The following is a 72089-nucleotide window of genomic DNA, read 5'->3' as shown; positions in this document are numbered from 1 at the left end:
AATAATAATACTGTGAAAAGAAATTTCAGGTAATTTTCATGAAAAGCTGAGGCCGGGATAGCCTGGTCGGTAGGGCGCTGGGCCCATGTCCGAGATTTCGTGGGTTCGAACCCCGCCGGTCGAAGACTCCCATTGTAGTAAATTGTGACTTATGTACGTTAAATCTGCCGAGTCGCATAGTCCTCCATGTTCCCATAGCAAATCAATACCTCTGGGGGTACTGGATTGGAGATCAATCGCTCTCTGATTCAGGTCAAAATTACGATCTGTGGATCATTGAATGGATGTGTAAATAAGTCCGCCCTATAAAAGGGGCTGTGACGTGTGTGTAGCTGAAGACGAATTCTTGGCCATAGCTCACACTCTGCCTTAAATTTGCTCGGTTTCACTAAGCAGGCTTACCCGTGAAGTGGCATTAGAAACAACAACAACTTGAAAAGCTTATGAAATCCCTGTTTCCTAAAGATTTTTAGTAATATTGTTTTTTTACAGTGCAAATAAACACGGAATTTGCAAATAATTCCAGACCTAGTAAATGCTTTTAATTTCATTAATAGTTGCAATAGAAAACTTAACTACAAATTGAAATGTAATTTAATATGACATTCCTGACAGGGAAAATGTAATTTGAAATAATATAATGTGAAATTTTAAAAAAAAATTATAATAACAATCGAAATGCAACTCAAACATGAACAATGTAAATACAATTAAAGCAATAATAACCACAATAGAAATGCCATTTAAAAAAACATTCATAACAATAGAAATACAATTCAAAATAATAATAACGATATTATTATAATTTTAACAACACTGAGTAGAAGATCAATACATTACACAATATCTGCATTCGTACAACAATAAAATAACACTACTCTGAAATTTTAACGCTTGTGGTAATATATTTTATGAACTAAAATCATTTTTGAAGATACACAGACCAATAAAGCATGCAAAGTAGAACGATTTAAAGTTCTATTTATTAATAAAAAATTAGCGAGTGACATATCACTGTTGGATTAATGCATCTTAGTTGATGTAAATAAGTTTTATTTTTAATTTTGAAAAATGAAAAAAAAAAAATACAAAATATTTCAGAATTTTATAAAAATCTTTAGTGAAACATATTTTCTAATATATAAGAGGACATATATAAGAAAATATAAGAAAACATATTTTCTAATATTTTTAATTAACCTACTTTCAATCAATTACTACTACTATCAATCTTCTTAAAAGAACTGTTATTATTATTATTTTTATTATTTTAACATAAATTTATTTATATGGCTAAAATTTAATTTTAGGTCCCTCAAAACGTACATTAAAGTCAGTATAATTTTAAAAGTTCTTTTCAAATATGTTAGAAGATTACAAGAATACTAGGAGGCTTCGCCCCCTTCTCGCTGTCGCTCGCCAACCCCCGGAACTGCTTTCGCAGTTCATTTCGGATTGCTTCGCAATCCGATGCTCGCTTTGCTCGCTCATTGGATGCATTCTTAACGTCTAGCTTTTGTATACTTTTTTGAACACTGAAGTTCCGAAAACTTTTCACTGTAGAAAAGTCTAAACCTGTGCATTTCAATATTAATTTGAAATTGCAAACAGTTCACATATTTTTCTTAATCACACTATTCTAAATTTCAGTTGTTGAAAAAAGTAACTGTTGTAAGTTTTGTTTTAAAGTCTTTCCCACCAGAGGGCTAAAACCATGTGTTGTAAAACAATATGAAATAATACTGAGCGCCGGATGTAAAGCATCGGCTTCGATTAAGATAATTTTGTGAGAATTTTTTTCATAATTGGGTATATTATAAAAAAAACGCAACTACTTCCACTTAGTAGGAATAACATTTACCATGACGCAATGCTAAATTCTATGCCACTATCCACATAAATGCCACTATCCACATAAATCAATTATTAATCAAAAATCGAATATCAATTACTTTTCTTTATAATGCAATAAAATCTGGCGAGCAGCTATTTAAACGATCAAGCACTTCGTTTGTTTATTTGTGGCTTGAAGTTAGGCTCGCAGAAAATGCCGTTCATGGGTTAAATTTAGTAGGAATAACACAACCTGTGACGTAGGCTATAGTATACCCAATTCAGTGAGAATTCACCCGATTAGACATATGATGCTCACTATGTGCTCTTGCGCACCGAAGCCTATCAATTAAAACGTATTAGCGTTTTATATAATTCGCGATCGCAACGAACTATAGGGGGCGTTGTTGTATGAGACTAATACCTGCGATTTCTATATGAACAGTCATTCATTTACTCTAGAGACGTCGTTTATGTAGCGTGTAGCATTGCAACGTTCCTTCTTTATTGTGGCTAATTAAATTTAAAAAAGAAAAATGCTTGATATTCTTTCTTATGCAAACGAAAAAAAAAATGGTATCTCTTTTTATTAGAGAAGGAATATCCAAAACACATCGGAAAAATATTTGTACATTAACAGAAAAAAATATGTATATTCTTATAAAAGTTAAAACCTAATGCTCGAGAAATAGTATTACTAAATTTAATGATATAACATGAAAGGCCCGTTTAAACTTTACATTCTATAGTTTTAAGAATCATATTACTTCAAAAATTAAAATGAACAAAAAGTATACATAAGCCTCATAATTTTATGAAATTTAATTTTGTAAATAAAGTTTTTTGACAACAATTTTTATCAAAAAATTTCAAGTTTCAATAAAAATCATTATTTAGAAACTATGAAACGTAAAATAAAGAATGCTGACGAAACAAAACAAAAAAAAAATTCTTTTTTGTCGCCATTTTTAGTGCTACGAAAATTCGTCTTTGGGATTTGCCAAGAACAAAACAAGATGCAATTTTATTTTTTCAGGTGGGAAATATTTTACCGAAAAAACGAAAATGTACCAATTCCCACAACATAAAACTTTATCTTGGTAAACGTACGTTTTGGAAATGTTATTTCACTTGGAATCTTATTTATCAGAGATCATATGGCGATATGATTGTTTTGAATCTATGCTAAACTCTATATCGGCTCATTTTCCACCGAAATCCGATTGACTATTTTGATTTTAAATAAAGTGTTTTATTTTATGAATTGTCGCAAAAATTTTAAGTGTAGATTGGCGGCACTTAAAAACCGCCAAATCTGTAGAGGCGGTGGCGTTAATACGTAAGTACCGAATTTTTATTCCATACTTTTCTAAATCATATTACTTCAAACATTGGGATATACAAGAAGTATACATAAACACATAATGTTATACCATTTAATTTTTCAAAAAAAGTATTTTGAGAACAATTTTTATCAAAAAATTATAAACTAAAAAACGGAAAATAAAGAATTCTTAGGATAAAAAAACGATTTTAAGAATTCTTTACATTGAAATAAAAACTTTCATATTGTTTCTTTTTTTATTATTCTTATAGTTCTTAATCAGACGTAAAAAACCATTCTGTAGAGAACCATCATCAAACGAAAAAAAAAATATTAACAAGCAAATTTTTTATTGTAAAAATCATTGCACTTACCTGATTTATAATTCCCGGAGAATTCCAAAATGATAAGTTCCTTGTTTGAAAACTTTATTCTCAAATAATAGATACATAGTTTATCCCTTCATTACCTTTAGATAACATACTACACAGCAAAATTTTATAATTGATGTGAATTTGAATATGTAGCTAAAAACAGAATAGCTGAATTCCAGTTGAACTTATTCTTTCAAAACTAAAAAATACTTACCAAGAAAACGATTAAAATTAATTAAGAATCAGCACAAATGGCACTATTTCAAGTAACTTGGATAATTTTTTATTGTTGTTTTCCGAATTATATGGATACAGAAATATATACTATTCTATAACGAAGAAGAATATGCTATAACTATTACAATTCTGTATGTTTCTGAATTCATATTTATTCACTGGAATGACGAAAGCGATGTTGACTTCACTTTAATTCGTAATGAATTGAAGACAGAAGAAATGCATTTTACCTTAATACACACATCTGTAACAGTATCCGAAATCGGAAGTCATCAGTTGCAAGTTTGTTGATAATAGAAAATAAAAATTATTGAGGAATTTTTCTTCAAATGTTTGGCGTGTTCTGTTCCTGAAAGATTTACTAATATTCTGGAGATTTTTTTCAAGTTCTTCGGCCTTTTCCTTAGGGAAATTTTGTTTCTTATTTGCTGCTAAAAAATGGCGTCTGATTCAGTCAATGATTTTGATGGAACTAAATGAAAACGTGATAAATTAATGTCTGATATTTACAGGCTCCCGCTAGACGGCGTACTCGAGCGTTGCGATCGCGAATATAGATTAGCCGTATGATGCTCACTACGTGCTCTTGCGCGCCGAATCCAATGAATTAAAAATAAAAACTGTTGCCAGCGCGAGAAAAGAAATATCATCGGTTTTATTGATACATACATACGTACGTATTAGCGTTTTATATAATATAGATTGGTATAAGAGAATACAAGAATATTTTCTCCAACCTAATGCTAAATTAATAGCGAAAAATGTAAAAATAACATTTATCACTGACTGATATCATTAAGGGTCATCCACAAATAATAAAACGTAAGATGAGGGTGAGGGGTTGAGAGAAATTCTGACAGTTTGCAATAAGGGAGGAAGGGTAAGGAGGGTGATATAACCCTGTTTGGACATATTTTTATATATTTTTTTGCATTTTGCATTTGCTTTGAAATGATAAAAATGCTATTTTCTTCTAATGGTTTTATTTTGTGTACAGTTTGAATTTATTTTGTGTCGGAATAAAATATTGCTGATGAATCCAAGTTAAAAATTTTAAATTTAAAGAAAATCTTCTTAGCGATTAACAGTTTTACATTAGATTGGTTATTTTCGCAAAATTTGAACAATCGGAAAATATATAGTTGAAATGATACCTTGATAATGTAAAGTCGATTTCCAGTTTTAAACTGTTTTAAATTGTTCATTTAATTTTATACTCTATTACTATTGTATGTTGATAATGTTTCTATGATAAATCTCAATCATATTTCTTACAAAATGCGGTACAAGCATAATATTTATTAATGTGAGGCTCACAAATGTCATAAAAACCAATAGTTGAAATTTAAAAATAAAATCTGTAACATAATATATGATGCAAGACAGGACTTCAAGTACTCTATGTTACGTGACATTTTGTGACAGTGGGGAGGAATATGCTTCATAAAGTACTTAAACGTTTTGTGTTTAACAGTGTCACTATTTTAGATTTGAGGGTGCTCTGGACAGAAATATCACTTTCAAGTTTTATTACTTTGTTTTATTTATTAAAAGATAATATAATTCATTGTTTGAAGTGAAAAAATTATATTTTCTGTACAACACAGAATATAGCTTTGACAGAATATAGCTTCGAATATAGACTATCTTTTCATGAATGTTCGTATTCTCATAAAAATAAAATTCTAAAAATATGAAACTTATGGAACATTTTTATACATTTCGGTATTATTCTTATTTAATAGCTCACAAAAAACCTGCTACCATAGGAATATAAATAGAAATGTTGTATTTAAATACAAAAATTTTACAATTAAACTAAAAGAGCATATCAGACGCCTTTTTATGCTTATGACTACTTTCTTGTTTGTCATTAAAGTTCTTTCTTTTCAACTAAAAAAAATTCATCGTCTGGGTTGCAATGCGTGCATGCAGACATTAGTATTTTATGCAACATAGATTTCTGAAAGGAGTTGTTGAAGTTTAGAGTTGTAGTTTCATCTCGAAAACTCTTAATTTTTCAATTCTAAGCTGGCAAAATATAAGCTGAAAATTGAAAAAAATTCTTACAACGCATTTTTATTTCTCCAAATTCAGTCAGAAGACTAACTGTAAATAAACAAAGGGCGAAAAACAAGGTCTATAACAATATTTTTTTTGCCTGGCACAGATATTGAACCTAACATCTTAGAAGTACAAGAAAATTATGTGTTATAATAACCATATATAATAAGGGCTACATAGCATTTTTAGATTCAGTGCAAGGCTAGCGTCATCTACGATTTTGATTTTCCGTTTTGGGCTATATGACATAATAATAAAAACGTAAGAAGTATTATGCAAATACTTCTAGAAATATTTGTATTTCAGGAAAATATGAAATCCATTCTTTCTCTTTCATATGAAGCCAGTTACAAAGGAACATAGTGAAAATTGTAAAAACAAATCACAAATTTCCCGTCATATTGCCATTTGTAGCATGAGTCACATGACTATACCGGGTGTTCCGTAATGCCCATCCTTAATGTGTATTTTTGCAATCCTTGCCGAAAGAAAAACAATTAACGCAACTAAACACAGTCACTGAGTGTAAAAAATCAATATTTTACCGAGGGGGGGGGAAGCAGAACACTTTCAAAAGCTGCCCTTCACTAATATAATCTAATCTACACTAGTAGGTCGAAGTAAGAAACGACAAGACCTATTTGTTAGGGGGAGGTAAACAGAAAGAAACTGAAAGATGTTTATTACACTGAGAAAAAAATTCTAGTAACATTACCGTACTGTGTAGTAATTGTATTTCTGGTAAAGAAAAAAAAAATGGTTCAAAAATTCTAAAATATACAGTATTGAAACCGTTCAAAGCGTTGTGAATTCCGTTCATGTGATAACGGTTTTCGAAAAATTCTGGTATTCAAAATTATAGTTTTTACTATCACACATTTAATAAAAAATACAAAGTTGAAAAGCAAATTCTATCGAATAAATAGTTTTTATGCCATGCTAAGGTATCATGTAAAAGTACCAAACTTTACCACATTTACCAAATTTTATCATATAAAGCCCCATTTTTTTTTTTAAATTCACCAAACCCATTACCAAGCGCTAATGTAAAAATTACCATGTTTCCCGAAGCGTTTCCCTAGTTCCGGAAAAACTGTAAATTTTACCATGGTAGTATTGACTTTATTTTTAGTCTCAGTGTGGAAACTCTTTCAAGTTTCAAAGTCCAATTAAACTTGATAAACTAGTTTCAAAGACTACTCGTGGCGATGGAAATTATAGAAAACTAAGTTATGCATAGAAAATCATCAGGAATAAACTGTTTGTATTTCATGTCATTTTTTCCTGGTACATTTTTTTATATAACTTGTCCTAAACAATAAAAAATGTAATGAAGTTTTGGAATTTTTTATTTAGGACTGTTTATTCGGAACATAATGTTTGCTTATAACAATAATAATAATATTTTATATCCACGTTCTTCAAACATAAAATATTGGCTTTTAAATCTTTTTTTTTCGTATCATGTTTTAGTTTCTTTAAGTCTAAGCTCCATTTAATGGCATAGAAAAACCTTGTTTGATAACGAAATAAGTGCGTTTTTTTAAAAAAAGTAAACTTTCTTTTAAATAAGTGATTTTTTTAAACGAATAAATGATAAAATATTACAATACAAGGTACATTCTTTTTATTCTGCTTGTATAAATTTATTGGAAATTTTTTACAATTTTTTCAAAGTTTGTTTAGTCTTTGAATCTGTAACAAAGTTTAAATATTGATAAAATAACACGGTTTGATTTTACAATGATTAATCAGAATAAATATTTTCGAAGCAATTTTAACATATTTTAATAGTAAGAATAATTTTAGATTTTATAGCTCATAATCTTTAAAAACATCGCTGAGTTAAGTAAGTATTCTCTTTTTACTAGTACAAGTTAAATTGCTCTTTCAAACCTAATGAGAATTTCTTTTAGACATGTCTGAATCTTGTATTTTTATCTTCTATTAATGTAAGTTATTTAAAAATGTGCGTTATTTTTTCAATCTTTACGAATTTAAACACTAACTTTGTACTCATCTTTGAACTAGATTGTAAACATATATAAGGTTATTTTAGTAAACCTTTGGATAGTAACCTTGTAGTAAACCTTGAAACACTATTTCTAATTTATTGCACAGAGAAACACATTTTTCACATTTATACAAATACTTGATCATGCGATTATGCCTAATTCAGGTGTGGGGATTTTAAATCTGAAACAAGTTTTTTCCTAAATCTGCAGGTTTGTTCATAAAAATGACGCTTTTGGACAATTTTTGCCGAAATGTACTGCCGACTGTTTAGGCTTTTCGTTAGACTAAAGTCCCTGAACCTGTTAGTTCCTGTATATTTAGTAAGAACATATGACAGTATCTAGTCAGTCTATTAATGCCAAAATGAATAGGCGGTCACATAAATGATGCTACAAACCTCTAGAGGAGTTTAAGCACATCATCAGGATTAAAAAATGACTTAGAAACAACTGTCTGAAATTGTCGCCGTACGCTGCCAGGGGCTCTTCCTTTTATGACCGGTCTAAATGCTCACAAAGAAACAGTTCATGATAGAAATGTGCACTTAGTGGCGTATGAAGATATTTCCGGGAGTGAGTTCTTATGTAATTTAGTCTTGATAATGTGCCTTAACTTTCCTAGAAGTTTGTCGCAGCCTTTATGCGATCCTCTGTTATATGTAACGTATTTAAGCCTGTTCATTTCGTCAAAAAATGTCACTAAAAAACTGTAACTTGGTGGGGAAAAAACCTATTCCAGATTCTGTGAATTCTGCGATACGAAAATATCTAGGGCCTCTTACAAAAATCTCATGCAGCAGAAAACAAACAAAAAAATTTCCAGGGTTATTTATATTTTTTTAAATCTACTGATTCCAAAAATATAGTCTTTTTTAAAGCATTCAAGCTATTGAATGGAAAGGTTTGTAATAATTTAAGCTATATTCAAAACTTACAAACAAAAAAAATTATATTGTCTTTGATGATATTGTCCTTTTATTGCAAATGATATTGTCTTTGCATGAACCTTTAATAAAATAAGCTTAACATTTTTAATTTTCAAACTTAAGTGATTGAATACCAAAAGTCCTTTCACATGATACTAAAAATGAACATTTATTATAATTTTTATTTAACGTATAATTATTCCCGTCGCATTAAATTCTGAGATTATTCTTAAATAAATAAGCAGTTTTTTTATGTATTTAGGGCCAAAGCAAATTTCTATTTATCCAATATTTCTCAAAAAAGGAATAGCATTCTCATTATTTGTATGCATTTAACTAATATTTTAAGAATTATCTGGTTATTTTTTACCTACTTCGAGTTCTAAAACTGCAGCTTAAGTAGGATACCCTTATACTCTCACGAAACTATGTAATAATCTTTTTTCTATAACTATTTTTTTATATATTTTATATTTATATGTCCCACTTTTATCCTACAACATAGAGAAAAAAAAGTATGGTTGAAACTACTTGAATATAGTAAAATGTTAAGTTTTTCTGGCTCTATGGGAACACCTAAAAGCTTAATGACTTTTACCGGAGCGCTTTGGTAATGATTTCGTAAAAATTAACAATAAAATACAGTTTTAAGACATGCGATAAAATTTGTTAGATGTGATAAAAATTGTCAATTATATCATGAGAATTTAGTCACAAAAACCATTTATTAATTAAATTTTCTTTTCAGTTTTACTTTACAATTTTGGTGGGTTTTTCCTAAATGTGTGGTAAAAAGAACTAAAAATCTGAAAACTAGAATTTCTTTCTAACTATCTGGTACGGTAAAATTTTCGAAATGAATGGTTTAAATACCATATGTAATGGTTTTCATTACCAGAATTGTCAATACCGATCGGTACGTTAAATATTTACCGGAATTTTTTCTCCTTTTACAAGAAGAGCATGCAGAGAATCATTTTTTTAAAGTGTTAATTTAAGGATATATCTCTTAGATTTTTTTCCGTTCTTTAAAAGTTAGTAATTAAACGCTAAAGAAAAATTCTTAGATTACATTAAAAATAACTAAAGTAAAATAGGAGCCTTGTTTACATACTAAAATTCCACCATTAGTTAAAAAGTGTTCTGTTTTCTTAACTTCTCCCTATATATATTTTAATGACTGTCTTTCTTTATCCACTTTAAATGACAGCAATTTAAGTTTTCAGGGATTTATGTTGAATGTCTCTTAAGTTTGAAAACATTTCAGAAAAATTTTGCATAGTTTTAAATTGTTTAGGCAGAGTAAAAAGACATTAGTTTCAGAAGCAATTTTCGCTTCAAAATGTAAATGTCAGGCATTTAAGAGGATTATATCAATTTTTCATTTTAAAATGAGAATTTTTGTTGCGCAATTTCTCGCACTTATGATAATATGTGTTTATTTTTGCTGTTGATAAAATTTATTTTAATTAACTAAGAATGAAAGTTTTTATAAAAAGTTGATAATTATTTTGCTGCAAGCAAAACTTAATGCGTGTTTATGAACATTTATGAAATAACAGGTTTTTTTAAAAAAAATATTGTTATATAGTTTTAAAATAATTAACTACTCTTAGGAACAAATATTTTTTGTGTAATTTGGATGAGGGAATTTTAAATCTGAAAACAGTTTTACTCCTAAAACTACAGGTTTTTTTAATGGAAATTTATTCTATAGATTATCAAAATGTAGAAGATTAAAAACATTATATCTAACAAGGAGTCGCATAAATGTTGCGTCAAACTTTTAGGGGAGTTAGATAGAAATCATCAAGTACATCATCAAGATTAAAATAGTTAAATGACCGGGAATGTCGTCATACGTGGCAAAGAGGTCTTTTCTATTACGATATGTTTAGAATCAAACAAAATCGCTTATAGGAGTAAGAGCCCTTATCGGCGTATGGCAATATTTCCGAGCACAGCTTCCGTGTTGGAGTCCCTATATAAATAAGTTTAATTTCTTCGTTTTTAAAACAGATTATTTTAAATTTGCATAATTAGGAAAACAAGTCTGGAATTTGATGTGTTGTTGTAATGTTATTCACAGTTATTTTTTAATTTGTATTGTTCTAATTTGCGAGAAATAATTTGGTGAATGATTTTTCATTATTTAAAACACATCATTAAATCTTAAAGCATTTTTAAAACATATAATTTAATATTTACATGGGTTACAGTTATAAGAACCAGTTTGGAATTTGTAATGTCTCAGGTCGTTGTAATGTTGCTCACAGGTGTTTATTTAAATTAATTTTTTTCACTATACAGGAAATATCTCGGTGTATATTTTAAATTTCTGTTGTTTGCAAAAATTTATAACGAGTAAAACTTATAATAAGGTACATTAAAAGGTACTCAATTTATATCAGAAGGTGCTGGATTTTGAAAATTACTATTTTTGTTAAATGTTTTATTTCTGCTCTGCCAAACATCTATTATTTTTAAGAATTATATAATTTTTAATGCATATCCAAAATAACATATAATTTTGAAGTGTAAATTTTTTTCAAAAAAAAAACTAGTATTTGTTTCCTTAAATGTTCAAAACAATGTGCTACCAATAGATATCTTTATACTTTTATTGCTTATTTATTATTTTTTCTTATACTTACTTTAAGCCTTAATATCAAACTGATTCTTATTTCATAAAATATCCCTGCAGCTGTTACAGCAGACGATATTCACTTTTCATTAATTATCATTTAATTCTACAAATTCTTCTTAGCCTCTAACATATATCATATCTACATTTATTAATGAAAAATGTGGAAACATTACACAAATAGAATTTAGTTGCACAAAAATAATTTTTATACCGCAAAAAATCATCATTTTAACTGCAAATATCTTTCGTTAATACTTTCCCAATGTAAAACAGTTTTAAAAATCTTTTGACTTTCCTATTCTTTTCATGCTATCAATACTTTAAAACATGTAAGAAAGTAAATATAATATGTTTACTTCTACAAGTATTTTACTCCAGAAAACTGTTTCTGGAGCTTATGTGGATAACTGAAACAGATGGTTTTGATCAAAATATCTGAAGATATAAATTGACAATTCTTTTAGAAATTGAATTAGAGCATTCCTTCACATGTTTCACTTTTAAAAAAAAGCATGAAACTATTGGTTGAATTTATTTATTTATATCTCTTAACATAGGGAAAATATAAAACTAAGGAAAACACTAAGGAAAATATACGGCCAAAACTGCTAGAATATCATTAAATTTACCGTGTTTCTGGCTCTATCAGAACACCAAAACGCTTGGTAATGTTGAAAACACTAAGGAAAATATATGGCCAAATCTGCTAGAATATCATTAAATTTACTGTGTTTCTGGCTCTATCAGAACACCAAAACGCTTGGTAATGTTTAAATGCTTTGGTATGTACTTTGGTAAGAATGTTGGTTAAATTCACTATAAAATATAGTGTAAAAGTTTGTGATAAAAATTAGTAAATGTGGCAAAATTTGATGTTTGTTTATGATTTTTTAAGGCATAACATAAAAAAAAAAAATTTTTGAAATTCACTTTCTAATTCAGTATTCAGTCTTCTTTACTAATTATGTGGTAATAAGGATTATAACTTTGAAACTCAGAATTCCCTGTAAATTGTCATCATATGATCGGAAAAATTGCTAAAAGAATGGCTTATAAATATAACATAATTTAGTTTTATTACAAGACTTATGTTTTTTTATACCATGGGTAAATTTACCAAAATGTTTTTCTTCAAGTAGTTATTTCCTTTGAAATTAATGAAAACAATTAAAATAAGAGTACAAATTTACAGAATTAAAACATATTATCTGTGTGATTTAAAACGCTTTATAACTATTGATGGTATAGGTTAATAATTTCTCTCATAAATTATTTCCCAAATTTGTTGAATTATCACACACAGAGAGAAATTTGATGATGAGTATAGATAATTTATGAATTAATGCACTCATTAATTCCGCTTGGATATCAATTTACGGTCAACTACGTAACTAAAACCTCTCTTGAGAGTTCATCACGATGAAGCTTGCAACACAATAAATTAATATTTGAGTTTATTACCATTCGTTTAGTTTCGCAACAAGTGTTTGAATTATACCGAAGCAAGTGAATGGAAATATCCAGTTCGTACAGTGATTGTACTTAAAACTGTTTCGTTGAAATTACAATAAAGTGTTTCATTCATATAAGGAATGCAATGGAGTAATATGTGTGCTGTATATGCTAAACAAAGTGAATAAACACAAATAATAGCACAAAATCATACACAATACAGTTATGACTTCAAAATGAGGAACTTTCTTTTAATGCTCAATCACAGAATGAGACGGGGTAACACTCTGCAAAAAATTATCTCGCATTCTCGTAAAAATTATCGACATTCAGGGCGCCGTTATTTTACCGTAAAGTTCATTTTACGGAAACATGTTATGGAACAAGTAATATGACGTACCAGTAATATTTATAGTTATAAGTAACGTGAAATCACAGAATCTCTTGTTAAAAAAGTATTACTGTAAAAATCACTGTATAATATTTTACGGTAAAAATGGATTTTACAAGTGATGCACCTAAAGTGCCGGTACTTTGTACCGATTTTGATCTGGAATTTATTACAGTGCATGTTGATACAGAAGAAAGATTACAAAGAATTGGCAAGGAGGAAGAAAATAGAAGAAGGCAAATTTCTCTCAATACTTGATCCATGAGTTCCCTTGTCTTTTGGATTGGGTTCAAAATTACAAGGCTACGGAGTTGAACGTTAATAGTCGTAAACTCGAAACAAGTGGGCTGTTCAGCGACAGTTATTAAAAAATTTGTGTTTTATAACTTTTTTATGACAGTTACAGGATGAAAAGAACTAGTAAAAGCAATCTTAATATTTCGTTACGTTTTTCTTTAAACGCTGTACACGTTCATCGAAGTTATAACTAGCCTGGAGAGAATGATGTGATTACAAGAATTCAAAGAATTTAAGCTTGCATTTCATGCATTTTTTAGGCGAGAAGCACACGAATATCATATAGCGAGAAATTCCTTTCCTTTACTACAGCAACTTTATTGTACCAAATAATAGTTATATTATTTGGTACAAAAAAGATAATTAAATTGTTAATTGTTATATATATACCCAATAAAATAGTAATAGAGAGCATTATTTAAAAGTGTTTATTGTTAAGGAATTTAAATTGCAAGGGAAGCAAATGTTTTAAGTACTTCCTTTATGGAATTTGTTTTCATTACCTTTATCTCTACAAAAGTTTTTCTAACACTTCAAATAAAATATAGTGATTTTTTATTTTGTGACGTATTGTCTGTATTTATATATTTTATCAAGTTCTCTGCCATTGGAAAAAAGCTTTCAAAATGAATTGAGTAAAAATAAAAAAATAAATACTATGTTACAAAACTGAAATCCAAACGTCTACAAAGCATTATCTAAAATGTGTACATTTTTTATTCAAAATTTAGAAATATTATAATTTAGGAAGGACATTTTTTCGAGATTTTTCCAATCTTAAATTCACTTTTATTATAAATAGTTCATTTTTTAAATTTTTTATGCTTTCTTTTTCATGCCTTTTTTTCAAGCTTAAAGATCAAGAACAAGAATACATTTTAGCATAAAAATAAACATAAAAATATATATTCTAGCATTAATTATTCTTTTTTGTCGCATTTCTTTTCCATTTTAAATAATTTGGCACTTATCCTTTAAAAGGTATTGAAATTTTCCGTAAAATATGTTTTGACATTCTATTAGTTTCCGAACTTAAAGTAGCAGTTGAATTTGAAACAATTCAAATGATTTTGAATAGATATATAGTTTAATGTTTGGATCATTAATCTCAATTTTTACTGTAGATAAAATGAACAAATCTAGAAACAAGAAAATCTTCTTTAGTATATAAAATAAAACCTTTACATAAATCGGAAAATTCAGCCAACCGTAATATTTTTTTTAAAATTTCATATTCATTTATAGAGCGATGAATTTTCAGATTTAATTTTTAACTCTAATTGTATTTCCATAAAAAAAAATCATTTTTCTTTGTGTTAGTTAATACCAACTTCTAATTGAAAATGGGAAAGGGTAACTTAAAATTCAATTAGAATTACTTTTTTATGCACAATTACTTTAACTTAGAATAACAAAAAATAAATATAAAATATCTTGTATTACATATGATTTTTATAGTATTCTAAACTTCATCAGTATTTTTAAAATACTCGCAATAATGTAGTTTTAAATCATAAAATGTACATACAAGTGTACATCGAATGTAGTTTTATGTGTAATAGATAGGGTTACTATTTTATTAAGCAAGCATTTCTATTAACACAATTTACTTTTATGATCAAGGAGTTTTTATTAAATATAAGGAAATTAAGTTAAAAATCTAGCAAAACATTAAGTATTGAATTCACGTACAAAACTTATACTTTAGTTAAAAACCACTTTACTTGAAAATTTATAAAAATAAAATCTGTGTTGTAAAAACTGTGTGAATCTGTAGACTTCATAATAGACTTAAATCTGTAACTGCAAATTTTTTCAAAACACTAATTGATATTTTCTTTCTTTCGTTCGTTCATAATATTAAAAAGTGATATAAATTATTTTTGCAATCTTACTCTAATCTTGCTCTCCATTATGAAAAAAAAAAACTTTTTTGACAAATTTTCTGAGTGCAAAACAAAATACGTTGCTAGTCCAAATTAGTCCAATTTGCATAAATATAGTTCTTTTCGATTTGCTAAATTTTAGGAAAACAATAATCAATGAATATTAGTAGTTGATTTTTTCAGAAATATTAGTTATTGATTTATACAAAATTTAAACTAGAGAACTTGATTCATGAAAATTTTAAATTATGCACTAGGATATTTATTTTAATACTATTTTCGACAAGTAAAAATAATTTATTAAAACAAAATATGCTATTGACTTAATTATTGTTATTTCAAAATTTAATACTATTTTTTTATTTTGCTACTTTAAAAAAATGGTCTTTCTCTCTAAATCATAAATTGTCAATAATCTTACCTTCATAAATATCATAGTTGTTACTGAGAATATAATGATTTATAAAGAATTTTAAAAAAATTTGCTATGTTAATAATAATTTTACACAACTGATTATTTTACACAACACATAGCACTCCATGGCAGACTCTTTGGAGGATTACAATTAGGGTGGGGAGTGTTGTTGACAATGTTGTTGACATCGACAGTGTCAACCTTCATCTATCAAAAGGTACCTCATCACAAAATTGAGTTAACAAGTCTTATATACCAGTGAATTGGGATTGTATTTTTGTAGTGGTAGAGACATTACAGTACTCCTCCACCAGAATTATATCTGTGATGGAATTCGTTGAATGGGATATCATTGGTTGATTCATTGCTGTTTTGTGAGAAACCGTGAGAGCTGTATTAAGGTTACGATCGTGGGCGCTCCTGTGTTGCCTTTAGCAGTCGAGTGTATACGTTGTTAGTTGTGTGCAATCGAAACTGAGAAGCAACGGTGCAAGGAGGTGGATAATGTCGCTGTCACAAGTAGCATGTCAACTGTTCAATGTGGAACATGCATCGAAGTAGGCGTGTTCAAATCGTAGTGGGAGTTTTTGTCAAGGTAGGCGTTTCCCATCACGTCCGGGTCACCAACGTGAAGAGAGTAGATATCGACAATGTCAACCTTCATATATGAATTGGTACCTCAACATAGAATGGAGTTAACAAGTCTTATATACTAGTGAATTGGAATTGTAATTTTGTAGTGGTAGACACATTACAAGGGCTTTAATCAGTTCTGACATAACTGGTGCCACAGTTTCTTCGCTTTGTTTCTCTCTCTTTTAAATTTATTTTATTTCTTCCATGCGCTGGATATATGCTTATATACACTGTACAAAAATGGGTGCACATAAAATTTAATCAAATTATTTATCAAAATTTGATTGACTGGAGTTGACTGAATTATCACCTCCACATGAAAGTCTACACTTAAAAAAAAGCATGGTAGAGCTACCAGATTATGGTGAAATTTATAATGATTCCGGTTGTATCAGAGCACCAAAACTCACAATAATTTTCCCCGAAGCTCTTTGGTAAGGACCTTTGAAGAAATTAACAATAAAATTTATCCATTCTAATCATGGTTTGATAGCCATGATGTTTGGTAGTAATTGAAGTGAAATCTGGTAATTTTATTAGTCCTTCTTCTAAACAACTAATTAGTTATTCCGAAACATAAATTTAACACGATTTTGTTTTTGAATTAAATTTAAACATGCTAAAAAAAAAACTCAACTTAGTAAAATTCAACACAATCACGTGCATCATTCATTAAGTTTTTTTTTTATAGTTTAGCACCAAAAAACTGGACAATGGTTGACCTCATTTCACAATTAATACTATATTTATTTAATGCTTTGCGTAAATCTTTTATTAAATATTCCACTTCATGTACATTTATTATAGTATCACCATTGTGTAATACAGATAAAACTCCAATATATTTAACCGGAAATATCACATTAACAGAAACAAGTATATAATGTTTTAAAACAAAATTCTATCTTTCATAAATTCGAATTCTATATAATTGAATATCTGCAAACAAAAGATTTACGAAAAGTGTTTTGAATTTATTTGCTTTTATGGAACCTCGCCTTAAGGGCTCAAATACTTCTTTCAGCATTGTTAGGTTGAACAACTGTGACCCACTTGTGAAAGAAGAGCTTTATTTGTCTTCGAGTAAAACTTTTCTTTGATCTTTGTGTTTAACAAAGCGAGAAGTGTGACAATGTAACGTTGATTCCAAGCTAAGCGTAAATAGGATTTGTCGGGATGATGTTAGATTTATTATAAAAGTGATGGTAGTTGAAGGGTATAATATTGTGTTTTGATTAGTGCGCTTCATTCTGTGGCAAAGAATACCAATTTGGAATCAGAGTATAATTATAATCTGCGGCGCATTCTGCACCTCACTGTTTCGTTTTTCGATTGTCTGTATTTCTCTGCACAACGGTATATAACATGAAAACCAAATATGTTTCTAATTTTTGCCGGTTCATTCTTATAATACATACGATGATGCCAGATAACACATACTAGATAGCAGAAGACATACGATGAGATCCTTCCATAACAATAAAGTTTAAAAAATCTTCAGCAATAATGAAAATAAAATAGGTAAAAATTACAACGGTATTTACCTATAATTTACATAGTGGAACAATTTTATTTGGTTTTCTATTTTGTCTTCAATTGCGATTTTTTAGCATATCTTGGTTATTATATATATATATATATATATATATATATATATATATATATATATATATATATATATATATATATATATATATATATATATATATATATATATATATATATATAGGATAGGAGCGTTTCTGAATTCATGAAGAGCATGAAGAAACAATTTGTAATGGGGAAGTGCCCTTAGCGGCATATGACGACCTTTCCGAGTGTGATTTTCTATTAAGTTTAATTCCTGATGTGTCCTAACTCTCCTAGAAGATTGTCGTAACATTTATGTGGCCCCCTATTATTATAACGTTTTGACAACTGCAAATTTCGTCAAAAAACTCGACTATTGTTTTGACATTTATAAAAAAAAAAACTGTTATTGTGAAAGAAAAACCGAAAGCAGATTTGAAATGAGCAGTACGAAATTTTCTTGGTGGCTCAGTGAGGATTCAGATTCGAAATTCCCCCACTCGAATCAGGCAAGATCATGTATTTGTATAATACATCAACAACTAACTAAAAAAAATTCTTGAAACAAAGTACGCTGAGAACAATTGATAAGCGGCAAAATATTTTTGAATGTTCCATGTTCTTATGTTATATTTATTTGTTGAAGAACACCATCCATCTTCCAGTGCTGTCAAAAAGACTTTATCATAATATGTAAGTGAGTAATCATAGATATATTTAGATTTGAAACATGTAATTCTTTTATTTTGAGCTTTCATTACATCAAGATACTAAATCCATCCACTTAGATAAAATCCACAGATCAGATATAAGTATTTAAAATTTGATGCAAGTTACATTTGTACCAAACGTTTTTCAATAGATATACATGTTTAATTTGAAATGCTCCTCCTTTCTCATTATCTTCAATCTATTTAATTGAATTACTTATCAGTTCTCTGTATTTTGTTACATATCACTATATGACATAAAAAGCAAAATCGTCTGAATGCTCGGTTTATTTTTATTATTCAACAATCCATTCTTATAATTCATTCATCATTTTGTCGGTTCTTTCTTGCTATTAAAAATGCGCGACTTCTGCAAATTGAATCTAAAAGTTTAATTGCGATGAAAAAGTAAAGATTTTAACATGTTAAAAAATAAAGATGCTAACAAGATAAAAGGGAAGATAAAAAAAACATATTTTAAATTGAAGATGTAAAGAGGATAATAGGGAAGATATTAATGTACTAAGAATGGAGGATGTTAACGGGATAAAAAGGAAGATATAGTAAGCTGTTAAAAGTACAAAAGGGAAGATATTAACATAAAAATGGAAGATTTTAACTAGATAAAAGGGAAGATATTGGCATAAAATTGTAAGATGTTGAAAGAATAAAAGGGAAGATATTAATATAAAAATTTAATATGTTAACAGGAAATAAAGGAGGATATTAACAAGTTAAAAATGTAATATGTTAACAGAAGAAGAGGGAAGATATTAACAAACTAAAAATGAAAGATGTTAACAGGAAAATAGAAAAGACAGTAGCACATTAAATATGGAAGATGTTAGCAGGTGATGGCAGCAAGTTAAAAGATGTTAACTGGATAAAAGGGAAGATATTAACATAAAATTGTAAAATGTTGAAAGAATAAAAGGAAAGATATTAATATAAAAATTTTGTATGCTAACAGGAAAAAAGGAAGATATTAACAAACTAAAAATGTATTATATCAACAGGAGAAAAAGGAAGATATTAACAAACTAAAAATGAAGGATGTTAACAGGATAATAGAAAAGACAGTAACATAATAAGTACGGAAAATGTAAGCAGGTTAAAGGAGAGCATTAATATGTTCTCAGATTTCCAAAATTCCATTTTCGTTTAGTTTTTAAAAGCTGCTTTATATTTTGTCGTATAAAATCTGTCTCATAATTTAAGCTTAAAAACATGATTGACAGATTTAAATCTATACATTTTGATAAATTTTCAATCTAGATTTATCCTAATAATAAATGCTGGTTATGCATCAAATATTTATTTTTGAAGTATACTTTCTTCAACAAGTCTATTACAATTTTTATAGGTACTGGAATGAATTCATCCAGAAAACTTTTTTAAAAATATTTTTCAACATTTCAGATGATTGATTACCTTTCTTTTTCCTTGCTTTCATCCTTGCTAAAAAAAGGTAAATATTTGTTATTAAAGCAACTTCTTACAATGTATGACCTAATGTCGTTGGAAAATGAAAAATTGCATTTTTCAAATGATTTATTATTCATAGCTTTGTAAGAAAACTTACATGTTTTTTAGGAAAAACTTTAAAAATACATTTGTTTTCAAAAATATTTTACCAAAAACGGAATACACAGTGTAATAAATAATTGGTTTTTGACATTTAAAAACGCATTGTAGTTAATTTTTATTATAACGAGGCAAGTGTCATCCAAATTAATAAAATAAACAATCCTATCTTTACTTTGATATTTTGCGTTTATATACATTTAGCTTTCATTAAAGCACTTAATCCTAAATATTTTTTTTTAATTTTGATATGTATCAAATGAAGTTGCATTTTTTAATGTTTTAGGTTACACAATTTGTCTAAACACAAGAAAGTGGCAATAAAAACCACATAAAGTTTCAGCAGTTTAAAAAAATCGCTGCTCCATACTCTTGAAAAGATTGGTTTCTAATGATTAAGGTAACATATTTATTAGTGTTTGATTTTTTCTCATTCATAAAATTTATTCAAGATAATTACTTTCTTTACGTTAAAAACATTGTTCATTTTATAGTTAAAAAAATTAAACTGCTTAAAAAGCAGCTTGAGCTTCGCTTAATATTTGTAGTTGAGTTATTTTCAATTCATTCGATATTAAAATTAAAATTTTATTGCCTGTTTTAAAAACTGGTATTTAAGTCTTACATTTAGCTGAATTATGCATCGAGCATTAATTAGGTAAATGATCAACCCAGGCATAAATAGATCCTAAATTTTAGTAACTAATGAAACAAAAGAAGTGCTTTTTTCTGCTATGATGATAATATGATATGATTTGATTAGACTTCAGCTTATGAAACAGTAGTATATGATTTCATTAATTACACGCGATAGGATTTGATACATTGCTTAACACACTTTCTCTGTAGGGGTAAAATAAGTATATAATTATTAAATTAGTGCTAATAAACATTACGAAATCCTAATCAAAGTTCAAAGTCATGCACTGTCAAAATTTAGAATGCAATAAAAAAATGTTTTTGCTAATTACTATTGGTTACCCTTTAATATGAATTAACATAATGAAATTTTCAAAACACGTTTTTACAAAACACTTCTCATCATCAAAATAAAATTAATATTTTAATTACCAATCAACTCCGAAGATGATGCTATTGATTACAACAAACTCAAGATTCTCCACATTTTCCATACTCAAACAATTATTTTGATGAAGATAATTGTTTAATTTATTTAATTAAACAATTATTTTTGTATATAATTTAATGTTTTAAATTTAATTATATACAAAATTATAAAAAAAATTATTATAATATTAAATTATATACAAAATTATATACAAAATTATATACAAAATTATATATTAAATTATATACAAAATTAATTTTTTAAATAAAATTTCATTTTGTATATAATTTAATTTCCTAAAATTTCGATTACCGTTGACTTTAAATTATTTAGTGATGTTGAAATACACTTTCAAAGCGAAATTATATTTGGGAAAAAATGCGTGGTTTCAGATTATTTTAGGAATACTAATTCGGTGACATATACCTCTCATGCCATTTACGTTGATACTGCCCTCTTTAAGAAACGAATAAAAAATAATAAATTAAGAACGTGCTTAAAACTCAGTTTTAAATTAAGTAGAACAGTGAAAAAATAAACACCCATAATTTTCTTTTTTAACTATTAAAAAGCATTTCATTTATGACAATGGCTAAACCTAAACCTATTTGAAAATTTTTTAAAAACGACCATCCTGAACGAATTAAATTAAATTTTTGCTTTTTGATACATAATTTATTTTTATTTCAATTCTAACGTTTATTTTAAATAACTTAGTTCTTCCAAAACACAAAGCTTCTTAAAGCGTAATTATAAACAAAATAAAAACGTGGTTTCAGATAAATTCAAAAATAATAATTCAGTAACGTAGCCCTTACATGCCATCCACGTTAATATCTGAGCTTATCTGATACAATGATTTAATGAATTATAATTACAATGATTTAATCTGTGCTTATCTGATACGATGATGGAAATATTAGGGAATGTGAAGTAAACTCTTTTTTTTAATTAATTAGAACTATAAGTTAGCAAATATCACTGATATTATCATTTAAATATTTCAAAAAAAATAGAATCATCTTTAATTTAACAAAGGCTATTGCCAACCAAAGAAGAAAATTATGTTTCAACCGACTTTCTTGAATGGAATAATTTATATTCGTGAACAATTTTTAGGATCGGAGACCTCATTTTTTCAATACACAAGGTTATAAGTCTCAAAAACTCTTTATTTTATTATTCTATATAGCATTGCGATAAATAGATAATAAAAATATACTAAAATAGTTATTTTTTTTTACATTTATACTTATGTTTCCCAATTTGATTAGATGTCATAAAACATTTAGAAAATAATTAAAAGAATAAATGATAGATTTTCCGGCATAGTGAGTTTATATGACGTGATTTTATTGAACGCATTGATTGTTTAGTAGATAATCAAACTAAAGTCAAATTTTCTTTTTCAATTGCGTTCCACAATCTGGTAAAACATTGTACAGAATTTATTAAACTTAATAATGTTGAAACATATGAAATTTGGCTTGTCGAATTCATGGGCTTAACGTGATAGTATGACAAAAAATGTGAGCTAATAGCTGATAAAAGAAATAAGCAATTAACATTATAAGAACTGGTTGTAAGTGAAGCAATAAACAACTCATGAAGTAAAGCTTTTCCTCTATTACAAGTTTTACCCCCTCCCCCCTTCCAAAAAAGGAAGAAAAAAGGAAAACAAATGTTAAAGGAGCTTTCGTTACCATATTGCAGTTACGCTACATTCTTTGCGTCAATTTACTAAAACATATGCTATATAATGCGAGAGCTTATTACTCATGCATTCTGGGGTAATAAAGTCATTGATGTTTTTACATTTCACTGTTTTTATACAATAATGTACATGAATATATGCATTGATTTGAATATATACATTTATTTTACCGAAAAATGAAAAATATAAATTATAATTACATTGACAGTTTAAAAACATGAATTATAATTACATTGCTTAAAGACCACTCATACTTTGTATCTTGATTGAAAATAATATTAACACTATAAAATAGATAAACGAAAAAATATATAAATATTAATGTTCTATTTTCAAAAGATAAAGTACTTTGAAAACTTTCTACCAACATATTTCGCTATCATTTTTCAGAAACAGTTAAATGTACAATAAAAAATTATGTTTATCAATAAGAAATGAAGAAAATTATTACCTAAATAAATCAAGGCTAAACATGTATTTTTAATTTCAGTTAGTGACAATAATAGCTTAGATAGCAAAATTACCACTGTCGACTTGGGGGAAAAAACAATATTCTCATTTCGTAAAACAATAAAATCTTTATGGTGCATCATTATCTTCAAGAGTTTCTATAAGAGATTACATTTTACCTGAAAAACCTTTCAGTCATTAATTGTAAGATGAGATCCTGGGACGTATAATTGACAATTACTTTTACTTTTAAGATCATTAACTTTGGGAAACGTACGGAGAGAATCATAAAAGTTAGATTAATAGTAGCAAAGTAATTTGAAAGTTTAAAATGTTGTATAGAATTGTTAATCAATTCAATAATAAATACAAAAATATAAGTCCCAAGATACAAAGTCCCAAGATAATAAATTGCAATAAACTTTTCATTTTATCATCTAATAAACTAAGTTTTTCACTGTAAGTTCGGAAATAGGAAAGGCAATTTTTTATTTCATTTTCTGAAATGAAAAAGAGCGTTTTGTTTGTTAAAAATATTGTGTTGTAAGGAATTTCGGAACACATTTTCCTATTTGTACTCAATTCGCTACTTTTAATTCATTTGATCTCACTGAGAATTTAGTACATGGAGAAAAAGAATGGTAAAATTATTATGGCATATGGTACGACAGTTCTGTTGTTCTGTTTCTGGTTAATAAAACAAATAACATACGGTTATTAAATCATTCATTTAGTTATTTTTCCTTTCATATGATATAGTTCATACCGGAAATTCTGGTTTTTAAAATTATTGCTACACATTTAGTCAAAAACACAAAACTGAAAAATAAATTTGTCCGAATTAATGAGTTTTATGCCATACTCTCTAAGGAGTTTTGATAAAATTACTAAATTTTACCACAATTATCACCAATCAGCATGGTAATGAAACCATACTTCACTGTGAATTCTACATAAAGTCATAACCAAAGCACTTGGGTAAGACTTACCGTTTTTGGAGATCCGAAAGAGCCAGAAACACGTCAAATTTTACCATATTCTGCGTATTTTGATCATTTTTTCTAAAGACTTTTTTAAACACATTTTCTTAATTTTATTGAATTCTTCATTTGAATTTTTTTGAGCTTGGTGAAAATTTGGAAAAGTAAGGTGTTTCTAAACACATTTTCATATTTTATTGAATTCATTGCTTTAAATCCCTTTGAGCTTGGTGAAAATTTACTAAAATAAAGTTTCTCGGAAACACATTTTCCTATTTTCATGAAATTCATTGCTTTGTAGGAATTGAAAAAAGTAAGATGTTTCTGAACACATTTTAATATTTTATAGAATTCATTGCTTTGAAAAACCTTTGAGCTTGGTGAGGATTTACTAAAACAAGGTTTCTCCGAAACACATTCTCATATGTTTATTGAATTCATTGCTCTGATTCCCTTCGAGCTTGGTGAGAATTTACCAAAATAAGGTTTCTCGGAAGCACATTTTCATATGTTTATTGAATTCATTGCTTTGATTCCCTTTGAGCTCGGAGAGAATTTACCAAAATAATGTTTCTCGGAAGCACATTTTCATATGTTTATTGAATTCATTACTTTAATTCTTTTTGAACTGGTGAGAATTTGCAAAAATAAGGTTTCTCGGATACACATTTTAATATTTTAGAGAAGTTTCTGAACACATTTCAATATTTTATAGAATTCATTGCGTTGAGAAACCTTTGAGCTTGGTGAGGATTTACTAAAACAAGGTTTCTCGGAAACACATTTTCATATGTTTATTGAATTCATTGCTTTGATTCCCTTTGATCTTGGTGAGAATTTACTAAAAAAAGGTTTCTCGGAAACACATTTTCATATGCTTATTGAATTTATTGCTCTGATTCCCTTTGAGCTTGGTGAGAATGTACTAAAATAAGGTTTCTCGGAAGCACATTTTCATATGTTTATTGAATTCATTGCTTTGATTCCCTTCGAGCTTGGTGAGAATTTACCAAAATAAGGTTTCTCGGAAGCACATTTTCATATGTTTATTGAATTCATTGTTTTAATTCTTTTTGAACTGGTGAGAATTTGCAAAAATAAAGTTTCTCGGATACACATTTTAATATTTTAGAGAAGTTTCTGAACACATTTCAATATTTTATAGAATTCATTGCGTTGAGAAACCTTTGAGTTTGGTGAGGATTTACTAAAAGAAGGTTTCTCGGAAACACATTTTCATATGTTTATTGAATTCATTGCTTTGATTCTCTTTGAGCTTGGTGAGAATGTACTAAAATAAGGTTTCTCGGAAGCACATTTTCATATGTTTATTGAATTAATTGCTTTGATTCCCTTTGAGCTTGGTGAGAATGTACTAAAAAAAGGTTTCTCGGAAACACATTTTCATATGCTTATTGAATTTATTGCTCTGATTCCCTTTGAGCTTGGTGAGAATGTACTAAAATAAGGTTTCTCGGAAGCATATTTTCATATGTTTATTGAATTCATTGCTTTGATTCCCTTTGATCTTGGTGAGAATTTACTAAAAAAAGGTTTCTCGGAAACACATTTTCATATGCTTATTGAATTTATTGCTCTGATTCCCTTTAAACTTGGTGAGAATTTACTAAAATACGGTATCACATTTTCCTATTTTTATTCAAACCAGTCCTTTTGAGCTTAGTAAGAATTTAGCAAAGTAAGGTATTTTAGAATACTACAGCTACAAAAAATTTATAAAATTACATATGTGAATAACCAATAATCATTTTACCTATTGGTAGTTTTATTTGCTTTGCTTAATGCGAAAAAAAATCTGAAAATTGTTGTTTTCGTCGTTTTACCGATTTTTTCACTATTACTTATGTAGATTACTATTATTCATGGCATCCAGTTTCTCTTTGGAAAACATTTTATATTATGTTTGTAAGAATATCGCAGTGCGTTTAAAATCGTAGAGTGAATGAAATAAGAAAAAAACTAATTAATTGCGTTGGAAGAAAGCTCAATGAAATGAACTACAAGAATCATTTAAGTAAACCAACTATTTAGTACTGCATTATGCTTTTCAAAAAGGATTTATTCAATAAGGGTGTCGGAAAATGTCGCTATATGAAACAATTGGGAAACGTAATTTAAAAATCATGTGTCTTATACTATTTAACAAAAGCGATTTTTAAATTGTCATATTAAATTTAAATACTATGTAGGACAATTATTAACACTTTTACATTTAGTTTTTTTTGTAAACAATTGATTACAGAAACGAAGCAACCTCTCTTATCCAAATATTGTTATCCTCTGATTTGGGTCCAGTTCCCATTCTTCTAATAGTCAGTCGAATTAACAGCCATTACTTGATGCATAGACATACTTTTAAAATTTAAAATTTATTTAAATAGTATTATTTCACTATATAAACTTAAAATAATTAATAAACATAAATTGAAATTCAAGTCTTAATAATATTATTTTTACTAAAATTTAAATACCTAAATTTGTAATAAAAAAAAAAATTGTTCTTGGCATTTTAAGGTAAAATCTCATACTTTTTTCATTTCAATATTTTTAATTTCTTAATTTCGAAGTTTTGTTTTAATTTTAAGATAACATATTACTATAAAATATTTAAAACATCATATGATTCAAATCAGTAATCAGAATGGACTCGAATCAGTTTTCCAAATCCCCTGATTTGAATCAGTGATCTGATACACTTCATAAGAAACAGTTATTCAAATCACGTGATTTTAATTAGTGATTTGAATCATTGATCCAGATTTCATAATTCGAATCGCTGATGTGAAACACTTGTTTCAAAAATTATCCAAATCACTCAATTTGAATCAGTGATCTGAATCTCGTGATTCGAATCATTGATCCAAATCACATGATTTGAGTCAGGGATTGAATCAAAAAATTCCAATTACTTAATTTGAATCACTGATCTGATTCACTGAATCGAATCTTTGATTCAAATCACATGATACGAATCAGCAATTTGAATCACTATTGGAATCATATGATTTGGATCAATATTGGACTCAAGTGGTTCAAACCACTGAATAGAGTCACTTGATTCGGATCGCCAATTCAAACCATGTGATTCAGATTACTGATTCAAATTATGTAATTTGGATTTCTGATTCAAATCACGCGATTTGTATCGCTATTCAAATCGAGTGGTTCAGATCAGCGATTGAAATCATTCGATTCGGATCAATGATTCGAATTATGCTATTTGATTCAGTTATTCTTAAGCAGTGTCTCGGATCACTGATTCGAATCATGAGATAGGGGTCACTGGCACTATTCGAACCAGTTGATCCATATCGGTGATTCAAATCAAGTGATTTATATCAATGATTCGAATCAAGTGATTCATATCACTGATTCGAATATTGTAATTCTGATCAAATGCTTCAAATGCAATCGAAAGCAAATTGGGTCACTATTCGAATCAAGCGATTCATATCAGTGATTCAAATCATGCACTTTGGATCAATAATTCGAATTAAGTGATTCATATCACTGATTCGAATATTGTAATTCTGATCAAATGCTTCACATGCAATCAAAAGCAAATTGGGTGACTATTCGAATCAAGCGATTCATATCAGTGATTTAAATCATGCACTTTGGATCAATAATTCGAATTAAGTGGTTCACATCACTGACTCAAGTGATACTGATCAATGATTCAAATCATGTGATTCGGATCAATGATTCGAATTACTTCACTAATTCAAATCAAATGATTCGATAAACTGATTCTGATGAAATGATTCACATCACTAAATCAAGTGATTCTGATCAATAATTCGTTTCATGTGATTCAAATCACCGATTAGTACCATGTGATACGGATCAGTGATCCGAATCGAGTGTTTCAGATCTCTGTTCGAATCTTGTAATTTGTGTCACTCATTAGAATAACTTGACTTAAAACGCCTTTATATCACTAAAACCTTATAATTTAATTCCAAGTTTATAAAAGTTAATGCTCTGTAACAATTTGAATTACTTGATAAATAATGCACTCTTTTGAGAAAGCACAGCTATAATGGATTTTTAAACCTTTACTATTGTTGCAAAATTATTCTAGTAATTTATAACGTTCTTTGTCTTATCACTGACAAACAAAGCTACCTTAAATAATATTGGTCACTAATTTATTAAACAAGGCAGGAAGGTTGTTAAGGTTTTCACAGAGAGTTTTCTTCTAACCTAAGTATATACGAGTAACTCCAAAACAAACATCAGACTTCTAGGTATTTTTCCACAAGTGATCACTCGCATTGTCCCTCACACACACAATCCCGGTCAAGCTAGTAGCCCCGTTTTACAGGGCTATGTCTTTTAACGGCCATGGTAGGAACGTCAAGCAATTTTGATCCCACTCAGAGGACGAGTACAGCGCCTGTACTGGTATATCTCTCTACAAACTGCTACCCCACAAACAATAAAATAACTTTTAGCCATGACAAATTTAACGTATGTCTTTCCGCGCAAATACGCCGGTTGCTTATTTGGCTGCCAGAATCAAATTCTCAACCTCTGGCTTTTTACCAGCATAGGGAGTGACGCCTGTGCCAACAGCGCAAAGTTGGTTATAGTTAACCAACTTTACCTATTACATTTCTAAAGCAACTCCCCGAGAAGTGTACCGTTCAGAAAAAAGCTGGACATTCGATAAGAGAACATTAAAGCTGTAGGCCGAGCGAATATTGAATAATCTTCTCATTTTAAGCACAACAAATGCATTGAAAACACATTAAACTGGAGGTGAAGAAAATGATAATATTAAAAAATATTTAAGATGAAAATCAGATAAACTGAACAAGCAACTAGTTACCAAGATTCATTTGATATCATCATATTCGATGTATCTGGGAGTAAGAATTGACTTTTAGTAAGAATCCGAGCTCAGCAATTTTAGAACCAGCTGCATCTTTTTAATTCTTTGCAGAGAGCATGTATAATGTGTTAACAATACGGGCGAATGGGTAAAAGAGTGTGTTTCAATTTTTGTTTTGCATATGTTAGTTTTTTGTCTGATTGAAGTTGCCTTGTAAAAAAATATATTAAAGATTGTGATGTTCCTATTAGGTCAATTGTTTGAATGATTTTACGCATTCACAATTTCTGTTTGATTCACTCCAAACTGGTGTATATGCGTTCAACAAAGTAACTTGGTCGTCACTGTATACTTATAAACATTCTCAGAATACTCTTCGAGAATAACTGAGGTGACAAAAAAAAAGCATTTTCCCTCAAGTTTTTTTTTTTTTTTTCGAATTTCCAATCCAAAAAAAGCATTTTTTTTAATGCTGAAAATTAATATATGCTCTATCCTAAATTCGAAGATGCAAAATATTTTTGTCAGGAAATAGTTTTTTGCTTGACCTATTGATGGTAAAATATGTAATATCCCGTCCACTGATCTGCAATGCATCCAAGTTTTATCTGTAAGAAATACACTGTGATAACATATTTATTAAGTATATTGGTTTAAGGTGCTTAAGAAAAATGTCTGCACAAAATAATAATTAAAACTAGGTAAAGAAATATTTTGGAAAATAATTTCAATACTAGTGAACATATTAATAATAATTAGTCAATACTAATCATTAATTTATAATAATCAATTTTAATAGAAGAGAAGAAGTACAGAATTATTTTGATTTCAATTCAAGTCGGAAAATGTCCCTGCGTGATGAATTGCGAAGAAAGTGGGGCTAGTAATGCCATTTCTTAGCAATATTCAGAGAAACAAAAATAATCGCGAGATTTAAAGAGACGTGCAAATAGTGACGAATTCAAAATAGTGACATCGGCCATACGGGCACAAAAGCAGGGCCGTTTTATCCATTAGGCACTGTAGACAACTGCATAGGGGCCCTGTGCTACAGAGAAAAAAATTGACAATGTTTCTTAAACAGTAAAAATTTAATTCGAAATTTCAATGACGATTGTCTTGGTCTGTACATTACGTCGACGCTATTTTAGTACATTTCTGAACGCATTCCAAATTAGATATTAATATTATGGTAGTTAGTTCATATATAACGCAGAAATATAATCGCAAGCAGTTTTATCGCGGTAGTTTTAACGCCGACTAATCAGATGACTATACAGCAAGAGCAGCTTTTTTAACACAACATGCTTGAAAAACGAAACTTTTCCAAATTGAAATTAATCAAAAACTGTCTTCGTTCAACTATGTCTCAAAACCGTTTAAATTCATTGGCCATAATGGCAATTGAAAATGATGTATTGGAAAAGGTTAACTTTCAGGATGTCTTGAACGATTTTGTAACAAAAAAAGTTAGAAGAGTTAATATTTAAGCTTATTGTATGATTTTTTTTAAATGGATGGATTAATTACTTATATTCTTTTCGTTTGATTCCATATTTTTATTGAATAATGTGATAATATACCTATGTAGTAAAAAACAGCGTAATTATGAATAAAGTGTTGTGTTAGCGAAAAAATATATTAGGAAGTTAGAAGACGGTAGGGACGAGCATTGCCTAGGGGCCGCGATATGCATAAGCCGGCCCTGCACAAAAGTAATGAACGCATGAGATGCAATGCCTACGGAGAAGGGGTTAATAACAACACAATTGTCGGACAACAGTTGTGACATGCAGAAATTTTTAATAAATAGTTTAAAAATTACACCACCACAATGATACAGAATTCAATTGTTAAAGGAAAATCAAATACTATACAGTTTGAAGCTTTATAATTACGCAATTATAATATGTTATGGTGCACGTAAGCTTGATTACGTGAAATGTAATCATGTGATTATGCATAACTAATATTATACTGGATGGCTTATACAGTATTTTATTAGTTATTTCGTACTTTATTATTACAGAAAATCACTACAAACCACAATCTATATCTTTGTTAACTAAAAACATAATTAAAAGTTATTACAATTTTAAACAGCAAAAACTTTTTAAAGAAGCCAATTCGACACAAACAGTTTCACTTTTAAAAAATGTAAAGTATATGAAAGGATGATTTTAAAGAAAATTTCTCCTTGGATTGAAATTTTGAACTTTTCTCATTTTGAAAAAGTATTTGGGATAAAATAGAACGTTATTCAAAACTTGTAACAAAGTTAAAATTTTTTTACAAAATGCTTAATGCAATGTTCTTTCATCTTCAAAAGAAATTACAAGAGTCCATTAGTAGGATTTATAGTCGTTTTTTTTTTTTTTGTCTTTTAACGTTTTAAAAAAATTCTTTAAAACATTGTAACAAGGCTAATTAATTCTCCTCAAGATATTATATTAATAATTCCTCTTTAAGATATTAGAAATTTAGAAAAGGCACCAAACATTCCTTTTCTCCCTTAAATATTTGATAATGGAAATCGAAAATTGAAACATCAGATTCAACAATTAATATAATAGATTTATATTTTGCAAAAATGTGTGCTTCCGTTTATGATATTCAATAATACGAATATTAATAAATAACTTCGTACAAAGATATATATCTAATTAACGTAGGAATAGGTCTACCTATAAGTTTTAACAAAATTTCTCCCCATCTTCTGGTACTGAGCTGTATTACTTGATTCAAAAATTATCGTAGAATACATATCACAAAGCAAAAATTATTTTAACGCGTACCCTTAATTAATTAAAGAACTGAAACACCTAATGTGTACTGAAAATCCAATTAATAAATATAAATTGATAAATTAGACCGGGATAGCCTGGTAGGTAGGGTGCCGGCCCATGTCCGAGAGTTCGTGGGTTCGAACCACGCCGGCCGAAGACTCCCCGTGCAGTAAATGGTGACTGATGCACATTAAATCTGTCGAGTCGCAAAGTCCTCTATGTTCCCATAACAAATCAATACCTCTGGGGGTACTGGATTGGAGATCGATCGTTCTCTGATTCAGGTTAAAATTACGATCTGTGGATGAATGAATGGATTTATGAATGGGTACTCCCTATAAAACGGGCTGTGACGTGTGTGTGGCTGAATACGAATTATGTGCCATAGGATGGCGCCACTGAAAGAACAAGAAACGCACACTCTGCCTTAAATTTACTCGGCTTCACCCAACAGGCTTGTCCGTGTGATAAGTGGCATTAGAAACAACAACAAATTGATAAATTAATTCACGAAATATAAATTTTCTACAGATTGACTACATAGTTCATATGCTCTTGCTTATAAAAAAACCCTTTGATTCCTTTTGCTAACTATGATTTTAATTATTTGAACCTTCTCTTTCATTAATATAATAAATTTTTGCCTCATACTAATGTAATCCCTATATTTTAATGAATAAAACTATTGTAAGTTATAGTCAGACTTCATATATTACACGTTAATTATATATTCTTAGACAACTATAACGAAGGTACAATTCCCTATAAGTCCCGCAGTTTGAATATGCGGTTTCATAATTTCATTAAATGTGTATCTTCTGAATTATAAATTTACATGTCTGCAAACTACAAACCCACCTTTCAAGAATTATCTTATGGCAAAATGAGGCTGTATTAGTTGAAGCTTTAAAACTATGACACAGTTACATTCATTTTCTGTATGAGTTACACACTTCTACGAACAATTTATTTCGTCTGTGTCTTTCATGTTGAGTTGTTAAAGCTTTCGTAATTGTTCTAAAAATTAGTAAGAATCAAAATGTTACAGAATTTGATACCTAATGTTCACTATGCCATATAATTCTGAGGCTCAGACGTGTAGAGATTAAAATTTAAATTGAGTAGTTATTTCTTTTAATAAGTCGACTATTTAGTTTGGGAAGCTCCAGTTTAGAAAAGGAAATTTTTGAATTTAGAAATTTAAAATTACTTTTTGCCTTTTAGTGCTAATCCAGAAAGGTAAAATGTTGGGAAAAAAGCTTTTCTGGTACTTTAATAATCCGCAATTATTATTAAAGAAAATTGAGTAAAATGCCCAAATTTCAATTGACAACTCGGATTACAAACTTATATAAGATATCATGGTGTTAGACAGCATAAAATGGCAAAGAATTTGATATAAATTAGGAGAAAACGTTTTTGTGTTACTAATGTAGTAATTTTTTACTAATGCAGTCAGAGCCGGATTATACCTTTCGTAGGCCCTAGGCATAGCCGTTTCTGGGCCCTCCCCTCCTTCCCCCACTACTCCCCTCTTTTCAAAATATATGCTAAAATTTTCTTGCATATTTTTTTTTTGCATTTTTATTAATATGGATTTTAATTTACAAATTTGTTTATCGAACTTTATCTGAAATACCGACATACTGCCGATAATGCAGTTGATATCGATAATGCCATTATGGTTAGTTCGATCGATAACTATGTAAACACTTCACGTCAACAATACAACATCACAGCAGCAAAGAAAACAGTGAAATTGATACTGAGATTAATCACAAGAAATATTAATAAATCGCAAGAAAGTAATATACTAGATCATAAGATTCTGCAAAATAATTTATTACCGAAAAATATTATATTTTTATTTGTATCTTCATAATTTTGTACAAAATACACTTGTTGTTTTTAAAGCTAAATTATTTTTGTCAACAAATTTTTTTCTCCCAAGTTTTTCATAGACCTCTGAATTTCGTAGGCCCTAGGGACGTGCCTAGTGTGCCTATAGGTTAATCCGGCCCTGAATGCAGTAGAGGGTAGCAATACGCTACCCGCTTCAGCAATTAAGATATCCAAGCACAGATCAATAACTTACATGACAAATTTATATATTTGTATTAGATAATATACACTAATGTAAGAAATTAAGAGAATTTGCAAAGTTGGTCGATTATCTCTAGAACTACTTGACCGATTTTAACGAAATTTGATACGTACGTACATTGATACAATACAAAACAAATAACCTTAAAAAATTGTAATACACTAATATGATCGGGCATAACACTCGTTGGAGTTGGAAGATATGAAATTGCCACAGAACAATTCAGGACAGTTGCCACAGGAAAAGATAAACTGACTTTTTTCAAGTATGAATCACGCTACAAGGCCTGTATATCTGTAAGAGGGGACCATACCCCCAATTAACCCTTTTTTTTTGTTTATCCTGCAACCACTGTTTCATATCTTCCGACTCCAACAAGTGTTACGCACGATCATGCGTGCGTACAGTTGCTGACGTATATATAATGACGTTGCATAATTTGAAGAAGATTTTATCTCGTAATTTTCGTGACCAAAAACCTAGATAACAAACTTATATATTGGAATTTGACAATATATTAGAGATATAGTTAATGGAGAATTGGATAATGGAATAATGTAATTGCATAAGGTATTAGCTTGAAGAAGATTTTTCTTGTACATTCTGTTAATTCTAACTAAATTAAGGGGACATTTATGACATGAATAAATTTGAATCAATAACTAGGAAATTTTTTGAAAAAATTTAGGATAAATGTATGTTTTGTTTTCATTTTACTTAGAAACTTTTATTTGCTCGATTTCTTAACTATTAAGAAATTTAATGCAATGAAACAAAATTAAAAGTAAATTTTTCAAAGAATTTCTTTTTTTAGAAAATTAGCTACTTTTAGTTTGTGAAAGATTTTCTAAAACAGAACAAAAAAATAAAAAAATGATTTTAAAATGGTCTTTTTATTTCGAAAAATTCATGCAGTAGGATAAAAAATTTTAAAGAAGATAGAATTTGACGCATTTAAGGAAGCTCTAACTATCCTAACTATTCGTGTTATATTAGTGAAAAAACTTACTCTAAGACTTGGAAATATAAAAAAAAAGTATTATCTTTCTTATAGCATTAAAAATTTTAAAAAATATAAAAAAACTACTTCAAATACATTTGTACTTTTTAAAATTTATAATGCAGTTATTTAAATTCGTATGAAAATAAACAGCTACAAAAATTTAGAATTTTCTTTTATAGAATCCATGCAAAAGTGTTTAAGGCGGAAACTCAACACAAATTACTTTATTCTCCATACTTTTTTTTCCCTAGCAATACAAACTAGACAAAAAAATTACTTTTTTACCTACAAAAGCTGGCATAAAACATTTGATTAGTTTTTTTTCCCATTATCCTTACGGAAAACAATTTTCGGTTAGTTTAAAATGTGTTTATTTTTTTAAAAGAAAATCCAAGTAGACTCAGCCATTTTTCCATAGCCTCACTCTTGCAATTATGTTTTGTTTGTATTAAACGCATACATATCAAGTATTAATTTTTTTCCAAAATTGTTAAAAATATCTTTTTTTTTAATGTCTGTAAGCAACAATGTTTGGTACAAAAACTATTTAAACATTTTATACGTGTTGTTACATTGTTACGACTAAGAAATTTGAATTGATGAAAAAATAACATTCAAGGAAGTTGTATTAAAGATGTGCATTTTCAATTCAAAAGCTTATTCTATTTTTTATCAGTTTGCTTTTGAAAATATTGAAGAAATGTTGCATTAAAGTTATTTTTTACTGGGGCTTCTTTGAGCGAAAGGTATTTAAAAATCGGATAAATGTGTAGTTTTATTAAGGTTAGCTTCGGTTTTAAGTGTTAAATAAACGCATAAGTGTTTAATATTATGCCTATTACAAAAATCAAGTGCATAACATGCCCCTATTTCTGAGAGCCGGAAACATGTCAACTGTTATTTCTATTTTTTATATTTTTGAAGGGAATGTAATTTTTAATCTAATACTATCTTACCGTTTAAAGGTGAAAAGATCATTTAGAAACACAGCAGCAGAAGTTCTTGAAACGGATTTATACCCTCCTCTCTCTCAAACCTACAGTTTGTCTAAAATTAGAACTCCTCCAGACATTCGTCTGGACCTGTGGCTGTGACTATGGCAACGAGGTTTGACTATTTCAAGTAGGGGTGCGGAGTCCCAGTTTTTGAGTGGTTTCGGGTCGGATCGGCGACAGAAAGGGAATCTCTTCGGAGTATTGTGTTTGTCCTAGAGTGAAGCGACCCTCTTTAAAATGCGGCATTCTTGTTTCCATAGCACCAGATGGCCTCAGACTTTGTGGCGGGAGGAGATTTTAGCTTAGAAAAGCTATATACTTTGGTTAGGGAGGAGATGAAAAGTTTTCTCCTTTTACTTATTGTTGGTGTGCTCTGCATTTTTACACTATTGTTAAATTGTGCTATTGATAAAGATATTTCCTAGGGAATACATTTATATCATCTATGTTGATTAAGTCTGCCAACACGTTTTGGCATAAAAAGAAACAACAAAACGACAGTTGGCAGGAGGCAACGTTCCCAGCCCTGCACGTCGAGTTGTCTATCGACCGATTCGCATTGCTTCTTAAGCGCACGTGCTTGATCGTCGTACATATGATGTCTTGCTAAATCTGAGCATGTTGCTCATTCTGTTAATTGTTTTTCGGATAGCATACAGCACCGAGCAGTTCCCTGCGTCAGTCACGTGCTTGAAGAGCTGGACTTTTTCTCCTTTCCATATTGTTTAGGTTTAATAACGTAAAGCACCTGGAAGGGTTATAGGTATAATTCAAAATAAAAAAGCTACGTTCCAAAAAGCAAAATCAATGGAGAAAATGTACTTTTTTGTTATGGAGAACTGTAAAAATCATCATACAATTACTGACACCAACATTTCTCGATTTTAGTAGTAGGTACTACTGGCATTATGGATATTTATGCAGTTTTAATACGTACCAAACATACTCTTATATAGGTAGGAAGAATTTTATGAGTAAATTCCTCACCGATCACAGCTGCTCTTATACTGAGCATTTATTATGATAGATACTGCGGAAATAGGTATATTAAGATTCCTCCAAAGTATAAGTATAAGAGAGTGTTATTTGATTGTGAATTTCCCCTTTTCCTTTTAAAACATCTTCTATTTTATGTTATTTATAATTATCTAATTTTTATTTAATTATATATGCATGATGAATATGATGAAAAGTTGTAAAATCATAAGAAATTAAAAAAAGTAAAGCGACATTTTGATTGAAACCAAATAATTTCTACTGCAAAATTTTTTTAAACTTTTTAAATTTATTGTGCTGTTTCTGGAGGCATTCTTTCCTTTTTAAAATATTATATTTCCTTTTATATTCCTTAAACAACACACTATAGTGTAACATTGTTTGATACATAAATTTTAAAAACATTTTCAGATATTTTGTTACGCTAATGAGTTACTGCGAACATCAACACCTCGGGGGAGAAAAGTTTAAAATATTCAACAAGAAAGTTCGTTTATAGTTTGCTAGACTGCTTATATTTTTAATAACAGTATAGTTTGCAAATTTTTATTTTCACTTCAAACTTGATTTTTTAAACTTTAAAACTTCGTCAACTAACTTTACTTTAAGATCTACGTAAAACTAAACTTTAAGATCGTCATGTTGTAAAATCGTTCAAATAAACTATAATTGAATTACCAGATAATTCCATGCCAAAGATATCTTTCAGTAATTATTTATTATTTTATTTAAGAATAAATGTATAATAATAACTATAATAAATTTAATTATATAATAAAAAAATAATTACGTTTAATAAAACGTATTTATTTAAACTGCTTAATTATTCAAATAATGCAATTATATTGTTCATCCCCAAAAATTTAGTTAAAAATTATGGTCTCTACCTATTTACCTCATTTAGTAAATATACAGGGATTGAATTACTCAAGAACTGCAGATAGCTAAGAATACTTTAATAATTAAATTAACTTTTAAACAAATTAGGGATGGAAATGCCAAGCACAACAAATGTATCTAATTTTTCATCAATTGAATTTTCTTTGCTTCATTCTTCATCAATACAATCTTAGAATTCTAAGCCATTTTGTTACAAAATTTATTGTTACAGTGAGAGAGGCGAATTCGAAATTTGATTTAATTAAATAGGGAATAACGTAAAGTGTAGCGTAAATATTTCAGATATTTAAGATTCCAAGTGATTCTCACGTTAACGAGAATTTCCTATTTCAGATAATTAATAATGAATAATCTCAAATTTATCGAATTAATAATTTATTGACTTGTTGCGATTTCAAAGCATTGAATGTTTTCATTAATTACATTCATTAAAATGTATTATGATTGTCATACTGTAAACATGTCTAGATCAAATCACTGTATTAAGTATCGATACTCTGCATCGTTCGTAAAATTAATTTACAGTTAAATCTATTTTACCGTGAATTTTTCATTGTAATTTTTACAGTAATATTTATTTATTTAAAATAGTGATTAATAATGTAGTGATTTTACAGTAACTATTACTGCAAAAATGATGGTTTAATATATTCTTTGTTCCATAACTTGGTCCGATGAAAATGGATCTTATGGTCAAAATTACCGGCACCCGGATTGCCGGTACTATTTACCGTATTTCACCGGTACTTTTTACCGTAATAAACCATCATTTGATTTGAAATTTTTACATGGAGTTTTATTTTATTTATTTCATTTAAATATTATTATATTTAATTTAACTATACACTATGCTAAATGTTCCAAAAATACATACATTATAATAATTTTACAAAACGATTGCTGAAAAGAACTGTTTTACATGAAAAGTCATTATAATGTAAAGAAAACAAGATTATTTTTTAATCAATATGTCAATTTTAATAGCGATAAAAAATGGCATAGATTAAAAACGTGTTATTTCGGGTTTCATGTCAATGCTTTTCTATCCCATTTCTATCTCTCATTAATTCTTTTGTTCCTCTCCTTTCATTTTGTTATAATTAATGAATTTTAACTTAACTTTAATGATTAATAATTAATGATTAATAATAATTTAATTAATGATTAATAATTTAACTTTTTACAAGGCTTTTTTTCCGAAAAATGCAAAATATGTTCAAAAACTTCGATAAAACAGTACATTTTAGCAAACAGTACAATTATTATCATAGTTTTTTTTTTAAAATTTATTCTTTAAAAACATGCATCATTATTTTATTTATAATAAAAATGTAAAACATAACTCTTCAGATTAAATAATAAAAAAAATTATCATTTGTGTTATCTCTCTTTTTCTAGCAAAAAAATGTAAAAAAAAAGTGTTTACAAAAATTTATAATTATATTTTACCAACAAAAAAATCACACTGAAACTTTTATTACGTGGAAAAAAATATTTTATTTATAGGTTCTTTAAATTATAACATGATGTAGTAATTTCGTTTTGCGTATTTCATTTTATAACCGTCATGACCGACTGATGACCAGATTTTGAGTTTACGACAACATGTGTTCAACTCTATAACCTTGTAATTTTGAACCCGATCCAGAAGACAAGTGAACACCTGGATCAACTATAGATAGAAATTTACCTTCATGGACGACTTTTTGATAGCATTAACCTGCATTTGCGTTGCATGAAAAGGAAAGTCACGGGAGCCTCCATTGGTCATCCTGAGAGCAAGGAGACTCTAACCCATGATCTATCAACCACTGAGGACATTTTTCATCAGCACTGTGATTGGTTCAAGCCAAGGGTTGAATTCGTATCGATCAGTCATCACTGGTTTTCGAACCTCACTGGGAGGCAACCCCACTATCCCCTGGGCCACCAAGGCTCTTTTTTTAAGTATTTTAGGAGATAAAAAACTGATATTCATATAATTAGTGAAATCATACACTTCAAATTTGTATTTTGTGTGATTGCCTTTGTTTTAAACGCATGTGATGGAAATATTTTAACATGAAATACTTAATATTTCTTTTAAATTTAAGTAGATAAAAAATGAAAGTTTAAAAATATTTAAGAAGGATTTTTATCTTCTTAATAGTTATCTATATCAGCTATAATGAAGTACGTACCCACGTTCTTTATCTTTAATAGCTTTTAATAAAGAAATTTATAGAGACTTTTCAAAACTTAATGATCATTAACTTCATGTAGTTAGTATGAGTTTCTCAACTTAAATAACTTTATAATGAAACGAAATTCAGAGAAATCTAACAAGATTTCGAATTACTCATAAATTTCTGAATAATTCTTATAAATGCTCACTAGCTTTTAAATAATAATATCAGATAATAAGAAGCATACAGTCGAGTTGAGTTTAAATAGATTTAACAGCTAAATAAGTTTATAAAAGCGTAATTAAATTTTAATGTTTTTATTAACTTTTAAATAAGAAATATTGATTAACTTTAAAACACATGTAATTTAAAAAAGTATTTACAAAATTTGTAATCCTTTTTAACAAGCCAATTTTTCTTCTTTTGAAATGAAAGCCATTTTTGAAACTTAAATTTAGAATCTTACTTTTCTAGAATTTCAAACGTAAAAAAAATTTTTATTCCTAAAAATATTGGAGCAATTTCTTTTTTGATTTGTCAAGACCAATGAATCGCAAAAAAACGAAAAGGAAAGCCGACTTTTCTTCTTGACTTGTCAATAGGGGAAGCTCTAAATATAGAATGTTCTTTTCTTTCAACTGAAATGTTCAGGTGGAAAAATCAGAGCTAAATTTCTTTCTTTTTTCTATTCCTAAGATAACAGAGTTCTTGCAATTATATTTAAATGACAAACATGTTATATCCTTTAGATTTTACGGGGTTTCAGATTCAATATTTTAAAGAGACTTTTTGCTTCAAATTTTATTCTGAAGCAACAAAAATTCATCCTTCTAGTTATACCTTTTTTAATAGTCTAGACTTTACAAATTGTAAAGTGAAATTCACCATAAATCTCGCATCATTAGTTTTTCAAAAATAGCATTGGCTTATATTTAAACTAATTTTAAATATAGCAAAAAAGTTCTCTAAATAATTATGCTTTTAATTTTTAGTTGGTGTACTTTAACTAAAAGGAATATAAAGATGACATAAAATAAATTATTTGTATACTTAAATAATAATGTCATTATAAAGTACATAAATTACTTCATAAAATTTATAATAGCTTCACGATCTGCGCAATTTATCCACCTTTATACACGATGTAAAATTGTATGATTTAATTAAAAGAAATATATAATTGACCATAAAGTTAAATTTATATTTTAATAATGCTGCGTATGAAAATTATAGAATTGTCTTTCGATATTCTATATAACTAAACAGTTGACACAATACAGAATCTTTAAATATATCCATAAAATAAAAAGGCAAGCAAATGTATGAAGACTATTTTAAAGCTATTAAAACATTTATTAAGAAACTTTCTGGCTAAAATAATTACTAAATATAAGTTATTTGTGTGCACATTAGGATGCAAAGTATTAAAGTTTTCGTTCCAAATAAATTTTTTTCTTGTAAAATAGTTTAAAGAGTTAAAAAGAAATATCAAAACGGATTAAATATACATCGTGTAAGTATAGTATTTTTACTTCTTTATCTCTTTGGGTAGCTAAACTGTATTTGTATTCAGCTAAAAATAAAGATGGAAATTACAAAGAGATTTTAAACTATTCAATCTTTTAATCGTTAACTACTTAAATATCAGGGTAAAGTCATAGCATTTAATAATTTTAATTTTCAGGAGATAAACAGAAAAGAGAATATTACAAAATTAAAATGTAAAACTGAGTTTAAAATGGCAAAAATAAGTAAGACCCATAATGAAAATGAATGAAAAAAATGGGAAATGTCTAGATATATTTAATTTAAACTTATGAAATAATATTTATCTGTGTTATCAAGTTATTTCTACAACACACACATTCAATATTTATAGTACAATTATCGTACTATTTATGAAGAACAATAACCTGTATTTATACATTTTTTTATGTCTTAACATGTTAAATTTATCTACAAAATTTTTTAATTTTCGTAAAACTTAAAGCAAATGTTATGCAGCAAAAAAGTTAATGTTTTTCACCTTATTTGTCATTTTTTCTGACATGTATACGTTTGTTTATGTTCAAAACTACAAGAATTTGGTACACTTTATCGTGTGTAACATACCATATCCTGCATTTGCTTAATTTGTTTAATTTTTAATGGGAAAGATAACGCTACTAGAAGTTGTTCTTCAATTTTTATTTTTTATAAAGAAATGAAATTCTATTTTGGTTTTCCGAACTGTTAAGAAATGTATATTTTTGCCCTCTCATATTAAAAACTGAGCAAAAAGATATTTAATCACAGATTATTTACAGTATTACTTCATTTTGGATAAAAATAGCATTCGGTAAAATAAATTGTTCTATTGTGTCTACTATACCACACTGAGAAACAAAGTATGGTAAAAACTACCAGAATATTGTAAAATTTGCCATGTTTCTGACTCTTTGGTAAGGGAACACCAATAAGCTCGGTCATGTAATTAGTGTTAGTTGGGTCATGTAATTAGTGTCAACTATACCATACTGAGAAACAAAGTACGGTTGAAACTACCAGAATATTGTAAGATTTGACATGTTTCTGACTCTTTGGTAAGGGAACACCAATAAGCTCGGTCATGTAATTAGTGTTAGTTGGTTCATGTAATTAGTGTCAACTATACCATACTGAGAAATAAAGTACGGTTGAAACTACCAGAATATTGTAAGATTTGATATGTTTCTGACTCTTTGGTAAGGGAACACCAATAAGCTCGGTCATGTAATTAGTGTTAGTTGGTTCATGTAATTAGTGTAGTAATTAGTGTCAACTATACCATACTGAGAAACAAAGTACGGTTGAAACTACCAGAATATTGTAAGATTTGACATGTTTCTGACTCTTTGGTAAGGGAACACCAATAAGCTCGGTCATGTAATTAGTGTTAGTTGGTTCATGTAATTATAGTGTAGTAATTAGTGTCAACTATATCATACTGAGAAACAAAGTATGGTTAAAACTACCAGAATATTGTAAAATTTGCCATGTTTCTGACTCTTTGGTAAGGCAACACCAATAAGCTCGGTCATTTTTACAGAAGCTCTTTGATAACGATCTTGAAGAAAAAAAATACGGTTTCATACAATGCTACAAAAGTAACTTATTCAGTTAAATTCACTTTTCGATTTTGTATTTTTTGCTAAATATGAGTCTATAAGAACAATAATTTCAAAAACCAAAATTTCCGTCAAACCATTACTAAGTGAACATTAAATTACCAAATGTGTAGTACGGTATGCTTTGGTTTTATTAACCAGAATTATGTTTTTTTTAATCATAAATGATTTTGCCATACAGTATCGTAATTTAACCAGATTTTTCCCCATTTACTCATTGAAACTGAATTTACTGAAATTTAATTAGTATCGTAATTAAACAAAGTGTCATAATTAACTATTTCCTAATAATCATGTTCCCATTAGATTCCAATCTTTTAGGATAAATTCAGTTGAAAATTTCATATATTTTCTCCAACCTTTCATAAAATATTATGCGCTATACATCAACCTACATGACATCAATATGGCAGATCTGATGCATAATTTATGAAATAGAATGTCAACAAATATAATTCAAATATTTGATCTTCAGCTTATTTTCCGCATTTAAAGGAATTCGGTGACAGGCTACGTCACAAAAACTCTATCATCAAATATCAAAATTTAATGCTGAACTGACGCATCTATTACATATGGAAGTAAGTATACCATTGATCAAAAATATTTATTTTTGTGTCCAAAGTGAAATACTTCAAAAATGATTACAAATATTTACTTGTGTGTATTTTTCACGTATTATTTTGCTTTGGTGAGCAAAAGGATTTGATTTAATATGAGATTTTAAGCCATTAAATTTTCTCAAAAGTACGGAATATAAGCTGAACTATTTTCTATTTATAATTTTACGTGTAGGTTCTTATTTAAAGTATATATATATATATATATATATATATATATATATATATATATATATATATATATATATACACCGAAGAGCCATTACATTATGGCCACCCTCCATCGGAAACAATGGGCTCGCACAGGTTTCCATGGTTTCTCGCCCAGGAACAATGTTTTCATGGGGCACATTAGGATCCATAATTTTCATAGAGCAATCCCTGACGCCTGCAAGCTAGAACATAGATAGAACATAGTTGCAGACCAGGTTCACCCATTCGAGGAACATTCCAGTGACTTTCAAGTCATGTCTTGGCCCCCAAATTCACCTGACCTTAATCCAATAGAACATTTGTGGTCCTACTTGGAAAACCACGCTACCCCACGAAAATCACTTGCTGCCACGCTACTCCCTCGCAATGCGATGGAATTGCAGGACCAGTGGGCGAGCTCTTGGTACCAGATACCTCAGACTACCTATCAGCACCTTGTAGAATCAATGCCACGGCGGGTGCTAGCAGTTTTGATGGATAAAGATGGTCCTACATGTTATTAGCAGGGTGGTCATAATGTAATGACTCTTCGGTATATATATATATATATATATATATATATATATATATGTAAAGGGAGATATTATTTCGCAAAAATGTATTTTTCTCGAAAGCTTTATTTTTGAATGCAACAATAGTAATAGATTTTGGTGTTTGTGTGAATATGTATTTAGCAACTCTAAACACAATAAACTGTTTACTTAATATTAGGAATGAATATATTATTTAATAATAACTTTAAAAGTTTTAGATTTCATGTTTAGATTCAAAGTTTTAAATTTCAATTTTAAAATTTTTGTTTCATCATATCTCTTAATAATATCCTTTTTTTAAAAAAAAACGTAAGCACCAAGATTTGAAATAAAGCAACAGCCTCATACATTAAACAATATACTCAATAATTCCAGAATACAATTTTACTCTTTCTTCTAATTTTTGTCTTATTTAAGAATAATGTGACTTTTTTATGTTTAAAAAACATACATAATTTAATAAAAATTAGTTTAAATCTTAAAACAAAATATAGATTGTAAGCCAACATATAAAATAGAGAATTTAATATTCCATAAATGCATAATTGTGGAATATTATTATACTTTGTTTAATTCCCTCTTAGAAAACTAAAATATGCGTTTTGAAATAAAATACAGTTGCGATCACAACTATTCACTTAAGCAGCAAGTACTGTCAAGATTATCCTACTTGAAGTAAAGTAATTGTTAGCTGTAAAGCTATTGTTTTCCTTTTCTCTATACTGTTATAATAAGACACCTTGTTTAAAACAATGAGGTAAAAGATAAACAGCTAAGAAGGTATTGTTAATTAAGTTAAGTAAGGAAAAGTCTTATTCATTGCCTTATCTTTACAATAGTCAGAGCAGAAAGCGTTGCCTTAGATCACTTGATTAGATAAAAGAGATTAGCCAATGACAGTGTTGTTTTAAGACAATACAGAAAATCATTATTTTGGGACAAAATACTTTCTAACTCTTCATCTGAAGTTCTTGGAAATAAAATAATGCTTGAAAAATAATATGTGCAGAAAACTTTTGTATGTTGTTCAGTATTTATTAGTTATGTGAAAAAATTATGCATATACATAATTAAAATGAGCATAATAATTTATACATAATAAAGCGTATGCATAATTAGTATAGCTCGTTCACCAGGAGTTGGCACTTGGCTCCGCCTTCATCACGTGGTATGCGACGATACTATTTCGCTATTTTTGGGAGAAGGTTGAGAGCAATCCTGAACAATCTTGCTATTTGGCGATCGTTTGGCAAAAATATTTATTTCGCAAACTTTATGTGCATTTTTTTAACAATAAATATTTCATAAATTTGATGATATTTTGCACCATTTTTTATGATATTTCTTTCTTTTGAGTGAATACTTTGTCCTTTATGAGTCATTTCGCTGGGAGTACAGCAGTTTTTAAATTTAAACTACATTTAATTAGCTAGTGTAACAAAATGTATAATAGTAAATGATAAAACAAAGTAAGTGACTGAAAAAGAATTCACTTTTCGTGTTTGGCGCAAATTAAGGGTTGTCTCAATTTCAACAACGGAGATGTTTCTCTTCTAACTCCCGCGCTGAAATGAACTCTGCGTCCCAGGAGGTGGAGCCAAGTCTCAACTTCTGGTGAACGAACTATATACATGCATCAAACTGTCCGGAAAAGTAGGAAATTATTACATGATTAATGAAAGCCTACTCTGTAAGAAAAATACCGGATCTAAACATGGTAAAAAATACAGCAACTCAGGATGACGCTACTTTTCCCCAGGAGTTTTAAAAGCATTTATACAGTAGGATATTATAGAGGATTATTTTTAAATGCCACTGATGCTCATTTTTAACATGAAACCACTGATTACATTAACTGAACATTAACTGAGCTCCACATTACATGAAATTCGTAAAGTGAGCACCCTTATGTCAACATTATACCTATTGTGATTTTTCAATGTTTCAGGCGAAACAAATAATTATTATTATTATTTTTTTCAATTTTCAGCGAATATTTTTATACAAATATGGGTAATTTCTAACAATGTGTTGCTCACTTTTTAAAACGAAATTAGTTTCAAATAAAATCCTCTCTGCAAAAAACTGTGAAAGAATCGCAATCTGTCTTCCAACTTTTTAGCAAAACATGCTGAGGGTTTCAAGTGCTATGGACGAAAAGAATTCTTTTTATGAATTTTAAAAAATATTTCTTAACAAATATGTTTTTTTCGAGTAAATAGATTTTTCGTTTTAGCATTAAACCAGATTTAATGAATTCACAAAATGTCCACCCTTATACTATAGATATACATGTTCTAAACTAAGCGTGATTTGGGTTAAACAAGCTCTTTTTTTAAAAAAAATCTACTAGCATGTCTTGCATTTGGTCAATAAACATGCAGTAAAACTATTCGTTACCATGTAAAGGAAGCTATTTCTATAAACATGTCTTGCGTTTTTTTAAATTTCTATAAATATATCTTGCGTTTTTTAAATTTCTTTAAACATATCTTGCATTTTTTAATTTTCTTTAAACATATCTTGCGCCGAAATCTGCGTAAGTGTGCGTTTTCAGAAAAATTAATGCTAATTTTTTAATGTGAAACCAATTTCAATTTATTTCCGCATCTCAAAAATTATGAAAATATAACATACTCTCCAGCATTTAAGTTTCGGAAGAAATATATTTATCGGTGGTAGCGATTTAAGGTGGAATTTTTTAAAGCATATAGACATTTACAAAACCTTTAGCAAAACTTTCGAGAGATAACAGATAACCCTGAAATTATTAAAATATAGTGGTGAACAAAATTTTTCTATTTTCTAATTTAAAGGAAAAATATCAATAAATTAATTTTGTCACCATTAGGAAAATTACTTTCCGAAACTACAGAAATTTTGCAGTTGTTGGAAGGTATGAATATAATTTTCCAATATTTCTTTTCAAAATTGTATAATCGATGTGAAATGAATTTTTTTTACTATAAAAATTGTGATTTAAAATATTGGTACATATGTGTGTGTCTTTTCTCATACCTATCCGTTTTCAAATACCGTGCGTTTTTATATTGATTTATTTTAATATTTTTTTAAAAAAATATATAGTTTTTAATCCATTTCTGGCCAAATGTAGCAGTTCTTTAAAATGTAGCATTGTTTTCATTGAAGTATGCTTATATTATATTCATTACGGCACAAAAAAATTTCGTGTATGAAAAATTTTATTTTATTTAAGAAATAAAATGGAACGTATAAACAATCAATGAACTAGCTATTTAGTTGAACACTAGTTTTTGATGAAATTTGTTTAATTCTTTTTTTATTTACTGACTTGCAACTTCAATACATCATAAAAACATATGATAAATCTCAAAAGGACAAATTATACATTATCAAAAAAAATTTCATTTTAAGTTAAAAAACTTGAATAGTTTAAAGATTTATCAACAGAAAATATACACTCCAATTGAATTACTAATAATTTATGGTTGTCTTCAGAACCCTGCACAATAGCATAAAAGTAAAATTAGTAAAAAGATTGCGTCACAGTGTTATTGAAAATACGTATATTGAAATGGTGCATTTGTGCATCCTTGGCCGAAAATTGGTTAAGAAAGGAAAAAAGAACTAAGAAAGGTCTGCATATGCTTAAATAAGACAAATATTTTACTTATAATTATCTTTTTACAAAACAAATCTTAGAAAAAATTTCTCATGGTCTCACTAATTAATTATGATGAATACAGAATGATAATAACAATAAGATGATTATGGTGAACTTAGAATATTGCTGACATTACTTTTAGCTACAAATCTTCTCGCTACTAGAAAGTAAATATTAGCTTAATATTTTTATCAAAATACTTGGCCAAACGCAATTTTGTTGTTATTTGTTTAAAATACATAAAATAGTCAAAATCCTATAACAAATCGAATACATGTAAGCTATAAAAACTTTTCCAATTTAGATTTTATGAAACTTATCTCATAAGTTTTGCTGAGAACTTCATAAGCGTTTAGATATGTCGTTGCATTTCAACAAACATATAAAACTTTTTTCACTTTTTCCGTAGTCCTCAATACATACCGACCGATGTAATGAATAATAACGATGTAAAAAATGTAACGAATGAAGAAAAACGTTCTATTATATTTTTTAGGAAATAAAACTGAAAGGAAAATATTATTTTTAAACTCAATATATTGGTTCAGTATTAATTCAAATTTATTTAAACACATTCGCAAAATTGTCATTATGTGCAATGGGTTTTTTACGACAACAGAATGTTCTGAATTACAACTAATCTCATAAATCCCATCAACTGAGATTATTTTTCTATTTTTAAACTTCTAAATTCGTTTCTTTTCTATTAGTTTGAGAGATGCTACACTAACCAACAATAATGGAAGAGACACTTTCAGTTCTCGACATTTTTTTTTAAACTTTCTCAAAAACTACTTAGAGGATTATTTTGTAACTTTAGCGATGTTAAATTCATGGAATTTTTCATACTTAGTAATAAAGTTTAAACGAATCAAAGTTCTTTATGACCGAGAATAAATTACGAAAGAAGGCAAGTATTTTTAAACAGTCTATGCCAGAAAATCAAACACTAAGCTTATAACTTGCATCTATTACTTTGTAACCTAGCTTAAATATTTATGGAAATGTGGACAATTTTATATTAAAAAGAATTGTTTTGCATTTTTTACTATAACTTTAAAAATATTCAAAAAAATAATCAGTTTCTAAAGAACTCACAAAATTATTGTTCTAAAATTTAAAAAATTGGAAATAAAATTAAAATTTTAAAAACTGTGCATGCTGCGCAAAATTTTTGAATGTTGTTTTTCATAATTTTGTATTAAGTTATTTTTGGTAACTAATGAAAAAAGTCTTATTTGAATGTCTTAAAAATTTAAAGAGCTTCAAGCAATTCTCTGAGTAGTTGTTATACTTTTTAAAAAAAGGCTCAAAAAGATAAGATTTTTCATAAATTTTATTATAGGTTATTATAGGGTAATGTAATTTGCGAAACTATAAAATAAAATTTGTGAAAAAAGCCAGATCACCTGAGTTCTCTTTTAAAAAGTGAAAAGACTACTTAGAAAATTGCTTGAAACTTTTTAACTTTTCAAATTAGATATTCATATCAGTCTTTTTTCATTAGTTGTGAAACAGAATTCACTACAAAATTATGAAGAAAAAAAGTAATGGTTTTCGCGTATGAGCAACATAAAAGAACTTCTTCTTCTTTAAAAACCTTTATCTTTAACATTTTTAGCGAATTTTATTATTTTTATTTATTATTTAATTATTTTTCAATGAAATTATAATTCATTTATTTTTTTAGCAAAAGCAGTATTTTGTAATTATAAGCAGCATTTTAAATTGCTTCTAAAGCTTTGTTTAATTTTATAGAATATTTTTGAAGTTGTAACAAAAAAGCGTAAGTCAAAAAAACATGTATTTTTTTCTACAAAAATGCTCATTAATATTTAAGCTAGATTTGCGAAATTTTATGCAGTTATTGCAAATAACAACCAAAGTAATCGATGCAAGTTACAAGCTTATTACGTGATTTTCTGCCATATATTGTCTATTGGTATATTATTTGATACATTAAATCACTAAAAACTTTAAATATTATTGCTATGTAAGAAAACTCGCATGAACTAAACAGCTCTAAAGCTTTGACATGCAAAACTTTGAAATTATAACTTTGAAATACAGAAGCTTTTTCCCAAGCTTAGCAAATGTTCTAACAATGACAGCAACTATGTCGAAAAATGAGGAATCTTACTCTCTTAAAATGAACGAGAGAAAATAACTCTACCTGAGTGCTATTTAACTCTTTCATCTAGATAAAACCGGCCTTCTCATCTTGAGTTAAAATCACTCAAGTGAAAGAGTTATATGGTAATAGCTCAATTTTAGTGAAAAAAAATTCACTCAAACTTGAGTTATTTTCACTCGAGTTTGAGTGATTTTCAGTATTACCTGAGTGAATCATTTTCACTCAAACTTGAGTGATTTTAACTCGTGTTTGAGCGATTTTCAGTATTTCAGTTTGTAAAGTGCAGTCAAACTTTTTACTGTTAATATTCGAAATTTTTGTATTTAGTGGTGCCATCTATCGTAAGCGATAGAAAATACTATAATTTTCGTTTCAAAAAAATTCCTTTTGATAGAGAAAGCCTTAGATAGGAAATTTTTTTATCATAACGTTTGTTGAATTTAAATATCGAATTAGATAATATAGTACTTGCGAAAGTTTTCGCTGTGAGCATATCGACACTGTGTATCCTGGGATTCGAACTGGCTTCCCGTCTGTCGAGAGATTGACCGATTAACCATCTCGACTACAGTCCTGTGTGAAGACGGCTGCAAAGAACTAATTAGTTTCATGAGCTGGGTCTCGTTGGCGAGGATAAAGTTTTTATTTGTTAAATCAAATAAGGTGAAAACACGGTTAAAAAAAATTTTCAGAGTTAATAGCAGCATTTTGTGGTTATCCAATTGTTTTGATTGTATACGGTAAAACAACAATTAAATGAATTATTACTTAAGAGGTTTTTTTTTATGAAAAATTCCTAACCACTGTAGATTTGAGTTTTTTTTTCTTTCCCCTAAGTTGCGTCATTTTTCTTTGAAGTTTAATTTTTAAAAGTAAGGAGCTCTAAACGAATTTTTAAAGTAAGCAGTTTTATAAATATTATGCACATTTAGGTTCAATTAAAAATACTATGAGTCATTTTTTTTCGAACAAATTTATTCGTTTAATTTATAAAGCTTTATTTTCAAGCAATAAAAAAGGTATATTGTTTTAAATTGCCTAAATGTTTTTAAGACAAATTTCTGATACTAAGTGAATTTAATAAATTTTTGAAGAAGACGTTAGAAGCTAAAAAATCTGGATAAAATACCCTTTTTCAAACTCAATTTTGCAAACTCTTTTGATATAAATTTGTTTAAAATCCAAACTATATATTTGTTTTGATTAGAAAAAAATAAGTATAATTTTTGTTCTGCAATAATCCTAGCTTAGTATGAATTCGAATAAAAAAATTAACTAATTAACATTAACTACTTGACTTTACTTTAATATTGTTTTTACCATAAAATTTGCTCAAACATAGTTTTCTTTAGTCAAAAAGAAATAAATAATAAAAATTAATGAAAACGACATTTTTATAAAATTACTAAAATACAGAAATATTTAAATACCTAATTTTAGGCATATTTTAAGCTAATTAAATTGGATCGCTTCTGAATTATAAATAATTACAATTAAATCAAATATGTATTTTATGAATTTTAACTATTATGAATATAGATAGTGTACGTTATTTCCGTTATCAATATATATGTTTAGAATTTTTACCTAATTGTAAGAAATTAATATATAATCAAAAAGAAAAAACATTATAAAAATTTTATATACCAACCAGGAAAGCAAGATTGAAGACATCAAACTCTTTCAATTTTACAACAATGCAAAGTAACTGCAGTTTTTCTGCAGATTCATCAGAAAGTATACTTCTGAAACAATGACTGCATAATTACTTCAAATTTAATGCAGAATGACAACGGATTTAAAGTTTCAGTTTTTTCTAAATTTATGATTTTAAAGTGACCTTACTTAAACTACAGTAATTTTGTAGACAATAGCTAAAAGTTTTCTCGAAATAAATTACTGCGAAACTACTTCGCATTAGCTGCAAAATAACTGCAGTTTTTTTACAGTTAAGATTGCACTACAGAAAATTTGCAGTTAACTCTAGAAAAACTACGAAATTTCTTCAGTTCTGTAGAATAACTACAGTTTATTTTCAGCTGGGATATAGGTATATAAATTCAAATTGAACTGTATCTCATAATAAATATTACTTTTAATTTTGCTCCTATTTTTTTACTATTAATCTATAACTATTGTAAAATTCTAATTTATTTGAATTTTCAAGTACTTTAATTAGCATTGTACTTTTAATTAAATATTATTTCTGCATTTTCAATTTTGCCTCGAAAATTGAATTTGAAGAAAAGTGGTAAGAACTTTTACGCTAGCAACAAAGGAAAAATAGTTTGTATAATGTGATAAATACTTTATGAAATAAGAAGATAGTATTAATTCTGAATTCCAATTAAATAAAAGCTAAAAGCAAGATAAAAACAGAAAAATTCAAAATGCTGCTTAATTTTTTTAAATATAATATTTTCCACTTTTTCTTTGAATTATATATTTATAATAAAATACATTGAACATCTGAAGATTCTGATTTGAATGAATGGATGTTGCAAATGTGAACTTTCATAAATTAAAGACAGTCAACTTTATTAATAGAAAGCAATTTAAATAACAGCAATTATAGACTGTATGAACAATAATTTCGTAAATATATTTTATAAAAAGAAGTATAGAACGATATGAAATTAATTATCCAGAAATATTTTGTACCAAAATTATACATCAAAAAAACTAAAACATGGATATAAATTTATTGTAATGAAATAAAATGTTAAAACTTTAATATGAAATCTGAAAAAATTCTAAAACTCTTATCAGATATAATATATCCCATGCTTTGACAAAGATTCTAGCAGGGAATCAAATTTTTTTAATAATTCATAATCATCCACACTTAACACTTTCAATTTTAATAAATTTTTTTGACAAATAATTTAAAAGAATAGTATATTTTATTAAAACACGCTGAAAAACAGCTAATTTAAATGGAATGTGTATATAACACATTCAAAATAAAAATATTTCCAAAATAAAAACAGCAAAGTATATCTACTTACTGAAAAGTAAAACAGCGTCTTCTTCAGAAATACCGTTGTGAACTAAAAGGTGTTTTAATTTTTCTAAATTCAAAATATAAAATGACATATTCTCCAGGAAAAAAAATTAAACGTAAAATAAAAACGAAGACATAATCGTAACAATTTTATTTAGATTTATTATCGTTTGCTTTTTAAAATAAAACGATAGAAATTCCAGCTTATATCTTGCACACAATTAAATAATAAATAAATCACTCAAGTTTGAGCTAAAAGCACTCAAATATTGCTTAATAAATACCACTCAAGTTTGAGTTAATGCAAAGCAAGAATTTCGCTCAAATAAGAATGTATTTTACTCAAGTTGAGTTAAACAAATTTAACTCTTTTTTGAGTAGGGGAAATAACTCTTTCATTTTAAGAGAGTAAGGGTTCAAGAAGGTGACCTCAAATATGCTAATTAATTAGTGCAGATTTAATTTTAAGTTGCGAAGTCATACACGTATTTTCTCTAAATTTCGATTTTTTTTTCTTATTATTTACTGTTTGGTCTATTTGGATTTTTCATCTCCAAATTACAGGGGGTAATCTGGGAAATATGAATCTAATAGTTTGATCAGAAAAGCCGTCTTAAGTTTGGACCTGTTAATGTTAACTCTAATAATAATTAATTGAGTCAAAAAAATTCTGCATACGATCATAAAATTCAATTATCCCAAAAGATTTTCATGTAAAAATCAACATTTAATAAATATATAATAACTTTTATTATCTTAATTAAAAATAGAAAAAAAATTTTGAATTGTAACGCATGCAATTTCTTACATCAAAATTTAAATGAAATCGGTAGATTAATTCCTGACATATCAAGTTTGAAAAATACAACTTTTTGATCTTTTAAAATACGACTTTTTTTAAATTAATTAAATTTCTTACAAAAATTATGCTTTTGTGTATGATTTTGACATTTAAATTATCACCTGCACAAATTAATTAGCATATTTGAAGATTCCCCTTTCCCAATCTATAAGCTTGAATCCTAAAATGGATGATTAGAGGAAAGATCAAAAGGTATTCAGGTTGGTTTGCCTTTTTATCACCCTGTACAGGTAATGAAATTCAGTTTTATCATATCTTTAATATTTCACTACCTGTGAGAAATTTTTAATTCTTCTATGAGAGAACTTATAAAATTAATTGAAATAATTGGAAACATATTTAATCATAGAATTATAAATATAAATGAACAGAACGGAGAAAAAACATTCTGATAAAAATACCGTACTGTATGGCAATTACATTTCTCATAAATGAAACATAACTGTGATTAATAAAACCATAATATATGTAATTTAAACCATTCGTTTGGTTATTTCCGTTCATATAGTAACCATTTGCCGGAAATTATGGTTTTCAAAATTATAGTTTTTATTACCTTACCTTTAGTAATATATACAGGGTTATTCATAATTCCCTCCGGGGGTTTCGAAGCGTTGTAGCAAAAAAACGAAGACGAATATGGCAAGAAAGAACATATGAAATTATTCCGAAGGCATTCAAGTTTTAATTTAAGCAGTTACCGGTAGATGGCCGCAGCATGTACCACTGAAGCCAGTTGTAGTAAAGAAAAATGGCATTTACAGGCGGAGGGAATTATGAATAACCCAGTACAAACTGAAAAGTAAATTTAGCCAAATAAATGGTTTTTCTGTCGTGGTCTAAGGTATCATGAAAAAATTATCAAGTTTTATCACATTCACCAAATTTTATCTCGTATTATAAAAATACATTTATTGTTAAATTTTACCAAAATCATTAACAAAATGCTTCGGTAAAAATAACCGTGCATTTTAATGTTCCCATGGAGCCAAAAAACGGTGAATTTTACCATATTCTGGCAGTTTTGACCATACTTTTTTCTCAGTGCAATTATTCACGCTAAAAGAAAGACAATTTAGAAATAAATATTTTTAAAAACCGAAATTTATGGAAAAAATTATTCTCCTAAATATAATCAATTTATGAAAGTTGGAATTATAAATTAGTAAAATAGATTAATGTTTTAGGATGTGTAAACACATAATTGATAAGAATTTCCCTTGAATAAAATTATATTAAAACTGAAACATCAAATGCAAATTTATCCACGTACTTCAAAGCTCCGCAATTGTTTCGGTTTGAAATCCCCTTAGAATAAATAACTTAAAAGTTCTATTAACTATTTTAATAGATTTCAAGATTACCATTTTGTAAGAGGATTTCGAAGTTTTCGAAAAGCAGTTGCGATCAGTTTCGCAGATTTTAAATTTCGAAGTAGCTTTAAGATGTAACTCTCTCGATTTAGAAACATTCTTGGGAAATTAAAATTACTCGAACGAAATGGGATATTGAGCCCACACAAACTGTGAATTACTTTTCAAATAAACTTTACAAAAGTTAAGGTACTGGAGCTATAATCATTAGATCTGTTTTTAAAACTGGCAATTTATCCGAAATTGTCTCGTAATTTTTAAATAAGCGAGTGAAAGTTTTTAACTAATAAAGGTTAAAAACAATTTTGAAATAGAAAGACTTTTAGGAATTATTGCGGAATTAAAAGGTAATACTATTGTTCATCTTATTATTTCTGATTACCACTGCTAAATAATAATAGCAAAAAAATCATTGCAAAAAGAATTATGATTTGCGTACTATTAAAAATAACATTAAAAAAATGGGTAACAATAATCCACATTAATGATTACAGCAATTACAAGTGCTAATAATTACTGTTAATTATAGCTATAAGTAATTCGAAGTAATAATTATTAGTAACAGAACTTATGAAATCATGTTTACAATTATGACTGATAACTAATGATTTGTAATTAGTTCTGTTAATTAGACTTTTTTTTTATTTTTAGTACGCAACTTTTTTTCCTACAGAAAATTTTATTAGGTTATTATACCTAAAAACTCCCCTAAAGTGTCCTCTGTACGTTCTCTTATTTTTGAGGGAAATGGGGGTAACTTTATTGAAAAAAATAAATTTTTTAGACAGGTAAGTAAGGCATAGTCTTTTATATATTTTTTCATGCAGGTATGAATAAAACCAAATCCTCAGACGTTCGAACTAATACGAGGCGCATCCAGAAATTTAGTTTACCTAATTCATAAGAAAAAGAACTCACACTTTCAGAATCATATTTATTGTCAACACAAGTACAACAATGTTCAACATAGCCACCACCAGAATCGAGACACTTGTCGTATCGTGATATCAACTTTTGTATCCCTCTGTCATAGAACTCTGACACCTGTGAATGGAACAAGCGTGTGACAAACGTCTACCGTAACTGTGACCGTGGTAGTGGAATATTTACTGCAGTTGTTGAGCTCCTCCATGACAATGCTAGTCCACATACGGCACGACGCAGAGCAGCTGTTTTGACGGGAATTTGGCTGGGAGTTGCTTTATCATCCACCCTACAGCCCTGATATTGCACCCAGTGATTTTAACGTTTTCTTGCACCTCAAGAAATTCCTGTCCTCCGGTGAGCGTTTTGGCAACGACGAAGAACCGAAGACGTCTGTCTCACGTTGGTTCCATTCACAGGCGGCAGAGTTCTACGACAGAGGGATATAAAAGTTGATTCCACGATACGACAAGTGTCTCAATTCTGATGGTGGCTACGTTGAAAATTAGCTGAAACATTGTTGTACTTGTTGCCAATAAATATGTTCCTGAAAGAGCAAGCTGGTCTTTTTTATAAATTAGGGAAACTTACTTTCTGGATGCGCCTCGCAGTTTAAGAGTTATAAGCGTTTTATGTACAAAAAGTAATATTTTTAATTGCACCTTTAAACGTTTTATACCCCCATTTGTAAGCGTATTATACACCTTTTTCAGAGGGAATTGAGGGTAACTTGGGTGTAAAAATGAATTTCTTTTAGACAGGGAAGTGAAGCATAGTCTTTGATATATTTTTTCATGCGGGTATGAATAAATATAAATATTCAAACGTTCGAACTTTACTTTAGAAGTGTGAACCAAATTGCATTATTATTGCATATACCAGCTGAGCCACGATAGCTCAATGGTTAATGCACTGAACTGTTGCTGTAGAGAATTGAGGTTAGATTCCCAACTGTGGCGTGAAGCTCACCCAGCTTCAGATCGATGGGAATCAGCTCGTCTGGGAAGTAACGATGGCACTGTATGCAGCCATTACTTCGGCAAAATATACAGTATGACGAAATATAACATAAGGTCATATACATGTATGACCTTTAAGTGGTTATCCAATAACACTAGGAAACATTTTTTTTTTCTGTTGCGTGAGATTTTCTACCAAATCTCATATACTTTCGTTTCATCGACTTCAAATCTGCCATCGGTTTCTATCTCCAAACACTATTTTTTTATTTTTTTTTTCAAATGACATCTTTAGTCCATTTTTTGTCGAAATATATAAGTTTTAAAACATTATATATAAAACAGGGGGCTGTATGAATGTTGCGAAAATATTCTAGGGGGGTTAAGGCACATCATCAAAAGTAAAAGAATATAGGAATCCATGCCATGAATATAGGAATCCATGCCAGAACGACGTCATACGCCGCTAGGAGCACATACCTTTTGTAAATTGTTTCTTCTTGTACTTCTAAACAGGCCGCAAGAGGGAAACATCCCCAGCCGTGTACGACGATATTTCCGGGCATGGGTTACTATGCAGTTTCAATCCTGATGATTGGCTCTAACTTCCCTAGGTTTTTATCGTAAAAAATAAGCGACCCCCTGCTTCCTATAAGGTTTTTAAACTTGTGTATTTCAACAAAAAATTAGCTAAAATGTCATTTGAAAAAATATGCAGCTTTGCGAGCAAAACTAACTTTACTAATTTGTGTATATGCTACATATTATATTTTATTTTAAGCTCACAAACATACATTTTGTTAAAAATTAGTTAAAATACAATTTACTGCTAAAAATATACATGAAAATAACATAAAGCATAAATTATGAATTTAAAATATACTAATTTCAAGAAGAAAATATCCAGCTGCTATTTTGTAAGTAAGCAAAACACTGTGCTCATTACTTCACTGAAGTTTCATTATCTCAATGACAGAAGCGAATTTAGGAGTAAGTACAAATAAGTCTGAATTACAATTATTTTATTTATTTCTAAATGATAAATGGAATAATCTTAATCAAAATTCGTAATCAAATCATCCGTTAACCTATTTATTCAATCTTAAACATACGATTCATTCTGAAATATCGTATTAAATCATTCAAATGAAATTAATCACAAAACAATGTAATTATCAAATCTATTAATCACTTTAAAAGTGAAATAATTCTAAAAATAACGTCTTCCGGCTTAAAGTAACAAAAGAAATCCTTTTTTCTTTGATAAAACCTTTTACATGTTATCTCAATCAATTTATTGAATAAGGCTTTTAAAAAAGACTATTAATACAACTACAATCTATTTGTTCCGTATTGTTCTTAGAAATATTTCTACTCCTTGCTTAGTGAATAGAGTCGAGTAATTGAATTTCATGACAAATATTTTGTTGTTGCTTCTATTAATGAAGTTAAAAAGGTTAGTAAGTAAATTTAATAAATAAGGATTTAATTGCCATTCGTAAGTAGTAGACTATGCTAAAATTGTTCTTTTCGGTGCTTATTGCATCAACATCATTTGGGTTTAATTTCGTACTCATTATTTTTGTATTTACGCAAGTTTGGATTGAGCTAGAATAAAACGTATATATTTAATCCTAAATTCCAATAAAACTTAAAATTTCTTAACTTAACTAATAAAAATTAATTTTGATGACAATCCCATTTTTAAATTATATATCTCTGTTGGGCTTTTTTGAGATTTTCGGGGTTATTCAAAAGAATAACCCCGAATTTTCAGAACAATTTTTACATTTTTGTATAATTTATTTATACATACCAGTGCATACATACTTTTTAGCATTAAATCATTTTTATATGAAACTTTTCCAATATTTTTTGCTCTTTATATTGGAACTCTTATTATTCCCTGTACTTTATGACTTCTGTCGCTGGGTGGCGCAGTTGGTTTGTCATCGGCCTTCTGAGCCCAAGTCTACGGGTTCGATCCCCGGCCCAGACACCGGATTTTCGGGATGCAGAAAATCCTCAGCGGCCATGTCGTATGATTATGCGGCGGGTAAAAGATCCCTGGAGTGCTTTATTGGCTCTTGGCATTTCCGGCAAAATTATAAAAGATCCCTGGAGTGCTTTATTGGCTCTTGGCATTTCCGGCAAAATTAAATTCCTAGTGCACTTTAGCATCCAAATAGAGTCTCGGTGCTGCCATCCACCGAGACTCTATTTGGATGCTTAATTGGATTAGACGTCCAAATTAACATGACCAACGGTATCTCACCCATTGTGGTGGTCCTGAAAGAGTGGATACCACCTCTGGAGAACGCACTAGGTCTGCTCATCGGCAAGACTGATTGTGCAGCTCATTGGAAATAAAATAAAAATAAAAAATAAAAAAAAAACTTTATGACTTCTCGTCTGTTTTTTAGTTTAACAAGTATTCAAATTTTAAAGAAAATTACACTTTCATTACTTTTAGTATAAATATTTCAGCACACAATGATGTAAAAAAAAAAATTTGATCTATAATTTTTTGAATTATGGTTCATTTTTCATAAGTTTTTTTATTTTTTTTTTAAAGATATTTTTTTGTGTTTGAAGGAATTTTTTGCCATTCTCAGTATTTTAGGCCACCAAAATCTGAGTTATAGTTACGACTTTTTATATTTATCAAAATTTATTACTATATGTATGACGATTAAAAGAGTATGACGATTATTATTACTATATGTATGACGATAAATTTTTCAATGATAATAATAATAATAATAGTAAATAATAATAATAATAATAATGAAAATTTATGGATTTCAATAATCTGTAATAAAAAAGGAAATATTTATCATACACATAAAATATAAGTTAAGGTAACGAAAAAAATAGTAAAATGGTTTCTAAACTCTATAATTCTCTTTCTTTAGGTAAATATAATTATTAGTTTTAAACAGCTAATATTAAATAACTAGATTTATTTCAAATGTGATTATTTTTATATTTAGATACAAGTACATATTTATATCTAATACGTGTATAAATGAGTTTTTATTTACTTAATAATTTTGAAATAATTATTTGCTATATTATTTTTGAACTAAATCTAGAAATTCACTGTATTCTTTTCATTTTGCAAATAAGTATCCCCTCTATCACTATAAAGTATACTGATTCCTTCTATTTTAGTCACAAATTGTTTGGAAAAAAAATTTTGTAATAGTCTATTAAAAACATAATTTAAAGTAACAACCTATATTTCCCTTTTGCGTATACTTTCATGACTTCTTTAATAATAAAATGAGTTTAGCAATATGCGATTAAAAATATACACTGTCATATTCCAGTAAAAATTTATTTTTTCAATGTTATATTGTTTAAACCTGCTTTGGATGATTAAGTTTTAAATTATGGTAAACAAATGTGGTTAATGACCTGAAACTGATAGACGGAAAGCGATTATAAGCTTCTGGAATCATTCATTAATTTACAATTTATGGCTGAAATCCTACGCTTACAATAAATTAAAAACGAGTATAACAGTGTATATTGAAGAAAAAAAGCGTTCATTAAGAGGTTAAGGAGTGGAAAATTTATGACTTTTAACCATTTCTTTGTGAAGAAAAATATATTCAAAAGGTGATTTTCAGTTCTTTTTTTTTTCGCAAAATGACTCAAATCAACATAACTAGGACTCATACAGACATTGTACTTTCATTAAGATGGCTCAAGAAACTTGCCACACTACTTCCGTAATGGATTATTTACTTTCTTTCTTTAAAAATGAACCAAATTATATTCTTAGCATGAAACTAATCTCTATATAAAAATAAATTTGTAAATAAACTACATAAAAACAAACTGTAAAAAGAATTCTGTAAATTTATGGGGGGAAACCCTTTATTACACAGTAAAATACTCTTACTTAATAAGAGTCGCTTGGTTTTTAAGTAGATATGTCCTGTTATTTTAACAACCAAACTGTTATTATAACAGGACTGCTGTAATAACAGTTGTCTTGAGCCATCTTAATTATAACTGTTATTATAATTAAGATGGCTCAAGAAACTTGCCACACTACTTCCGAAATGGATTATTTACTTTCTTTCTTTAAAAATGAACCAAATTATATTTTTAGCATCAAACTAATCTCTATATGAAAATAAATTTGTAAATAAACTACATAAAAATAAACTGTAAAAAGAATTCTGTAAATTTACGGGGGATAACCCTTTATTACACAGAAAAATACTCTTACTTAATAAGTGTCGCTTGGTTTTTAAGTAGATATGTCCTGTTATTTTAACAACCAAACTGTTATTATAACAGGACTGTTGTAATAACAGTTGTCTTGAGCCATCTTAATTATAACTGTTATTATAATTAAGATGGCTCAAGAAACTTGCCACACTACTTCCGTAATGGATTATTTACTTTCTTTCTTTAAAAATGAACCAAATTATATTTTTAGCATCAAACTAATCTCTATATGAAAATAAATTTGTAAATAAACTACATAAAAATAAACTGTAAAAAGAATTCTGTAAATTTACGGGGGATAACCCTTTATTACACAGAAAAATACTCTTACTTAATAAGTGTCACTTGGTTTTTAAGTAGATACGTCCTGTTATTTTAACAACCAAACTGTTATTTTAGCAAAAAAGTATCTCATTGTGGTCAGAGTGAGCCAAGAGTAGCATTCATGCAACCAGTCGACTTTGAGATTCGAACCAGAGTCACCTCATCGGAAAGCGACCACTCTATCCGCTGAGTTACAGCAGCTGCGTTTCACTTTGGAGAAAATTCTTAAACTGTTTTTATCTCAAAAGTCTTATTATTGAAATGAAATTTAAGTGTAAATACGTTCGAAAATATCGTGGTACACCCATATAAAAATTTTGGCAACTTAACTACCCAAAAAATTATACCTTAAGAAATATAACAATCAATTAAAGCATCAATTTGAGAATAAATTCGAATCGCAGTTTTACTTACACGATGTTGAAAATAATAAAATCGTTGCTGAAAAATAAGAGTATGGAAAGAAAATAATCATAAAAAGATTTTGAAAAAAAAAGTGCGGGGCAAAACTAGCAAGTAAGTGGTAAAAACTAAAATTTGAACTGATGGTTTTAATTCGTTTTTGAATAGGATGAAAAACGGAGAAACGTTTTGTCAAGAAACCAGCCATAAACCGTCAAATAAACAGATAAACTTTGTAAAACGAACGGGGCCTTTTTTACAGCATACATATTTGCCAAGCCAACTTTTACAACCAACTGATAGCCTTGATTTTTTTCTAAAAAAATTATAATTGAGTAAATAAAATGAAATTTTTGTTTAACTGCGATATCACTAATTGTTTTCTGTCATGAATTTTAATTTTTGTTTTTAATTTTAGGTTTTTTAATTTCTAATTTATTCATAATAGCAATTGGGAATGAAGTTTGCATTGATTAATATAACTTTTAATTTTATAATTGCACTGGTAAACTTTTTTATGCAGCAATTTTAAAATTGTACGTGAAGATATGAATTTTTTATTGCGATAATATTTTTAAAAATATCAAGAACTCGTAAATTTTTGTAGTTACAAGAAAAAAGATTTTTTTTCAACCTAATACAGTATTGAAACAGTTATCTTAATATTTTATATAAGCATTCAAAGCCTCTAGTTCATAATACATAATTCATGAACTTCAATGTCAAATAATCTGAGTCAAATATGTCTCCCTTAATTCCCTTTCACGAAATGATTTGTTGACAGGTTTTATTGAATTTGGCGACAGGTCATGATATTTAACCTAACCACGAATTCCAAACTCTGTTTACAAATATCCCCAAGGCGTATATTTAAAATTCGTGACAGCATGACGGACTGAAAAATGTCTGGTATTTACCGAACATAAACGCCAATACGAAATGATAAATAAAATACTGTTATACCCATCAGAGTTGCAAAATAAATTTTAAAAACTTGTTTAAGTAAAAAAAACAAGTTTTTTAGCGAAGTGAATTTAAAGCTTGACATGGTTTTGATTTATGCTCTTTGATTTATATTCGTTTGTTTCAGGAAAATAAAGAATATATAGCTTGAATATATTACTGCTCCATTTCTTTATGAAGATCTTACATTGTTAGAGATTTATCTGAAAATATGTTTAAATAACAATTTACTTAATGTTTATTTTTCGATATTCAAACAAAGCAGTCAAATAACCATAAATAAATAGGTAATCAAACAGTTAACTGTGAGAAAAAACCGTTAACTGCTTTCACCTAATACGGTTAGCACATAACTTTTATTTTAAACTTTAATGAAAGTATAACATGTATTGTATTTCTTTATACTTTTTGACATGCGTAAAAGCAATTTCCTAAGAAGGAAACGTTGTTTTAGTCCTAACTAACGATTTTTTTTTTTTTTGCCTTTTTAAGGACAATTTGAAATTTTTAAGGGCATTTCTTATATTTTTATTTTCACTTAAAGGGATGTTTCAGGTCATCAAATTCCAGGCTGTAGTTAAAATGCACTGTTTGGTTTCTATACAGGCAAGCAAGGTCTTTATTTTGCATCTTTCCCTAAATCTGTTTTGCTGAAGAATAATTTTTAACTATGCAAAGCATATTAAGAACAGTAAGAGAACCGAAACAATATTTTATTCTAAAAACTAATATTGAAAAGCGCATATGTGTTTAAAAAGCTCAAAATATTTATATATAGTATTTGATATTTAAAAAAAAGGTCTGAGTTGTTCCAATATTGGCATTTCAACTCAATACTCTTATCATACTGATAAAAATCAAGAAAAAAAACAAGCCCCGTCAGTTTGCTGAGGCGCTTATAGCTCAATTCTTACATCAAGCATAAAAGATCGTCTGCATCAGCAATTTTTATTCCCGAATGAGCTTAGTCCAAAGTTCGAAGCATATTTTTCTTACTTAACAAACTTGTGTTAGTGAAAGAGTTAACTAGAATAAATCAATAACCAATCAGAGATTTATGTTGTAGTTATTTAGCTTAGCTGTTTGAGAATTCTCAAAAGAAAAAGTACTTTATTAGTTATGAAAGGATAAAGTTTATTTGAAGGAATTTTTTAAAGTTTATTGTTATTACATAATCTTATGGGAAAACTCACGATGATATCAGATTTTATTTTGTTTCATTCTGTTGCCATTCAATATAATATTTTGTTTCGAAAACTACATTCTCTTAAATGAAGGGTGTACATATGCATCTTAAATTAACATTTTTAGGTAAAAGTGATTATTACAATTGAAAAACACACAATTAAAAGAAAAACTTTTGTGACTGTTTAGTTTCCTAATTTCTTTTAAGAAACACTCAATGAAGTTGTATAATATTAAGTATTTATTGTAGTACTATCAACAGAACTATTTATGCTTCATGGTTAAATTATTTAGAGTAATAAGATGCTGCGTCAACGTTATTAATGGTATATTGAAAAATACTTTTGCGTAAACACATAAATACATATTAAAGGGTACATTTTTGCGATGTAAAGGCATGCACTTTCATAAACTCCTCAGTATTTCAAGGTAAGGTCTCCTAAATATGGTCTCCGAAGTTTGATCCAAAGTTTGAGTCTCTTAATGTTAATTTTACTTAATGCGTATTTTGCCATATCTCAAGCACATTTTTAGCAAAAGATAATTCTATGCAAAAAAATAACTGCAAGTAAGTATGTATTACTTTTTATTATTTAACAATTGTCGAAAAAATTTTTTATTGTAAGGCATACATTTTATTTTACATTATTTTAAAGTATAATTTCACCTAACAAAACACAAAATTTTGAGCGAATTCAGTTAAATAGTTACTGGGAAATCGAGTTTTAAAAATACGATTTTTCCGAAATTTGATTTCTCTGAAACCGTTTATTTTTGGCACACTGTACATGCTAATGCATTACAAAGTTAGTTAAAAGAGAAAACCTTTTTTAAATTATATATTAAGCGAACATATAATGTAATCAACATATATGTTATAGTTGTTGCTATAACAAAAAATGCAACCAAATAAAATAGTTTTGAGCACGAATTTCTAATTATTGTTTCAAAACTAAATTAAACATAGCTTTGAAATGTCACAAAAAATCATTTCTTAGATTATTTTTAAGAAATGCCAATGCAAATCATCACAGAATGTATTTCAATTTATAATGATTTTACAACTAATTTTACGACTTTATGTGTGTATAGGCTTAAATTGTATTTCAAATGTCTCTTTTTTTCCTAGATTCTCATTATTATACGTTGATAATATTCTGCTACTCCAATTAGAGACCTAATTATGCGATTTTTTTTTTAAATTAGCAGTTTTTTTCCCTATATCTTACCATCCGTTTTAAGCATTTTCTCGTAAAATATTTAAATCCAAATTACACTTGAGAAAATGAGTAGGGTAAGTTTTCAAACCATTTAATTTAGCGATTGTTTCGAACAATGGATCCCATAAGAATAAATAAAGGAAAATTCCATCAGCCATTTTAATAGGTTTTAAGATTGAATTCTGGAATGAGGATTTTGAAGTTAGAGAAACACATTTGCAATCAATTCCAAATGGCTTAACTTTAGGCGTATCTTTTACAATCTGTTTTGAGATACATTATGATAAAATTTAGAAGACTGAAAGGAATTTTTAGAACAAATTTGTTTCAAACGTTAATCAGTTAGTAAGTAACACTCTTGAAATTGGATATCCTCTATAGACGAATTTTTTAAGTTTAAATTTGCATACAAAATTTTTAATGAAAGAAATGTTAAAGGCATGATATAGTTTATTTAAGTAGTTTTACATAAAAACTGTGAGATAAAGTATTTTTTTATTATATTTATATTTACTTACGTGAGGCAGAGTATATTCAATATGAAAAGTGTTTCATGCAATCGATACCATCATTTCATCCAATAAAAGTTTCATCGAATTACAAAACTGGTTGTTGCATTTTTAATGCAATATTTTGAAAATGTTTTTTTAGTCACCTAAGTAATAGTAAAGGACTCAAAGGACTAAGGAAAGGTATTTACTATTTTGTGCACACCTTTACAACGTGTCAAAAATATATATGTATGAAAAGCGATAACAGAACACTTGGAATACAATTAGCATCAGAAAATAACTAAAAGTTGTATACAGGGTGTACTAAGTAATACTGCCGCTTTTCAAAATACATTTAAAGCATGGAATGGGTTAGGGTTAAATGAAATAAAGGAAATTTAGGATGTAAGACATAGCTTTTTTTCTCCTGGTTTTAAAAAGAAAAGATTTTTTACAGAAGGCAATTCAGAGTGTAAAACTAAAAAATCTAAAGAAATTTAAAAATAATACCGTAACATATGACATAAAGATATATAATTGTGGATGATGGTGGGTATTTTAAAACTACTATGAGGTAATGTTACACTGGTAACATTAATTCTTTTAAGGCATTTTACAATACTATTTTATTTTTGTATACTTCTTCAACTTACACGAACTTTGAAAAATACCACTTGCCACGAAATATATTGAAGAACTAAAATCTACATAAGGTGCACAATCCCAGATTTGGTGCTGAATCCCAGCCGAGAGGAGATTGGACTACAAGCCGTGTAGAGAGCGCTACCTATGGAAATTCGAGTGGGACAGGACAGGTTCGTCCTGTAAGTTTGTAAGTGAGGATGGCAACGTTTAGTTGTAGCGTCTTTTGCAAGTAATTTGAGACGGCAGATGTGGTTCTAAAAGGTTATAAAGAGGTGACCGGGGCTTAGGCCTCCGGTGTGTTTGTTCCTGTTGCTAATGGAATGAAAAAATGCCTGATTTTCTGCAACTAGTAATGCATTCCATCATCTTTGTTCATCCATTTCCTTAATTGAAATATCTGTAAATCAGATAGCTAATTTAATTATGTTTAAATCCCCTTCATCGATTTTTATATTTTTAATAATGCTGTGGACCTTCAGAAATATTGTCATGGAATAAATGAATTCTGTAAGTTATTCTTTATTTGTCGTTTTTCCTTTGTTGATTATTATTTTCTGAATTTTATTCTAGCCATATTATTCAAAATTTTTATTGATTTTTCTTTCCAGAGATAATTTCAATGCGTTGTACTTACCACTAATATTCTTTAAGGCTTACCACCACGTGTGGTATACTAATTAGTCAGGTTTAACATTGGCTTGATTAAAGGATCTTGAGTTGTATTCTATATTTGATATAATTATCTTAGCAAGGTTAAATTTAATTAGAATAATTATAATTATTTTTGCACCAAAATATCTTAAATAAATTTTGTGGCTACCTTAATAGGTAATTTTTCTCTTATTCAAAATATCTTATTAAAAAATGCGACGGCATTTTCAGTAACTTATTTGCGATCAGGACGTTTAGTAAATACAGAGCGATCTATCGGAAACTTTTTGAAATAAAATTAGGAATTCTAGGACAGAAACTAATGTCCTACCACAGGAATCTTCTGAAATATTTTTTTTTATTTACCTTAACTGTTACTTTATTAAATCTTAACTGTTTTTTAATTGTTATTCTTACTTAGAGAGCCTGAAACTACACTCTAAAACAAAAAAATTGACGCACCAAGAAAGAGTAGTCAGATTGAAACGAAAATTGGTGGATAGGAAGACAATGTACAGAATAGTATATGATTAAAATTTCAGAGCAATTGAATAATTTATTGCAGAGTTACAGTAACAAGTTCAATAAGGTGTTGACCCACCTCTAGCCTGGATACAAGCTGCCACACGGCGTGGCATAGACCTATAAAGCTCCCAGATGGTCTCTTGTGGTTTTTCCTGCCAAATTCGATCCAATTGTCGAACGAGGTGATCAACATTCCGTGCCAGATACAATCGCCTTCCCATCATATCCCAGACATGCTCGATGGGAGAGAGGTGATCTGGCAGGCCAAGGAAGAGTTTGAAAAGCTTGCAGACAGTTCATAGCAACACGCACCGTATGTGGTCTGGCATTGTCCTGCTGAAAAACCAGCCCAGGGCGCTGCAAAAGGAACAGTAGCAAAACAGGTCTTAGGATGTCGTCGACGTACCGCTGTGCAGTAAGTGTACCTCTAATGACGACCAAAGGGCTCCGGCTGTCAAAGGAAATGGCATCCCAGACCATAATGCCTTGTTGAGGGCCGGTGTAGCGTGCAATAGTGAAGGCAGGACCCCCCCTGCCCTGTGCGTCTCCAAACACGTCTTCGATGATCGTCAGGACACAGTTGGAAGCGGGATTCGTCGCTAAAGACTATACGTCCCCAGTCGGCATTATTCCAGCCTGATCGAGCCATGCACCACTGTAATCTGGCTCGGCAGTGTGCAAGCGTGAGTGGCAGGTGGCGTAACGGTCACCGCGAGCGTATATTTCGCTCTCTCTACCGTCTGTGAATGGTCATGGTGGACACTGGTGTTTGGGCTGAACGTCTGATGGTTGATAGAGATGAAGAAGGCGCTGTGACAGCTGCTCGGACAATCACTCTGTCCTCACGCTCTGTTGTAGCCCTAGGTCGACCGCTACCATCCTGGCGCTGAACTCTGCCATGTTCCACCCATCCTTGCCTGCATCTTCAAATCGCCGCATCGCTTCGACTCAAATGACGAGCGATTCTCCGATTTGTCCAACCGGCCTCTTTCAATCCAATGATACGACAGCTGTCAAACTCTGGAAGTTGCTCGTAATGAGCGCGAATCCTGCAGCGAGGCATTTTTTAAGTTGTTGAAAGGTAATCTGAATCGCAATCAAACCGAAAGTTTTAACAACCGTTGAAGAAATGCTCCTTATTACGTCTCCTGGATGCGCAGTTCCGATGCGCCAGAGATCAAACCATTCGTTCATTGGACACCAAATTTCAATCATTTGCATATCTGTTCAAAACATTCATGCATACGAAATTTCAAAGCAATCGGATGATTGCTTCTTGGTGCGTCGATTTTTTTGTTACAGAGTGTATATTGGCTTAATAAGTTATTTCTTAACTATTAAAAGGTTACTTAAATATATTTCCAGTTGTTTGTTTTTGACAAATGTTAGTGTACCTTAACCCAGTTATTACGCGAAGTAATTTTAAACCTTTGAAGACAATGAAATTGTCTTGAATCAGTGATATAAGGTTCCTGCATTCAAATAAAGGTGCGGAGCGTGTTTTAAACAATTGCACCTCCTGACCGTACTGTATCTAACGTAGTTAAAGTGTTGCAACATAGGATAACATTTTCAGCTTGATTGAAATCGTAAATTAGCATAAAATATATAAACAAGTATTTTCTCGTAAATATGAAGCCATCGACTAAGTAATTTTATCCGACGAAATCCTAAATCCAGCGGAATATTACACCACTTGTCAAGATTAATCTTTAATGAGATTAATTAATAATCTAATTAGATTAATTAATGAGATTATCTCCGTAATTTCGATAAGCTTGTGCTGCACTAAGCTTATTGCAAACCCTTTTTAATAACTTTTCTGGTAACAAATGATGAATGTTTTATTTTGCCATATTAAATACCTTAGGCCGAGTAGAAAATATCCAACTACGACTTCTCCAATTCGCTTTGCATATTTTAAAATGGTTGTTCATATTTTCAAAGAGCCAGAACATAGCTTATGATATTTATACAATGTTTGCAAGCAAAATATTCTGTTTCATGAAGCATTTCTGAAAGACGCTATTGTTTCGCGGTTTGAAAGCGAAGCTATGAATTCTGAATAATGGAGACATTCGAAACGACACACTAATTATTATTACATACACAAATCATTATTACATGCACAAATCATTATTACTGAAATTAAACAATCACCGTTTTTAAAGAATAGACATTTTTGTTAAAGCAATACTCAAGCATTAGATCTTCAATTAAAAAAAAAATATTCATGTTTTAAAACAAAACTACGATTTTAATTCATGGAGTTTCTTTTCGAACTAGTTTTCACTGATGCTAATAAATAGTTATTTTAAATGCAATTCAATCGTACAATGGTTAAATAATATTTAATCATATTAAATATTATCTGACCAATCTTTCCTGATCCTAAAATATAAATAAGCAAATCTACTAAATCAAATATACTATTCTTTAAATTAATCGCTATTCTTTAAAAATCATTATTTTTAAAATTAATTATTTGCAGTATTGAGAGAATTCATTTTTTAACAATCGTCAATTACAATTCTTCAATTATAAAAAGAAAAATTGGGCCAACTAATCGTTAAATATTTCAAAAAATGCAAATTTTAAACCATGGGTGCTCTTATAATAATTATGAGAAATACTTATGTTCATTACATCCTGTTTAATCAACTGCCACTTAAATATTACAAAAATACAAATTTTAAACTATGCGTACTTTTCTAATAATTCTGAGAAATACTTATGCTCATTACATCCTGTTTTATCAACTGCTGCTAAGATATTACCCGTATTTTAAATTTATTCCTTTCTTGTCGAAATAAATAAAAATAGCAAACACTACTCAGTGAAAAGTGCTACATTTACATAACATTGACTAACTTTCAAAGATAACAACAGCTGACAAGATACAAGAAATATCTTTGAAGATGTTATGTAAATTGATAATGAGATTGGATTTTCCAAAACTTGAATAACTGTTGCGAGACGACATGCATGCTTAATTACTTTAATATCTAATGACTTTTTGAATAGAATGCTGAGATGGATTATTTTATTTTTTCATATTTTAAGCCAGCTAATTAATCATTCAAAATAAAATAGCTATTTCATGTAATAGAATTTATCGCAATCATTAAATATTTGTCTTAAACTATTTTTTTTCTCGAAAGCATTGTTGTGAGAAAAAAACATAAATTCATATCATGTTTAGTTCCGTTTATTAGTTGTAAGAGAAATTTGTAATAAATTGCGAAGGTATAAGGAACCAAAACATTTAAAGCTACCTGTTTTAAAATACAGTAAATTTAATAATTGTCACTATTAACTAAAACAATTACTAAAGCTCACTTAGAACTTTGTTATTTAATGTTAGGAGTGGTTTCATTTATTCTCAGGAAAAAATATATATCAAAAATCTGAAAACCTTGAATGGAGAGAAGACGGAAAAGAAGGACAGAAATGTGTATAGTTTGTCTGCGGTAAGAGCTCCTCCCGCGACAATATCTGATGCTGTCTGCTGCTATGGAAACAAGAATATAGCATTTCTTCACTTCATTCTATAGCTAACACAATAGACCGAAGAGAAAGATTCCCTTTCTCTCGCCGTTCCGCACTAAAACTAGTCCTAAATAATGACCCAGCATCCTTATTTG

This window comes from Parasteatoda tepidariorum, chromosome 4 (assembly GCF_982258835.1).
Source record: "Parasteatoda tepidariorum strain Cologne lab strain chromosome 4, Ptep-v5.0, whole genome shotgun sequence".
Lineage (NCBI taxonomy): Eukaryota > Metazoa > Arthropoda > Arachnida > Araneae > Theridiidae > Parasteatoda > Parasteatoda tepidariorum.
Note: the sequence above shows the minus strand (reverse complement) of the source record.